This window comes from Mastigoproctus giganteus, chromosome 10 (genome assembly GCF_048544385.1).
Source record: "Mastigoproctus giganteus isolate SK-2022 chromosome 10, ASM4854438v1, whole genome shotgun sequence".
Taxonomy (NCBI): domain Eukaryota; kingdom Metazoa; phylum Arthropoda; class Arachnida; order Uropygi; family Thelyphonidae; genus Mastigoproctus; species Mastigoproctus giganteus.
In genome coordinates, this window is record NC_143584.1 from 195,982,349 (window position 1) to 196,054,437 (window position 72,089).

General features: G+C 37.9%; 1 protein-coding gene and 1 pseudogene across 1 annotated transcript; one reads left to right on the forward strand and one right to left on the reverse strand.

Moving 5' to 3' along the window:
* Window positions 1-6,879: 6,879 nt before the first annotated feature.
* Window positions 6,880-7,823, forward strand: LOC150079717 (small subunit ribosomal RNA; annotated as a pseudogene; the record flags this gene model as incomplete).
* Window positions 7,824-9,547: 1,724 nt separating this feature from the next.
* On the reverse strand, window positions 9,548-55,000 carry LOC150079718 (uncharacterized). Its single transcript, XM_090383184.1, has 4 exons — window positions 54,828-55,000; window positions 37,938-38,685; window positions 24,095-24,102; window positions 9,548-10,697 (listed from the first exon to the last, which is right to left on the reverse strand). The coding sequence occupies exons 1-4, from the start codon at window positions 54,998-55,000 to the stop codon at window positions 9,548-9,550; spliced, it is 2,079 nt and encodes a 692-aa protein (XP_090239310.1).
* Between the last annotated feature and the right edge of the window lie 17,089 nt (window positions 55,001-72,089).

Here is a 72,089-nt window from a genome sequence, read left to right on the forward strand (position 1 = left end):
TATTTATGTTTACCTACTACAAATGCCAATTCAATTTCCTTTCAGTTATCACATAATCATTTAGAGATTTGATGAACCTCTGTCATCTGCCTGCTAGAGTTTGATTACTCTACCATGCAGACGAAAATTTGGAACTCTGGAAGGCAGATGATTTAATCACTAAGCCCGAATCCCTATAAGAGTTTTATGGACCTCTGTGAACTTCCTGCCATTCAAAGAATATACTCTCATCCGTCTCATTGTGCTACTTGAATTAGTAGTTGAATCTGATGCCAGAAAGCAAGCTTATAAAACAGCAGTCGAAAATAACCTTCTTATGTCACCTGTCCACCTCCTCCAATGATTTGTTTAATTCTTCCTTGTATTTATTTCTACTACCAATTTAGCATTACTAGAGGCATATGATGCAAGGAATTAAGCTAATGCAGTATGAGGCGTAAAAAAAAAAAAGAAAAAGAAACACTTCCAATTTTAGTATGCATTCACTACAAATGCTTATCCATTTCTTCCTTGGATTCATTTAAGTTACCAACTTCCACGACGATTGAAGGAAATTTAGTCCAGTAAACAACCACCCGCTGGATATTGGAAAATATCCACCCATCTATTCTGCAATTGGCTTTCCTCGATTTCAATTTCTGTCCTCTCAGGCGCGTAAATTAAGCAAGGGGAAAAAATCTCATCATCATCGAGTTTCTCATCATCATCACCGAGCTTCTCATAACTTGTGCAATTCAATCAGATCTGCTCACAGGTGCCTACTCTCCAGACGCTGCATTTTGCCGAACTTATGCCTTTCTTCGTAACAGCACCACTTTTTTCCCCTCACCAGTTTTGTTGCCCTTCGCTGTATTACATCCTTCTTAAAATGAGGTTTCCAGACCTGTACGCAGTACTCAATGTGTGTCCTGACCATTGCCTTATACAAGGGGATAATCACCTCCTAATCCCTGTTCGCAAAATTGCTGTATATCATTGAGAACATCCCATGACTTGCTCTGGCAATCTGTCTGCACCACTCAGAAACTACATATCTGGCTGCACAATTACCCCCAGGTCTCTTTTATTCTCTCCTACGCCGAGTGTAGTAAGCACAGTTGGTAATTTACTCTGCAAATACTGCTATCCCATTGCAGGATTTTGCATTTGTCAAGGTTAAACTTCATTTGCCACTTCTCAGTCCAAATTTCTATAACCTGTTGCTGTAGCATACTGTCATTATTGTTATGAACACCTTGCTAAACCTTTGTACCATTTGCAAACTGGGACATTAAGAATGATACCTTCATGAATAACAGAGCAGCGTCCGTTGATTACCCCTCTCTGTCTATGGCCACTCACACATCCCTTTATCCATAGCAACAGCTTGTCGTTTATGCCATAGTGCTTCTACTTGCACAGCAGATTTTCATCTGAAATTCTATCGAATTTTTTCCTTAAATCTATGATATCCAATAGGCGACAACTCAGAATTGTTATTGGCCTATATGAGAGTTTGAAGGAGAGGATGGATGGCATCGAAGGATCTAAATTGAGGGGCCCATGAAGCTCATAGCTGCCCACATCAAAGCCAGAGCATGCACTTGATCATCACACAACACAGCGGCAACCCCCAAGGCAGAATGCGCTGGTCCAAATGGAACTAATAGTTGTTAGTGACTCTGGTCCTGTCAAATCTATCCTCTTTACATGGTATGTGAACAGGACCAGGTTATGTCTGCGAGGCAAAGGTTGATGATGTTGTAGAGCGGATATCATCTTTTATGGGCACAAAGGATGATATTGTTGTAAAAGTTAGCACTAATGATATAAGAGTAGGAGTCCGGCAGAATTACTTAACAAGTATACGTCACTGTTGAAAAAAAAGCCGTAAACTAGGGTTGAATTTGAAAGTGTCTGCAATTCTGCCCAGACACGATAGAAGGGAGTATGAGATGGGAGCTTTGTCAATCAATTGGGCCCTGGACAGATTGTGCAAGTCTCAAGGAGTAGAATTTTTTTCAGACTGGTCTGAAAAAAGTCTTAGCACATTTATTGGAAAACGAAGGTTTAGATAAAGGACGAGATTTTAAAGTGGGGTGTGGGATAAAGGATTAGATTCCTGCAAGATTAATTTCACTGACACGATCTGAGCAAACGTTGACATCAGATAGTTTGAAACATTAATCCGACAAAGGAAAAGAAATCTTGCAGGTCAACCCATTTTGCATATTTCTAATACCAAACAATACGAGGTTGGGAATAGCCATGAGATGAAGGTTCCATTGGAGAAGAGACAATCAGTTGTGATCAAAGGTGCCTAAAGGACCTCTCATTTTTAACCGTGCATTTAGAAGGGATGTTTGTGAGAAAAAGATCAAGCGTGTTGGCCGTATGATCAGGATTGTCGGGTATTCTTGTAGGTAAATGAACAATCTGTGCAAGGTCATTAGTAATTACAAAAGGCACAGCATCTCGACCAGCTGGGTCGGTGTAACTAGAAAACGGAAACCAGCTGGAGTTGTGAACGTTAAAATCACCAAGGAAAATTACCTCGCTGTCAGTAAAGTTGGACTGGAGAAAGTCAAGTTGCAAAGAGAGGAAGTCAAAGAGGCACAAGTGAAAAGTGCAGTTGGAAGAACGGTAGAGACAACAGTTGAATTTGACACAATGATGTATTAGTATTAGTATTAGTATTAGTATTAGTATTAGTAACGGCCGCATGGTGCAAGAAAGCCTATGGCTTATGCTGCACCAGCCAAAAAAAAAAAATAAATAAATAAAATAAAATAAAATAAAAAAAAATATAAATCCGAACAAAACAATGATAAAAACAAAAAAATAAATAAATAAATAAATAACTAAATAATAATAATTAATAAAATAAAAAATAAATAAAAAGGAAATTAAACCTATCATCCTATGTGCTTCCCTTACCCGAAAGTACTATCCAGATGACCTTTGAATTTCCCCAAACTGTCGGCCTCTACCACCCATGAAGGCAACTTATTCCAGTAATTTATAACTCGCTGGCTAAAATAGAACTTCCTGCAATCCAATCTAAACATTTCCCCCCGTAACTTGAATTTATGTCCCCTAGTTCTAGCATCATTTGTAATCTTGAAAATTTTGTCCTCATTCATTTTACTGATGCCTCTCAGAGCCTTAAACACCTCAATCAAATCTCCTCTAAGGTGTCTAGTTTCCAAACTCTGCAACCCACATATTCGAAGTCTTTCTTCATAAGGACGCCCTTTTGCCGATCTCACCAGGCGAGTTACCCTTCTTTGCACCCTTTCAAGAAGCTCGATGTCTTTCTTCAGGTGCGGTCTCCATACTTGAACACAGTATTCCAAGTGTGGTCTAACATAAGCCTTATATAATGGGATTATCACGTCCCTATCTCTACTTGCAAAAGTTCGATAGATCATTGATAGGACACCATGGGCCTTCCTTGCAACCTGTTTACAATGCTCAGAGAATTTCATGTCTGACCGTATCGTAACACCCAAGTCCCTTTCCTCCAGTACTGGCTTTAGTTGAACTCCACCAAGTGAATAAGTTATTTTGGGATTACTGTTTCCCAGGTGTAATACCTTACACTTTGTTGGATTAAAGCACAGCTGCCATTTTTCTGACCATTCCTGAAGTCTATCTAGGTCTCTCTGAAGAAGCTCAGCTTGACAGTGATCATTAACTACTCTACCAATTTTAACATCATCTGCAAATTTAGACATCACGCCCTCTATCCCTTCATCAATGTCGTTTATGAAAATTAAAAACAACAGTGGTCCTAATACTGATCCTTGGGGAACCCCACTTCTTACATCAACCCAATCTGAGGAATAGCCATTTATCACAACCCTCTGCCTCCTGCCCTGAAGCCATCCTTCTATCCATCTAAGGATTTTCCCAGTGATTCCAACCTGTTCCAGCTTATAAAGCAACCGCTCATGTGGGACTGAGTCAAAAGCTTTGCTGAAATCTAAATAAACAATGTCGAAATTATTCCCTAATTCCAGCTCGTGAGTGACCTTTTCGAAATAGCGAACCAGATTTGTTAAACATGATTTTCCCTTTACGAAACCATGCTGAGTATCCTTGAGAATTTCAATTCGATCCAAATGATCCTGAATTCCACCCTTGATCATTGCCTCCATGATTTTCCCTACTACTGAAGTCAGACTGACAGGTCGATAATTTCCAACTTCACTTTTAGAGCCACCCTTATGTATGGGAGATACATTTGCACTTTTCCAATCCAAGGGAATCTCCCCAGAGTCTAATGATGTTCGCATAATTAGCCTCAATGGTTCAATGCACTCGCTTGCCGCCTCTCTTAAGATTATAGGGTATATTCCACCAACTCCAGGAGCCTTACTGGTCTGTAGGCTCGAAAGTTTTTTCATTAAATAATCTTGCGAAATTTCAATATCATTAATTACATATTTTTTAACTTCGCTCCCACAATTTCCCTTTGCCACAAAAGGCTTTTCATTTGTAAATATCGATGCAAAATAACTGTTGAGTTCATCTGCAACGGCAGCTGGTGTATTTATTACTATCCCCTTTCCCTTACATAAAGGTCCGATCTGGTTTGTCCTGCTCTTCTTGGCATTTATATATGTGAAGAATTCTTTATCCCCCCTCTTTGCTCTGTTTGCTAGTGATTTCTCATAAACTGCCTTTGCCTGTCGAACCTTTTCTGTGGCTCTATTACACATCACCTTGTAGCTGTTATAGGCTTCAGTACTTTTTATTGCTCTGTAACGTTTCCATGCCACCTTTTTCTGCTCAAGTAATGTGGCAACTTCACTATTCATCCAACTTGGAACCCTTCTCGTGGAGTATTTTTTTAATGGTATATACGCATTCAAGGCATCTGTGATTAATGTTTTAAAAGCGTACCACAGTTCAATTGTATTCATTCTCTGCGCGATATCTACCCAGTTAATAGAGGCCATGTAGTACCTTAAGGCATCGTAATTTCCTTTTCTGAAATTAAAACCCATTCCTTTGCCTTTTACTTCTGCTTCCTCTCTCGTCATCATCCACCGTAGAACTCCGTGATCACTTCCTGCTACTGGTTCCTCTACTGTCAGCCCTGTTATGTCATCTGATTCATGTGTGATGATGAGGTCTAGGATATTCTTTTCTCTAGTACTTTCCCTGACATGTTGATACAAATAACAGTCATCTAGTTGATTTAAAAATTTTGTTCCCCATGTCGAGTTTCCTTCCCATTTACTCCAATCAATTAGAGGCAGATTGAAATCACCCATAATAAGGCATTGACGCTTACTTGCCCATTCCATTTGCATGTAGAGGCTTTTGTCATAATCTTCACAATCACCTGGTCTGTAGATTACTCCTACTCGCATTATACCTTTGTTTCCAACTATCTCACACCATACAGACTCTGTACTAGCATGTGAAACGTCTGAATCCGGGAAAGCTATCGTCGCCCTCAGGCTGCTTCTGATAAGAAGCATTACCCCACCACCCCTTCTATCTAACCTATCCTTCCTTAATACATTATACAAGCCGTACTGAAACTCATCATCGCCAATTTCCGGGTGGCACCACGTCTCTGTAAGCCCTATTATGTCCGCGTTACTTGTTTTAACCAGCAGTTCGAATTCGCTCATTTTATTGACGACACTTCTAACGTTACTGTATAAACAATTAAGATTTACTGTTCTTGTATATTTAACAACCCTAACACAACCCTTGAAGTTTTTTAGGCTCTCTTCCCTGGCATTAGCTCCCCGCCCACGTGAAACGTTTGTGCCCCCAGAACATCTAGATAATACGTCCAGTTGGGGTAACAGATAAGAACTCTTGAGGTATGTGCAAGAGTTACTTTGACCAATATTATCAGATAAACGCGTGTCAGTATTACCCACATCCCCCCTAACTAGCAGTTTCCCTGAACCTTTAAGGTATCCTCAATAATACTGGCAAAAACTTTTGCACCACCTGAGAGAGGCAGTCCTCTCATTTGAGAGGGGAGGATGGTCATGACAGTAACATGGTGTGTCAGCGGGAGCAGAGACGCTTGCCGACGGCAATGAGTCTTAAATGCGAGCCGTCCCCAGAGCACGATTCTATGTTGAATAATATAGGGTACAGCAGAGACCGTCCCAGCGACCTAGCCAGTCGCTTGAATAATGCGGCGTACGTTGCGATCACCGAAAAAGAATGGTGATGAACGTTTACACGAATTTCCGATACACGTACCGCCATGTAAATTAAAAGCAGAACACGAACGAAAAAGAAAATGTGAGCCCAAAAGCGACGGTCTTGGGCCGCCTGCGCTGAGAAGTGTATGGCGGTCCGATGTCTTCGTCACCCTAAAATCGCTGGGTGTTCGAAGAGAAGCCCCCAGAAACGAGGGCGAATAAAGCAGATACTGACCGATAAGAGAAGTAATGGAAACGAATGACGAAAAATATGTGGGCTGATACCCGCGATGGCTAATCGGCTCTTGATGCAGGGCAGCGTACCTGTGAACCCCTGCCATGTGTTACACCTCTCCTCTATGCCTCTCGTTCCGTTCGCGAAGTAGTGCCCGTTGGTCTACACAGCAGATCCAGTCGCCTGTTTCGGCCGAAGTGCTGATCGGGCGGCGTTCTGGATTCGAATTTCTATTTATTGAGTTTGCTGCCTATGCGCCCGAGCGCCGAGATTTCTTTCGAAGTCGAAGCATTCTTCCGCACCACGAGTTGGAGAGCGGAGCGGGGTCGAGGCGAACTGCTCCTCATTGTGAGGTCTTATTTAAGACACGGTATGCCGAGAGTGTACCGTGGTGTGCCGGACTTGGCGCACCTCGACTGCGACGCAGTCGGAAATGATTTTCTGCGGCGAGACCGCAGTGCATTCGTGGACTGTTGCGAATGCTACCTGGTTGATCCTGCCAGTAGTCATATGCTTGTCTCAAAGATTAAGCCATGCATGTCTAAGTACATGCCTAAGCAAGGTGAAACCGCGAATGGCTCATTAAATCAGTTATGGTTCCTTAGATCGTACCTTTTTACTTGGATAACTGTGGTAATTCTAGAGCTAATACATGCAGCAGAGCTCCGACCTTCGGGGACGAGCGCTTTTATTAGACCAAGACCAATCGGGCTTCGGCCCGAAACTCCTGGTGACTCTGGATAACTTTGAGCAGATCGCACGGTCTCGTACCGGCGACGCATCTTTCAAGTGTCTGCCTTATCAACTGTCGATGGTAGGTTATGCGCCTACCATGGTCGTAACGGGTAACGGGGAATCAGGGTTCGATTCCGGAGAGGGAGCCTGAGAAACGGCTACCACATCCAAGGAAGGCAGCAGGCGCGCAAATTACCCACTCCCGGCACGGGGAGGTAGTGACGAAAAATAACAATACGGGACTCTATTGAGGCCTCGTAATTGGAATGAGTACACTCTAAATCCTTTAACGAGGATCTATTGGAGGGCAAGTCTGGTGCCAGCAGCCGCGGTAATTCCAGCTCCAATAGCGTATATTAAAGTTGTTGCGGTTAAAAAGCTCGTAGTTGGATCTCAGTTCCAGACGGGTGGTCCACCGCCCGGTGGCTACTGCCCGGCCTGAACAATCTCGCCGGTTTTCCTTGATTCTCTTCACCGAGTGTCTTGGGTGACCGGCACGTTTACTTTGAAAAAATTAGAGTGCTTAAAGCAGGCGTAACGCCAGAATAATGGTGCATGGAATAATGGAATGTAGAGAGATTATAAACCAGAGAAGATCGAAAAGAGGAGATTCCAAAATACCAAGTCTTTGACAGGGAATATCGGAACGGAAATATGCACAAATACCACCTCCGAGGCGAAAGGAATCATACAGCGAATAATTTGGCCAACTGAGATGAGCAGTAGTTGAATAAGCGGATAACTGAATTCTGTCAGAAAAAGTACATGGGGTTTGGCAAACTGCAAGTGGAAATGGACGTCGTTGAGATTAGAATTGAGACCACGGATATTTCTGAAATGAACCAGGAAGTGTTTAGGAGGTTTAGATCTTTTCGCAGATAAATTTACTCTATTAGTTTGACAATTCATGGTGTATTCAACAGAGAGAAAAAGTGGGTGGGATATGCTGTATGAAGTAATTAAATTTTTCGATATGGCGTGCACGTGGTAAGAATATACTCAGTTCCTTGACAAGGATCTCGATACAGAATATATCGAGATCCTAGACATAACGTGTCATCGCTAATGCCCACCCCGCATACACACCACTCAGACTCCCTCCGGTCAATATCTGGCACAGTAGAAGGAGCAAGATTATACACTAGCTGATCCGGAAGACTTCTAAAGAAAACCAATCGGTTCAGTCCACTGTACTAACTAGGTGCCGGCCTGTGAACACCGTTTTAGAGATGTACCCTCGAAGTTTAAGACATATCGAATCTCGCCACGATGTTCACCTTAACCTCAAACGTCATCAATCATACTACAGGATAGAAGAGATAAAAATCTCAAACGAGGCGTCATGGAAACAGACTGCACTGGCAACAAATTGACAGAAGATGATGTAGAGCACCCAGAAACACTTCCAAAACTTTGGTGTCAATTTTTTATTTAAAAAATAGCGTGTATATTTGGAATGGAGAAAATAATGAAGAGTACTGAGGATTTAAAATGGCAGAAGAAACCAATTTTGAAATTAGGATAGAGGCAAACAGTGAGGTTCTTTATGCGGTACAGACAGCTGTCAACAGTGACATACGGTGTTCAACAATTTGTGCACAAATTATTAAACAATTTCTTTCAGATATAGGGAAGTTTATAATAGCACTGTGTGTATGTACATGAATATACATATATTTGTGGTGGAGACAAAAAAGAATTTACCCTGGAAAATTCCGAGTCCAGCATGAAATACTATGGTTTTAATTTCATTTTAAAAAAGAATAATAAGTAAATTATCCAAATGAATAAATAACTAAAATATGTGTAACGGAATTTTATTTTAAAAGAGAAATTCATCAGAAATATGGAGATTTTAGCTAATTACAGTTTGTTTGTATTTATAGGAAGCAGTAACAAAATATTTCATGTACAGTATATAGATATTGCCTATTTCTGTTTTTATTCAATGCATTTTATTATTCAAAAGGAATTCCTTACCACACAGCTGTTACATGCACATTAATTTGATCATAAATTTTGAACTGGTTGAAAATATAGCAGTTCGTTTTTATTAGCTCTTTTTATTGTTTCCTACGGCTAAATGGTTTCTTCTTGTAACTAATGATGTGCAGTATTTTTAAGAATCTTTTTTTTTCTTGGAACCTCCTAGCGATGAAAACCGACTAAAGGATTTCACTGTTGCATGCAAACTGAGATGGTTTGAGATATAATTCTCAGCACTGACCACTGGCTGCTGCGATGAATAATATCTCCATTATGAAATCAAATTTCTCTTAAGAGAGGCCCATTTCCTTAAAAGTGTTTCATGAAAAATTGGACAGCTGAAAGGTTTTTCTCCTGTATGAATACTTAGGTGTCCTGTAAGTTGTCATCTGCATGAGAACTTCTTCTCAGATGTTGGGCAGCAGAAAGCTTATTCTCCACTATGAATTCTGAGGTGGCGTGTGAGATGTCCGCATTGTGAAAACTTCTTCTCACAGGTTGGACAGCTGTAAGGTTTTTCGTTGGTATGAACTCTGAGATGGATTTGGAGGTGTGATTTCCATGAAAACATCTTCTCACATGTTGGACAGCTGAAAGGTTTTTCTCCTGTATGAATTCTTAGGTGTCCTGTCAATTGTCCTCTTTGTGAGAACTTCTTCTCACACGTTGGACAGCTGAAAGGTTTTTCATTGGTATGAACTCTAAGATGGATTTGGAGGTATGATTTCAGTGAAAACATCTTCTCACACGTTGGACAGCTGAAAGGTTTTTCTCCTGTATGAATTCTTAGGTGTCCTGTCAATTGTCCTCTTCGTGAGAACTTCTTCTCACACGTTGGACAGCTGAAAGGTTTTTCATTGGTATGAACTCTAAGATGGATTTGGAGGTGTGATTTCTGTGAGAACTTCTTCTCACATGTTGGGCAGCAGAAAGGTTTTTCTCCACTTTGAACACTGAGGTGGCTTGTAAGTTGTTCTCTCTGTGAGAACGTCTTCTCACATGTTGGACAGCTGAAAGGTTTTTCTCCTGTATGAATTCTTAGGTGTCTTGTAAGATATTTTCTGCGTGAGAACGTCTTCTCACATATTGCACAGATGAAAGGTTTTTCTCCTGTATGAATTCTTAGGTGTAATGTAAGGTGTCCTCTCTGTGAAAACTTCTTCTCACATGTTGGGCAGCAGAAAGGTTTTTCTCCACTATGAATTCTGAGGTGTTGTATGAGATGTCCTCTGTGTGAGAACTTCTTCTCACATGTTGGACAGCTGAATGGGTTTTCTCCTGTATGAATTCTTAGGTGTCTTTTAAGGTGTTCTCTCTCTGAGAACTTCTTCTCACATGTTGGACAGCTGAAAGGTTTTTCTCTTGTATGAATTCTTAGGTGTCTTGTAAGATATCTTCTGCGTGAGAACGTCTTCTCACATGTTAGACAGCTGAAAGATTTGTCTCCACTATGAATTCTGAGGAGACTTGTGCGATATCCTCTCTGTGAGAACTTCTCACCTGTTGGACAGCTGAATTGTTTATCCTTAATGTCAACTCTCGGCAGATTATTAGGCATTTCCCTCTCTGAGAACTTCTCACTGTTAAATAACAGAAGGTTTTTTCCACTAAGAACTCAGATGTTTCCTGAAATATCCAATTCATGTGACATTGATACCACAAGTTAAACAGTTGAAAGGTTTTTCAGCAAAGTTATCTTTGAGATATCTTTTTAGACTTCCAATTATTGTGAATATTTCAGCACAGATTGAACAGCTGAAGGTTTTCTGCTGATTCTTTTGTTCCCTACGGTCAGTTTCAAGCTTATTCTCTGTGAAAACGTCTTCCAAACAGCTCTCCTTATCATGAGGAGTGAATGCGTTTCGTGAGATCTTGTTTGTTTCAGCTTCTTACCACAAGTTTTACAGCACGTGTAGTATTAAATTTGGCATTTGCCAGATGTTCTGAGCAAGAAATGATCATTTCTATTATGACATAATTGCAAGATGAAAGAAGGTCTCATCTTAGGTACACCTGTTGTACCATTTTTTTCCAAATGATGTATGGTAAAGTACTTAGCCGGTGAGAATTCTCTTGACTACGTTGTGTGAGATCATCCGAAAAGAAATACCCTTAGTTGTTAAAATTTTGGCTGTGTTATGAACATATTTGAGGAAATTTGTACTTCTAAAAAAACTATATGCTCTAACTTTTTTTATCATATATGAACTCAAAATTTTGTGTTTAAAATAAATTCATAGTAATCCTCTATATGTTAAAAGGAGGTAACATAGTGAATAACATTTTGATGTTGTTTTCGAGATTTATGATATGTATACATATATTTCTTCAGCTTAAATCATGATTGACGTTGACTGCCTTTTGAATAGTTAATAAGGGTTTCTTCTAAGGAAGAAAATATGTATAAACTCCTTGATCACACACATACTTTATGAACTGATTTCATTATAACGAGATGATAGTTTGGCTCATAAACTCTTGTTACTTTTCTGTTATGTTCTTCATTGGTGATACTTGTATTGTAAAGTTATTTTTCGGTTATGTTTGGTTCAGCTGGCTGGAAAAATGTTTGCCAAAAATTTGCACAGAAGCCTTTCGGATCCCTCTTTAATATTATATGGAAGTTTTCGATTATTAGAGATCTTAACTGTGTTTTTAAGTTTCTTTAAAAGTGTTTCTTTACTAATGATTCAGGTTTCTGTAATCTTGTTCTTTCCATTAAGAGGGTTCGCTTAGGTTGTGTCAACACCTATAAAAAAGAAAGAAAATAAGTTATATAAATGTCATGTTCAACAAAGAGGTATACACTCAGCAGCCATAAAATTTGAAAGCTATATTGAATATCATGGAAACGCCACCTTTATTCCAAACTGTCATCTGTAATGTTCGTGGCATGGATTTCACTGATTCAGGGAGCGCAATCTCCCTGACTTTCATCATGATTTTTATGAGCTGTTGTATTTTGATTTGGCACAGAAGCCCGCTGCCCAGTTTGACCTATCCAACCTATCCCAGACATTCTCATTTTGAATCAGATCTGGAGTATGAAGTGTGAGAACAAATCTTGGAAATATTTGGATTGTCACTCGTTCTATACAGTGTCAACATTTGTGTGGGGAGATTTGTATATATATATTTTTTTTTTTCAGCACTGTTGTGTTGAAAAGATATATAGCAATTGGGCAAAATTGATGGTTGCTGAGTGAAGGTGGTGAGAAATGGAAAAATATCCAAATGGATATTTCAGGTTAAATATCCTGTTAATGGTATATTTAGATCGAATTTTTAGCAAGGGAATCTATCCGAATATCCTAATGCCAAGTCAATCTCCTTGAATGGTGAAAAGGAGAAAGTCTGGATGCTTGGCTTCATGACGTTCTCGCCATGCATTGATATTACATTGGCGCAAAAATTCTAAATTAACAGTCAGAAAATTACGTGATTTTTTTACTGCTCTTCAAATCGAGTATTGGCGATGGAGGCAATTCAAATCGTTCGATATTTAAAAGAAAGAAGTCGCTTTCGTTTAACCGCATATCAACCAAACTCAACCAGCTTGAACAACCAGCGCTCAGTTCGATTGGACACGGCCATTTCATTTTAATAATTTGAAATTTTCAGACTTTTCTGCAGTAGACTTTCTATTCTGACACACAATTCGCTTAAAATTGTTGTGGTTTCTTTATTAGAGTAGGGAATTTTTTTGGCAATTATTCCTTTTAGATTGCTTTCCGCTTTTGTCCTCTCATTTTATTCGTTTGAGCTGATTCCTTCCGATACACCAAGCGGTTCTTCTGATTTCTGAAGTGTGACCTTTGCTAAACTTGCACCAAGAACAAAAGATTTTTAAAAAAATCTTAATGATCACCTGACTTCCCCAAACAGGGTTTGACTAAGCGACCCGTGAAAACCGTGCAGTATTTATCTGAAAGCAAGCAACTTTTGTTAACCCATGTGGCAACTTTTATTCTTATAATTTACGCTTGATTATCTATTGAAACCAATTCGAAAAGGATTTTGATTTTTTGGGCAGTGAATGAAACTTTTCTCTATTCCTTTTTGAAGCATATAGAAATAGAGGTGAAAGTAAAGGTAAACACAAAATGAACATTTCATAATAGAGATTCCAAGCAAATAAATAAACAAAATCAATTTTATACACTTTACATTAAAAATATCGTGACCTATTGGAGAGTATGTCCTTTTGCAGCGAGTACTTGCCACATGGCAGAACATGAACATCAAAAAATTAACGAATATTTTGGGGACCTGGAATTCAGAGGATGATCAGTGATTTTTGGGTAAAGCTTGTCAAAAGACAAATATTAAATGGTAAAAGTGGAGACAGTTATGTAATCACCATTTACTGTCTCCTTTGAAATCCGACTGTCAAATTCCAGGACAATAAAACGTTCAGTGAAAGGAAGACTGACGTAAATAAGAGTGAAAGAGTAAATTTAAATTGAAAAGTGGAGATTATTTCTTCAGCTGGCTATATATATTTAATCATTCGATATTTATTTCATTTTGCTCTCAAACAAAATCAAGTTAACAAAACAAAAGCACCGTAAAAATGTTTTTTTCTTTTAATCATTTAAAAGTTCGAAATTAATCCAAAATTTATGATTGTAGAGGAGGATGGAATCCATTACTAAATTAAAGTTCATTTCTATGAAAACTACACTGCTCCTGTCGCCGAAGGCAATTACTTACTATTTAAAACGTCCTGGCAAGCAAATGGGGTGTATCCAATAGAAATCGATCTAACATCTTACAGAGGGCGCATAAATTCTGGGACCGCAAGTGGCTGGAAAGTCTGTGGATTGGATCCTCTGGTAACATTAGTATGAATAGAGACAGGGGAGTTAGGTTTCACCCCCTTTTTGAGGCGGTGGTTTTGGCCAGAGATAAACGTTTAATTTTCCACGTTTTCAGACCACTTCCGGTTCTGGTACAAGTGAAAGGAATGCTGAGTATAGGCCTGGTCATCCACGTGTGCCGTGAACCTGGTATTTAAGGATGTGTCACTTAAGTCTCACTATTACTGAGGAAGGAGGCAGACACCCCCGAAAGCTCTAATAGTGTTTTTTATCGTCTTTTTATCGCTTTTATATTTATATTTTAATGCATTTTAACTTATTTTATTTTTGTTATAGTTTAGTTTTTTGTAAATAATTAAAAGTTTTTTGCAAATATTATTTTATTTTATTTTATTTCATTATTCAATCAGTTATAAACGGTTGGTGTGTGTGTTTAAAATTGGTGGTATGAATAATCCCAATCTCAGAGGCCTTATTGCAGATATCTTACAGAGGCTCCCATTATAAATATGATTTTTATCTCAAGTGCGCAAGATCACTCAGGTACCATGATTTTACAAAACTCTTCATGGCACCATTCCATGGATTATGCAAATTAACACAACTTGCCATGATATCACTTCAATCTCATTTTTTTGGCTTGCTTAATTGTATAGCCGCATTTCCGGTACTCAGGTTGGCAAGTGATCATCGTCTAGATCAGTGCTACTCAAAGTGTGGTGCGCGATGAATTGGAAATTTGTAGCGGATCTTACCGGTTCCCGAAGATTCGTCAGTTATCGGTCCACGAGATTTACATTTTACAAAAGTACCTGTTCGCGACGCCATTAGAAATATAAGAAACTGGTCCTTCACCACAGTTAGTTTGAGAAACACTGGACTCAAAACACTGGACTCAAAATAAAATACACTGGTCCTACATTGGATATAGCTTGAGAAGGACTGGGACTCTATTTGATTTTTTGAGTTGGAGGGCTGGTTGGCGAATTGAAACCAGGAAATCGAAGGCCTGTTGCACGTTGGCTTCATCAACATCAGCCATTTTTAATCCACTGGAGGACGAAGGCCTCTCCAGCAACTTTCCAGTTCCTTCTGTTTTGAGCACTCGCCATCCATTTACTATCCACAAATCCATGAATTTCAACTATCCATCTCCGCCTTTGTCTTCAGGTTTTCGTCTAACTCCACTTGGGTACCATTCTGTTATTTCCTTAGTCCATCTGTCATCATGTCTTCGAGCTATGTGTCCTGTCCAAGACCATATTAGTTCTTTAGTTTTGATAACAATGTCCTTTACTTGAGTTTGCTGCCTAATCCATGTGTTTCTCTTCTTATCTAACAGTCTGATTCCCAATATAATTCGTCGTTCCATTCTTCGCTGTTTAGTTCTCAGCTTCTCTTCCATTCTTTTGGTGAGTGCCCAAGTTTCACTTCCATAAGTCATGGTGGGGAGTATACATTGCTTCATTATTTTACGTTTCAGACAAACTGGGATATCGCTCTTCAGTACGTGACTATATTTCCTGAATGCTATCCATCCGAAATTTATTCTTCTCTTGACTTCCAGCCATTTATCATTATTACAGCTAATAACTTGTCCTAGATAAGTATATGACTCCACCTTTTCAATTACTCCTCCTTCAATCATTATTTCTCTTTCTTTGCCATACTTGTTCTCATTACTTTTGTTTTAGCCATATTCATCTTTAGTCCAAAATCCTTACTAACTGTGCATAACTGATTAAGATTTTCCTCTAATTCTTTGGAGTAGATGAATCCTTTTTGCGATATGCAAGACAAGACTGAGTTTTAGAAGGGTTGCAATCAACTAAGTTGTCCTGGGCACTCTGCAGAAGCTCAAACTTGTTCTTAAGTTACAGAATATACTGCTTTTTCTCCTCCTCTGTTATCTCAAAGAACTTTGTATTATTTACTCGAGACAGTTTCTACCTTTCCTTTCCTGCATCTATATCAAATGTACTGTAAGGACCTGTCCTTACAACTGTTATTTAATAATGGTTATTGATATTGAAAAAAAAATAAGGAATATTAATACAGACAACCATTTGAATAATATCAGGTCAAAATTAATAACAGAATTTGTATAGGATAGTTCAGATAAGTCACAGGATTAATTGTGCTCGTTTCGCCTATTACCTTCAAGCAAGAGGAAGATTAACGTAGCAACGGGGGAGAAAGCGTTTCTAACACGCGATACAATAGTAAACACTGATGGAGCCGACCGTAGTTAAGGAGCACAGATCAGAGTCGACTTTTCGCCCCTAAAGAACAATGAGCCGAAACAAAAACAATTAAGATAGAGATGGAGCTCAATAATGGAAGTACTCATGAAATTTAAGTGCACACTTTAAAATTTCATGGGGGCAATTAACGACAGGTGTAGCCAAGACAAATACAGGGTGTAGATGGGCAAACACAAAGAACGTCTAGAAACTTCCAAATTTTCGATCTTCTTTCTATAAAGTAAGTTCCAGAGATTGCTGGAAACCGGAAGCCCTCTCTAAAAAGAATGGAAGACACGCCCACGGAAGAGTAAAGGAGACAAATAGGAATTACAGGGGAAGAGATGTACAGGTCAGCGATTGGTCAGAGTGAAAGCGTAGGAAATTTTGAAATTCAGAGGAAAGAGAAATAAAAGTTTTTAGAGAGAGTCTTTGGAAGGGCGTGGAGGAAGACAGTCGTGTGCAGAGTCGTTGTTGAGTTTTGGGGAGATGGTTTAGTAATGGGAAGGAAATTTTCCTTGTAAGAAATTTTGTTAGTCTAAAGTTGGGGAAAAATGTGTCCATGTGGAAGAAAGAAGATACAGAGTGGCCAATGAATACAACAACAGTGTGAGAAGCTGATGAAATTCAAAGTGAAGGAAGGAGAGCGCCCAAGGAGAATTCTAGAGAATGACGAAAGAAAGGATCCTTATTCAACTCAACAGAGTAGTGCCTACAGGAGAGCGAACCTCAGGTAGATTAATGTATTCCAAGGTTAAGCAAGCACCGCTTTCTAGTCTACGCCGTTATGCTGATGGTTATGGCAGCCCTGAATAGAAAGCCCAGAATAGAAAATATCAATTACGGTAAGATCTGCTGGTTGTACGACTCTCCACGGAAACCTTGTAAGATCAGACGAATCAGTTGCTAAATTTCGAATCTCTCATTTAGAATTATATGCGGCTTTTCGACTATTAAAAATCTTCACTCTGTTTTAAATATTTTGTTATTGAATTCTTCAAAATTATTTGTTTACTAGTGATTCATTGCTTTTGATGTTCTTTCCATTAACAGGGTTCACTTTGGATGTTTCTATTCATATGCTTCCTTGAAAATAAAAGAAAAAAAGGAAAACAATCATATTAATGTCATAGTCAATAAAGCAATATACACTCTCTGGCCAAAAGAATTGAAACATGTTTGAATATCTAGGGAGAACCAGCATTTTTCCGAATTGCAAGCTGTAAACTTTGTGGCATGGATTTCAATAAGCCTTTAAGGGCGTCTGCGTGATTTTGACCAGACGTTCCTCAGGATATTTGTCAGCTGTTGTAGTGTAATTGGCAGAGAATTGCGAAGCCAAACAGGCCTGTACAACACATCACAGGCATTGTCGATTGGAACGACACATGCATTATGTTGCGGTTCGGATACATCGTGAAAATATTTGAAATGTCTCTCGAACCATTTAATTTCAAATTTTGTATGTTTATTAGATGCAATGTTGTTTGAAAGAATCTGTAGCAATGGGGTAACATCGAGAGACTGCAGGGAGAAGCTGGTCACATAACCTTCTACGGAATGACCGTTCCCGGTTCTTAGGAAAAGAATATATCTCAATATTATAATACCATCTCCATCCGTTTGACTGGTGCAGATAATAAACTCTAGATGCTTGGCTTCATGATATTTACGCCATGCTCTCACACTGCTACTGTTGAAAAAAGTGCAAATGAACAATCAGTAGATCCATGATCATATCCAACGACTCCTCAGCCGAGTCTTGGCATTGCGGCAAGTAATATCGTTTGATTTTTTAAAGAAAGAAGTTGTTTTTGTTTCAGCACACATCAATAGAAAATAGGCGTGTTTATTTGATTAATTTGAATATTTCAGCAGTTTTCGGCACTTCTCCTTCTATTCTGAAACACAATTGGCTAAAATTATCTGTGGTCGCTTTCCCACACCAGCGAATTTCTGTGTGGTGATTGTATACTTTTGAGTCATCTCAAAACACCAGGGATTTCTTTTATTTTCTGAATTGTGACTCCTGCCAAACGTGCCCCAAGAACAACAGCTTTTTGAAAATTGGAGAGGTCACCTGACCTGCCCATGCCTGGATCGACTATACACCCTCAGGAAAGCGTATAGAATTTATCTGATTGCAAGGAACTTTTCTACGTACCAAATTATATTCTGAGAACTTAGTTTTAATTTTCTACTGATTCCATTTGCAAAACGTTTCTAATTATTTGCCCAATGAGTGAAAAATATTCGCTATTCCTTTTTTTAACGCATATAATATATTACATTTTGTATATTAAAAATAATTTTTGTTTAAATTTGTTTATCTCATCCTATAACAAGATGCAGAAATTACAATAATAAACTACTTTTAACTGTCATCACGTAAACTGAACTTAGTTTATGTCATCACTTAAACTCTTTCGTTATCCGGAGTTATATACGGCCATTTACCAGCTTTTGTATCTACTGGGATTGTCAAAATTTTTTAATGTACAGAAGAAGTGTTGCCGATGAGCGCAGACTGAGCTACGTTGGCCTGGAAGATCCTTTAAACCAGGAGTTCTCAATCGGGGTTCCGCGAGAGGTCGTGATTGAACAAAAAATAAAGATCGCTTTTGAACACGTCGCAGGTTGCTAGCGCTCTCAGTGACTGAGCATATAAATATGCACACCGGGCTTCAAACAGACAATTGCAAAAGTGAGCATGTAAGATGTAACGTTCAATAGAATTAACAGACTTCCAACGTGGAATGATAGTAGGATGCCATAGAAATAAACGCGCAGTCACTCTGGAGAACCCTAGGTCATCGGGTGTGACGTCACATGAAAATAAGATAGTACTGTTTGAACTCCAAGATTATCTAGGACGCCTGGGACTTAAACTGAGGACTAATAATGAATGGGACTAACAATAAATGAGACCGCATTAAAAACCTTCACTCCCACACGGAGATCAGGTTGAAGTATTATGACAGGCTTAATTTCAAAGACGAATTCAATATGGCCAGGCTAAAAATGCTTCCAGCGCTCAAGGCAATCCGGCAGGAGTTGGTCGGTCGTAGGCCTCGAGGGTTCCTTTTGGAATACGTCTGAAGGAATTTGACATTGGGGTTGAATATTGGCTCCTGAGAGATGCGCTACCCTTTTACCATATCTTGGAGCGTGCTCTATGCAAACCTTGGCGAGAAACCCTTGGAAACCATCATCAAAGAGAAGAACCTGCATGCTTTGGCACAAATTCTATGCTACCCAAAGAATTCGCCTGACATCTGAGAAGTGGCGAAAAACCGTCGAACTTCAGAACGAACCCGATGCAGTTCAACCCTGTGTTCATAATCTTCCCTGCGAAACATGCAATACCTTAAATCAGTGTTTACAGCGAATACGTTCGGAATGTATAACTCCCTGAAAAGTGATGCCTCACTGTTCTGCAGCTCAGAGTGCTATAGATCGGACACTTTGAAAGATGTCTAAAAAGATGAAAAATAATCGTAATGTGCAAGGAATTCCCTGCCAATTTTTATTTTATTTATTTATTTTTGGCTTGTATTTTCAATCTGTATTGATGTCTTGTAATAACAATCAATGAATTCAACTCGAATTTGCATAATGTACATCTTTCTAGCCGATACAGGCTGTTCTGGGGGTTCCGGATGTGAAGGTAAAATAATAATAATATGCAAATGCTGAGGAATGGGATTAAGGCCTGGAAAACCGTGAAAATTTAACAGAACGGGAGAAGAGAATTCTGCGAAGAACTGTGCGCGCAAATCGTAATTTCCCATTGCCAAATCCCACAAACCCACTGTGAGAATATTTAGATTAATATCAGAAATAGTACAATTCGAAGGACACTCCATGATATGGATTACAATGGTCGTGTAGCTGTTCACAAGCGATAGATCAACTCAACAAATAGTAGACATCGATTAGCACGGTGTAAGGGGCGCGAATTCTGGACTGTAGACCAGTGGAAAAATCCTATGGACAGACGAGTCGAAGTTTGCACTCTGCCAGTCTGATGGCCGTTCCTAGGTGTGGCGAATTCCAGTGGAATAGTGCCTTCCTGATTGTATCAGCCAACAATGAAGTGTGGTGGATACAATTTCATGGTATGGCTTGGCCCATTAGTCGTTATCAATAAAACCATGAATGATATGCAATACCAGGGCATCTGGAAAATTATGCACTTCCAACATTATGACAATATTTCGGGGAAGAACCATAACTTGTATCAGCAAGGCCTCGCGCCATGCCATACTGCTCAGGTCGTAACAGAGTGGTTTGAGGACATGGGCGTGGAAAGGTTGGATTGGCTAGCCCAGAATACTGATATGAACCCTATCGATCCTCTTTGGGATGTATTGGGTAGTCGGCTATCTGCACTTCGAGATCGTCCAAAGAACAAGGCCGAATTGGTGGCTGCGTCTTCACCTGACATTTATAAAATGCTAGTTGAGAGTATGCCGCGAGGCCTGAAGCCCCTCATTAAAGCAAAAGATTTTTAGCACAACCTATCAAATGACACAATAAAAGCTCTTTTTTTTTTGTCTAAAGGCAAGTGTCCCGATATTAATGGTGGGACAGTGTATATATATTTATGCGTCGTATATCATGGACATATGTTTTTGTAAGGGGCGGCTCCTAGAACATGAGTCATCTCGGCTTTCTATCTCTGTGAAGAACAGTACCACGGTAAAAGGCCCAGAAAAGTGAGTAATATAGGTTTCTGTGTATTATATGTGTTCTGTTGTTATGTTCTGTCCCTTGGCTACCCAGAAGCATCAATCACCTGGACTGATGATTCTTAGTACTCGTGCACACCACGAGTACGAAGAAAGAAGGTGGGCCAGTCCCAATGCAGCACGTACTGTCGCGATACGAGACTCTGACCCACTTGATGTTGCCAAAAGGCGGGCCAGATTTCTCTGTGGGCCCACTCCAGAGAGAGAGAAAAAAAAATTAATAATAAATAAATATATAAAAATCCCCGTGGTGAAAAAAATATAGACCAATAAAATTAAAATTAAATAAATAGGGGTTAAGGACTTGGCGGTATTTTGACTTAACTATTATTGTGCATTGTGAGAAGTAGCTTCTGAACAGCCAGTAAAGGTTGTTTGGGTATTCTGCTGTGCGAAGACGTCCGTCTTTACGATGAAAGTTACTTATCAATGGGTTTTATATCGGCTGGTAATCAAAGTTGTCCTATTTATTTTGCGTCGTCTGTGGTAAATGATTTACAAAAGCAGAAATGGTTCCAGTGAAATTGAAAAGACGCTTAATAACAAAACATAGCCATTTGACAACCAAAGTGCTAATTCGTTTAAAAGCACCTCCGTAGCCAGGTGGGAAGGAGCAGCAGTGCGTTGCACACGCTTCTTGTTTAGACCGGGGTTCGAGCCCGTCACCACCAAATACGGAGGATGCGGAAAGGTCAGGGAATGACCACCGCATATCCCCGGAGCAATATGGCCTTAGTTGCTAATGCTCCTAAAGACCAAATAACAAACAAACAAACAACTCGTTTAAACGGCTATTGGAATCTCAAAACAAACAGAAAAAAGCTTTTGTTAAAAATGTCACGTTCAGTGAAACGGTTGAAGAAGCGAAGTTATTTAGTAGAAGAACTTATTACCCAGAAAAGGAAGTCACACAGTTGGGGAGAACCTAAGAATGCCAGCATGTAAAATAATAGTGAGTAAAATGCTATGACAAGATGTAGTACGAGAATTTGAAAAGGTTCCACTCTAAAGCAGAACGATAATTCGACGTATGGATGATATATCACATGATGCTGAAGAGGTTTTGTGTAATAAACTGAAAAACAATAGCTTCTCTATCCAGGTTGATGAAACAACAGGTTTAACCTGTAAACATCATGCTGTAGCATTTGTAAATGATGGTGAAATTCAAGAAAACGTTTTCTGCTGCAAAGAACTGCCCGAAAGAAGCAAAGACCAAGATTTATTTAATGTTTTGTCTTCATATCTGGAAACAAAAGGTCTGTCTTGGAGAAACTGCATTGGCATCTGAACTATTGGTGCCCCATCAGTGGTTGGCTCCATATGAGGTTTCGCCTCTCTTGTAAAAAAAGAAATGCTGACATTGTCACAAAACACTGCTTTCTTCATATGGAGGTGCTGGTGTCAAAAAATCTTGGAGAAATAATGAAAATAAGTTCTGAATGATGCTACAAAAATGGTTAACTTTATTAAACAAAAAGCAGTTCACTCGAGAATGTTTAAAAAACGGTGCGAGAACCAGAACAAAGAGAACATTAATCTCCAGCTACAAACAGAAATCCGGTGGCTTAGCAGAGGAAGAGTTCTCCACAGGGTGTTTCAGCTGAAAAGTGAATTGCAGGCAGTGGCGGATTTCCGCACAGGCGCACGAGGCGCGCGCTGGGGCCTCTTAAATAGGGGGGGCCTCAAATCTCAGGTCTCAAAAAAAATAAAATTGTTTCATTTTTAATTTTTAAACTCGTCATTATTACCGTTACTGAATAAAACTATAATTTAACACGAGACGTTAGTAAACTCTTAAGCGGATATTCCTACATATTATATGAAATATCTGCGAACTAAGTGAATCTGAAGTAGAATACGTATTATCATTAATGCTTAGTTGTGCCATTTTTTCATTTAAACAGTAGTTAAAATATGTATGAAAGAATTGAGCAACCAAACTGATTAAAACCGCAACAACAAATCTAAAGCGCGTGCGATAGTAAAAACGTTTGCGTAGAATGATGCACACTGTAGTGGTGCCGAAAATATTTAGAGGGGCGGCCTCAAAATTGAATTGCGCCTGGGGCCTCTCAAGTGCTAAATCACTGATTGCAGGCGTACTTTCAAGAAAATTGTAGGCCACATTTTGCTAAGTGATTGAAGATGAAGAATGGCTGAAAAAACTAGCCTAATTAGCAAACATTTTTCATCACATGAACCAGCTATACAAGTCTCTGCATGGCCCAGGAAAAAATGTTTTTACTTCAAGTAACAAGATTCTTGGATTTACAAGGAAAATGAATCTTTAGAAAATCTTGTTGTTTCCACTGCTTGCTGCTTGAGCTTGAGAGTGAGAAAGGATATCAGCAAGTCTCGAGCCTTATTAAAAAACACCCGGAAAAACTGTAGAAAAAAAATAACAGTATTTTCCCTCCCTTTCAACACAAGCGAGGGATCCTTTCTCTGAATCTTGCTCACACTGAGGATTTGACTTTGAGAGAAGAGGAAAAACCTCGTGAGCCGCAGTCTGATTGTACACTAAATCTCATCTTGAGTTTTACTGATCATCCACTAGACAAGTTCTGGATTTCTTTGAAAGTTGAGTATCCGCCATTTGTCCGAATTCAATGAATTTTGTTGCACTTTTCAACTTTTTCATGTGTGAGCAAGCTTTTTCTTGTATCGTAAAGATCAAGGACAGAAATCGCCTCATTTCAATTGAAGTTGTATAAAAATATTATCAGAATCCTTTTGTCCAAACTTTTCTAGACATATTGGGCTGAACTTGTGTGATGGAGACCCGTTATTTTTCGTAAAATCGGACAAATGTTAAATTCTTGTGTTTTTCTCTTGCAGAGAATCTCTGTACTCATTTAGAATTTAACCTAATAAAAATAAAGTATTGCAACACTATTGCAACACCAGGGTATCTGCCCACCTGAAGAGGGGCCAACAAGTTTTGAAACGGTGCCGTCTGGGTGGTGGTATCCGCTGAGAATAAATAACGATAGTTTTCGATAGTGAAGTGTTATTTATTCGAGACAGTACAATACCATGGCAACTTGTGGAGAAGGCATTCACAATATGAGATATAACCAAAACGATGCCAATTTAATTAATTAATTTAACTACTTTGGTATAAAAGCTATGTTAAAATGATGCATTTGCAGTAACCTACATGTTAGCCTAATAAAAATAATAAATAAGATATTAAGAAATATTAAAATTTAGAAATATTATGTTTTAAGTCTGGATTTCTTTTACTTCGGATATTTTTCGGAATAACTGCAACCATATAAGACGTAATCAAAATAAAAAGAAATTATTTCAAAGATCTGCTTAAAAGATGGAAGAACCCTGCAACAAGACAAAGGAATATAAACAAGCTTAACTCTAAATCCATGCATGGCGAAAGTATAATGGGGGAAGAATACCCCAAGCTTCATGGGGGTGGGGTTCATTTATATTGTCTTCAAAGGGGAAGCGAACACGTGTCGAAGTCCGTGTATATAACCCCAGTATATTCCATCGACTTATTTCAAAAATGTGGGGGGGGGGGTATGAGTAAGTAGGCAGAACGAGGAGAAGCGGGATAGAAATAAAATTTCCGCTCACTCGTATAGTATTTCACTAAGAGTTTGGGAATTTGAAAACCTGGGGATTTAGAACAGTTTAAAGATCATGTAGAGGAAAGAAAATGATCGTTTCCACTCGGAAAGCCGGGTGTGTGAATAACTGTTCCCGTTAGTAGGGGTCCTGACCCTTTTCAAGACCATTCAGTTTGAAAATAATTATAAAAAATAAATTCGACTTCGTCATTTCTATTTACTTGTACTCATCAACTCACTATTCCATTCCATTAACTGTAAAATTCTTACCTTTCATATCCATCAACAGCAATGTGGAATCCATACATAAAATTCAAATCAGAAAAGTGTTCCATCAATAAATTCACTGATTAATCGCAAGAAATGCCATTGCAAAGGCAGCAGAAGTGAAACAAATCAGTTGTGAAGTGCACTCTTTCGTGAGAAACTGAACCCCTTTGTCTAGTTGCCTGTAAACAAACACTACTTCTCCCACTGTGTCCTTTTCCAGCACTGGTGGACCTTGGCATTGGTGGGTGTCACGTGACTTGTTTATTCCCTCCCCCTCGAGGTAATGTGAACTATTTTAAAGGCGGGATGAACGTGTCCAGGATTGGCATCAGACAGGGAGAAAGGGGAAAGTTGAAGTTTCTTCCTATAAAGGGATTTCTGTAAATTACAGCATATATTTTGCTCTGATCAAACGGCAGGAGCCATTTTAATTAAGATGCGCCTTCGTTTGGCCTTTGCTGCGGCTGCAAAGGAAGGGGAGGTTAATCTCTTTAAGGTAAACAATTCGGCAAAAATATTCGGTAGCACAGTGATATCGTCACCGTTCTCTCCACACCAGTTGGAAACTGCACAGTTTCGAATCCTATATCGATGAGATTCGAACCTGTGCAAAAATGCCCACAAAATTTTCATCGCGTCATCCCACGATGAAAATTTGTTTAGTCATTTTCCACACCGTGGCTGAGTTAGACGGTCTCAGTCGAAAAAACAAAGTTTTTTCTCCGGAACGCGGGGTTTTTCGTCCAGCAAATTGACCAGAGAACACACGCAATTTACAGACACAATACAAATGAGTAGACGAAATAACTTTCCGAAAATCTCTGATAAAATTTAGTTTTTCTTTTTATTGAAAATTGAAAATTTCTTTATATTGAAAATTATTCGGTAGAAACAGGAATAGAGGTTTGCCTGAGGGCCCATTCATACGTTCAAACAGCTCTGATCAAGAGGAAAACACTTATAGGGCGAAGTGGAGGGTGCGATGAAATTACTGTTAATTGCCTCTCTTCAAATTGGCTATCACAACAAACGTCAAACGAAAAACGGAAAGATTGATATGATTACTCTGACATAAACAAAAGTGAAAGAGGCAAACCATAATTGGGCCGTGAAAAAAAAAATAAATAAAATACCCCCTCCCTTTTCGCTCATACATTACGTACAAAAATACGACATATAGATGTTTGTTCCAGCAATGAACCACCCGCTGGGTACACGAAAATTTCCGCACATCTGTTATGCAAATATATTTCTTCATTTGAATTCATGTCTTCTCATGTGCGTAATCTCAGCAAGGGGAAAGATCCCATAAGCAATGAGCATACTAAAACCGTTCAAATTCTTATACCCCTCAATCACATTGCCTAATCATGACACACCGCAATTCGCACAACTGAAGCCGTCCTTCTTATAAGCACTCATTTGTTCTCCCCACCAATCTCGTTGTTTTCTCTGTTCTCGATACAGAGGCTCTGCATCCTTCCGAAACGAAGGGTCCAAACCTGTATGTAGTAGTCAAGGTGTAGTCTAAGTGTTGCCACATACAAAGAATTAATTACCCCCTTATCCCTGCTAGCAAAATTCCTATACAAGACCTCATGAGCTGCTCTGGCAGTCTGTCTGCACTGTTCAGAAAATTTCATATCTGTCTGAACAATTACCCCAGGTCTTTTTCATTCTTCACTACCCTGAGTGTACTACCGCACATTTGGTACTTTACCCTGGGGTTACTGCTTCCCATATACAGTACTTCGCATTTCTCAAAGTTACTCTTCAGTTGCCACTTCTCAGTCCGTCTACCCGACATTTCTGGATCCAGTTGCAGTAGCGTACTGCCACTACTATCATTAACAACCTTTTCAAACTGTGTATCATTGGTAAACTTGGACATTAAGGCTGATATACCTCCATCAATATTAGTGACCAATATTGAAAACAACAATGGGATCTAAGCCGATTCCTGGGGAACTTGTCTGCTGTTAATCTCATTACATCTTCTGACGTCACATTTAGATCTAAATCTTGAAGAGTATTTCTTACGTGGTACGAAAAGACTAGCATTTTCCAAGATTAATTCCTTCAATGCCTCCCATTTAGAATTTACAGTTGGTAACATCATCAGTTGGTGCCACCGTATAGCATTTAAAAGTGAGTGAGATCGCCATTGTCACCTTTACGAAAGTATAAAACCTTCCCATTTCCTCCTCGTGGATGGTAATTATATCTTCAATTAAATAGCATATCATTACACTGTGATCACTTCCACCTAGTGGCTCCTTTATCTACAGATTCTTAAAGCATGGATAATCAATGCTGATTATCAGATCAAGAGGTTTACTCCCTCTGGTTTCTTCTGGAATATGCTGCTGTAGAGAACAGTCATCCAATAAATTCAAAATGGTGTTGCTAGTGTGCGAGTGAACAAACCACAAGTTTTAGTCAATATGTTGAAAGTTAAATTCCACATTACCACATATTTTCATTTACTGGCCCACTCGACTTCTCTGTACAGTAGTTCGCTATAATCATCAGAGTCGTTAGGCTCTGATGATTAACACAATGTTATTTTTAATTTTGTTACCCCAGTGCTAATGTCATACCAAACTCACTCTACATTGCACTTGCCACCCATGTCAACTGGATGAATTGCTTTAGTTGTTTCTTAGCTAACAGCATAACCCTACTTTCCTTCTCTCCTATCTGTCAAGAGCGCTCCAAGATTAAGCCTTTTGTAAGGAATGATGAGGGAAATATTGTGAATGTTTTTTTTTTTTTTTTTTTTTAACGAACCTGTGGAAGTCAGTGACGGATATTGAAATTCTGATATTAAGGGTTCCCCTAAGATATTGAAAGAAAGTATTAAAGCAAGGTAATAAGCTAAAGACTGAAGGGGACGAATTTGAGAGATTAAGCAACATGACCCTCCTTCTTTTGAACAATGCTGTGTTGATTGGGCTATGGCTGTTTCTGGCAGGGTCTTGGAATGTGACTTGGATGTCGACAGATCTGCTTCCTCCAGAAGAAGAAACCCTGATAATTATGTTATGACAAGAAGTGGTAGACGGGTTTATCGTGACGAAGGAGATAATTCTGTGGGCACTCCTCATTCGGTTAAGAGAAAATCTCCTATTTTCAGAAGGAGAGAAAGGAGGAGCAATAAATATAAGAAAACACTGACTAATGTATTAAATGAAGCAGATGTATTTAAGGATAATGATAAAGTCAACAGGAATATCGAAATGGACTTAAATATTGACAGTAAACATACGAATCCAGTTGACAATTTTAATAATTCTCTCAACATTGACATAATTAGATTTAGTGGAAAACGAACTGGATCATGCACCACATTTCATAGATTCACAGTTGTCTGATAGAGATGGACTGAATAACTAAAATAAGCATTTAGCGATATCCATAATGAAACAATCCATGTTATCTTAACATGTCCGAGAAGAAAGTTAGAACAATTTTTATTTGCTAAAGAACATGGTGTCAACAACTTACACTCAAATATTAGTTAGATGGGGTTATCTTGAAAGTTTGTCTTTGAAATTGAGAATAGATGTTTAGAGCGGTCACTAACTGAATACATAGCAATAATTACAGGTTTGATATTTACTGGCAAGCTAAACAGCGAGGTTGTTATAAATGAAAATTGGAAGGAAAGCATAACTACTTATGACAGCTATGCAAAGCAGAATAATGGGCTTGAAAATAATGTCAGTTCTAATAATGTCCTTCTGATGAAGACTGAGCAAGAGTCTAAACTTAACTCTAGCATGGATGTACAAAAGGCGGTCTCCAAATTCATCGAAAATTCGCTCAAAAAGGTACTAATTAGGAGAATGCGAAGACTACTTGACAAGGGCATTGCGACTGAGTCTCAGTCTGACAAGGAGCTTGAAGATATTAGGAAAAATGACCTCATAAAGAAATTGAGATTGAATATCACCAAGCTTAAGAAACCTGGTTTAAAAAAAATATTATTGTATGATGTAATCAAGGACATAAATAAAGAATATCAATTTAATGAGTTATATGAAAGAAACCTTATACATATGAGTCTATGCAGAGATAATATCAGTGATCAGGTGAAAATACTTTCTTATAATGAAAACAATAATGGAATTAACTGGATCTTGGAAATATCCCGTAAAGTTGAAAAGTTCCTTGATAAAAGAACAAGGTTCTTTATTGGATTGATGTCATTCAGGTTTAAGGAATTAATGGTGAGTGTAACATAGATGTAACATTAGCTAATAGTACGGCCTTCAATTTCCTATCTAATTGGCAAGTTAAACTTGATTGGATTAACAGCGATCACTTTCAACTGAGGCTCTGCTATGAGCAGATTTATTGAGCCTCATTTGTTACAACTTCGAAGATTTGTTATTAAGCGCACTGCTGGGGTAAGTTTGAGAAATTTGTTAGAACAATATTTGGTGAAATGTCGTTAGCTGATTTGGATAGCATTAATGCATTTGATTAGTTTCAGTTATTACAAGAGAAGTTATTTGATGCCTCGAGGGAGTCAATGAATTTAAAGCAAAGCAGTGCTCTAGTGCAATGGTGATCTTCTGATCTTATTGATCCCCGGAGAGAGGTCAACAGGGTTCGTAAGAAGTTCCAACGTCAGAAATTGTAGGATAATCAAGAACTGTTAGGTTTACAACTGGGTTTGAATTGATCAAAAGAAAATATACCTGCTTGATAGTTAATTGGAAATTTTTATGCATGGAAAAAAAGTAGTGCAAGCAGCTGGATAATGAGGATCTATGAGGTATTGTTATAAGTTGTGCACAAATTAAGGTCATCTCGGAATGTGATAAGTTTTTGCGTTGTTGGGACTCTGAAACTGTAGATTGCGTCGGCAGTATTAATGTCATACTTGATCACCTCGTCAGTGGATCTCACCTTCATATGGATGAGGTGGAACATTTTGACAGTACTGATCGGTTAGTTTGTGGTTGTGTTAGCGATATTCAAGAGGAACCATTTTCAATGGAAGATCTCCATTGAGCTGTCAACAAAATTCATAATAGCAGGGTCCTGATATGGACCTCATTGAAGTGGAAGTTATTAAACGTTTCTTCAAACTGTTTGCTGAGCATCTTCTTGCTTTCACCAAATTCCTGCTTGAAGAAATTTTCCCTCGCCCTGGATGCTCTTCTTAATATCATTTATTGTATGTATCTCATAATTTGACTATCTTACCAACGAGATACCACTTATTGCAGTACCTCGAATAAGTAACGTTTCACCAATGGATAATACTATTGTTACTTATTCTCCACCAACCAGGGTTGTCAACTGTATTAGGCAGCACTAAGAATTAATTAGAGCATGCAGTTTATCTAGTTGTTTAATATTTTCACGTGCCAGAGATTTCTTTCCCCATTGCTGAAAACAAGTATCACAGTGAAGGAGAATTTCAGACCACGTACATCGGTATCTTGAAATATATTGTCAGAGTTGATGTACCAGGTTTGTAGCAAATCCTTTATTATTATATCAGAGGGCCTATTCTCAGTCGAATTGCTAATATAGAATGCTACTTATTCAGGTTTGAAGAGCAACTATCCAATGGGAGGGCTGCTGGAAAACTTTGAAATTTAATCCAGAAGTAGCATTTTCCCTCTAAGGTGAAGTGCGGTTAATTTATCTATACATGGACTCTAAATAGGGGATTTTCTAAATGCACCTACAGCAGTTTTCCGGGCACAGTGTTGGATTGTACGGCGGATGATCATTTAATTCGTTGACTGTTGCAGGATTTTGTTTCCGTACCAATCTTTCCATAATTGCTACTAGAGGTGTTCCCCATGATCGCTGCTAAGCGCACTCTTTGTGCGGATGCCAATACTTGTCTACTGTTTTGTGAAGAGTTGTTTTAGCTGTGTGACACTGACGATTATTTTGAAACAAGTATCATGTGGGACATACAGATTGAACATGATAGGTGATTCCATATCGTATCAGCCGGAGTTTAAATGCTTTGAAAACAGTTAAAAGAGATGAATGAAGCGTATGGTAATGAGTGTCTAGGTAGGACATCCATATTCCGGTGTGACCGAAATTTCTGTGTGAAATGATTTCCCCATCAAGACAATGCCATGCACAACACAGTTAATATTGTGCAGGCAGTGATCACTGCCATACGCACTGCAGTTTTATCACATTCCCCTTATTCATCGGAGTTGATCGAAGTCACGAGAAATCACTTTGTGTGATTTCTTCCTGTTTCCACGTCTGGAGAAAACTCTGAAAGTCAAGCGTTTTGCGGTCGACACAGTGATGCTAAAAGAGCAACAACGGCTGCACTTCACAGTCTTTCGAAAAACGGCTTGGAAAAAGCATTTAATGCGAGGGTACGATGGTTACGAAAATGTGTAAAGTTCAAGGGAAGAGAACTCAAACTCAGCCCATGTTTCTGCGTATAAATTAAATGTTTTCCGCGAGAGATTTTCTGTTTGCTGGTGAAAATCCCCAAATTTCCTGGAGAAAAAGCAGCGATACCCTTGACTTAGAGCGAATTAGTCAAACGGGTTGTAAAAAGTGCCCATAAAATTCTCAACGTTACTCGAAATTAGGTCCCACCCATTATGGACAGGATGGTAACCGTACGAACTCTGCTGCCCACAAGGCCATGCATTATCAGTAAAGATGTTGGTTCTGATTATTTTTAGAAAATTGAGGTTATGATCGATTCTGCGTGTGTCAGTCAGTATTGAGTCTGTTTGCTCCAGTTGTGCATATTTATCATAATACATGGTTGCGCCTTTTAGCTCTGAGAGAGAGGCTTTCTTCTCCCAGGTCACGTACCCCACCATATGGAGGTAGGAGCGTGCCAAGCAGTCACCAAGTGATGAGAAGAAAGCAGTGCATTTCAAGTGGGGATAACAGTAACTCTGCTAGCGAAAGTTGCAGTGATGTTGCGAGCGGAGAATGAGTTTTGAAAAGCTAATAATCCTCCTAGCAAAACACTGGAAAATTGCCCTAGATATATGTTGGAGGCTATCGCTCGGCAGTCCATACCGACAGTAAACTTTACCTTCTATTCTGACTCACAATTCGCTTTCAATCTCTAAGTTGTCTATCACCTAGACAGCAGTTATTGTCTATGAATCTATCGTCTAATAGATTTAAATTTCTGCCACAAGTCTTCCTTTTGCAGTTGCATTCAAATTTTGTCTTCCTCTCTGTGTATACTTTTAAGATGATTGCTACAGGCTCTCCAGTTATTCCCTAGGTTTCTCAATTCTGCCTTCCAGTGAAACGTGCTCTAAGGACAATAGATTTATGAAAATCGGAAATTTCACCTGTTTTCCCCATGCTTGTTGTTGTAGTAAGTTTTAGGAGAATCAGCAACTAACACCATATTGTTCTGTATGTAAATTGCATTTTCCGTGGTCAATTTTATGTTTTACTCGCCGAATACGCTCTCTGGAGGCGGACTAACTCAGCCACGTTTGGAATAATGCCCATAAAATTCCTCACCTCATCAACGAGACTTTTCTGCGTGGTGAGTTCTCCACGCACGGATCGACTATGGAGCTTCAGGAACGCATCCAGTATTTAACTGAAAACAAAGTACGTGTGATCATAATATGTGGTAACTTTAATTCCCACTACCTACATTAAATAAATTATCTATTATTTCCAATTGCAAAAGGGTTCTAATTTTCTGTCCAGTGAGCGAACATTTTCTCCAGTCCTTTCTTAATGTAAGCAGTGCAATATTTAAGGTTTTGTATATTCATAATTATTTTAATTTATGTTTGTATCAAACTTACACAGGAAAGAACATCCTTTCTCACGTAAAGCAAAAATAGCACTCTTTCTTTTTTGGGTCAACTACACGTAACTCGCCATCCTGACACAAGCAAAGAAAGACTGCAACTATTGCAAAGCGTGCTTATGTAGCTGGAAGAAAGAGCTTGTGGAATATTAGATCATCACCTACGCGTGTCAATCTTATCTGATGCAATCTGTAAGAAATATTGCAATATACTTACGTTATTCGGACGACAATTACAATCAAGGAGTGATTCACTTTCTTTGAACACCAGTGTATATGTTCAAACATGGTTGCCCATTCATTAGTTGCTTCAGACAGTATTAGTGCTATGTATATAGTCAGTGCCAGTAGCACAGTGGTATCCTCAGCGTCCCCCCCACACAAGGAAGGAAGCAGCCTGGGTTCTAATCCCTTCGATGACGCGAAGAACTGAACTTAAATGGGTTTTTTTCACTCCGTGGCTGAGTTAGTCGGTCTCAGGCGTAGATAGCAAGGTTTGTCACCAGAACTTGGAGATGTTTTGTCCAGTAAAACAGGCAAATCGACCAGAGAACACATGCAATTTACAGACAAAATTCATATTTAGGTCTATATCCGAAATAATGGTGGCCCTAATATAAGAAATTGATTTTTTTGTTTGGAGTGCTTTTGAACAGTTTTTCTATAGAAGCAACTCCTTCGTCTTCATCGCAAACATTTGCCACCAATATAAGGCGGAAACTTAGGAATTGACAACTATCATATTGTGATGACAGCCCTCTGGCTACATGTGTACTTATTTCCTAAATCATAGAAGGAATGGAAATTAGTTAGATCAATATATAGAGAATATATAAAAGTTGGGCTTGTTTTGGGCAATACTTTATGTTCTTCTAGCAAGCTTCCTATTGGTCATTCAGGAATGTTGCTTGGGACTTTACCACCCGCCTACAATTTCTTATTTTATTTATATTTTTGTGACTCCCCTGGTGTCTGCATTTGCAGATATAAAAATCAAAATTTTGACTTTTTCTTAAATAGAGTTCAATATAGTCCCACCTTTGAAAAATCGGCCACAAGCATAAAATTCTGTTTATCTAGATAGATACTGTGAGATAGGTCCCGAATATATAATTTAGTGCTACTCGTGTCTATAAGAAGACTTGGAGGAATTCCTCGAACCAGTTCCTTTCTGGACATTGAAGAAATTTCTACAAATAAAGACAATTTCTTCCAGGATTATTGAACAAGTGTATTACCCTCCGACTTTAAGTCTTGTGTGTGCGTATATAAATTTCGAAACATTCACAAACATGCAGACTATGGAGCCGAAAATGGCAAGTCAGGTAAACAAGATGATAAAGACGTTACAAACTCGTCTTCAGAAGAACATGATAGTTTAGTGGAGAATTATCCTTCCCTTTCAGCTTCAGATTGAGTCAGTCTAGTCAGACCTCCCAACCTCATACTGCCCAGAGAAATGTAAGAATGCTAAAGTTACTCTGATTAGGATAGATCAATCTTCTGTAGAGGAGGGTACTAAGTCTGTCCACTCACGCAGCAAATTCTTAGTTCTGATTCTGGTGGAACTGATAATGAGAGAGAAAATTCCGTAAATGTAAATAACGATAATGAAGTGTCTTCCCTTCCTCCAGAAACTAACACAGGAATGGTGGACGTAAATTCTAGTCTTCATTCTCAAATGCAGTTCACCTTGGACCATCAGGTGGAAGGCTCGACCGTTCATGACATTATGAATAAACTTAAAAGAAGGTTAAGTAAATTTATGGCAGCAGAGTCCAGTAAGGTCAATAAAATGGCCTCTAATTATATTCATGGTTTGCTTATTGGACCTACCTGAAAACTATAACTACAACGTTGCTAATAGAAAAACTAAAAATTAAAAGCGAAAGCAGAGGAAATGTCAATTAGAGCCAATCCTTTTGACCAGCTTATGTCAAGTAGCTCTTCTCCAACAGTTCGTCCAACTGATATGTTAAAACAACGATATAGTGGACATCTTACTATTCTGCGAACTACACAGGACAGGGTCCCTGTTGGGGCAACATCTTCCCAACACAGAAATCGTAAGAACCTTAACGGGTACCGAGGTGTCGCAAGTTTCTCCCCAACGTGGGCCATCTTTGGGCGTATTGAAAGTTCTGACCTTACTTCTAGTTCTGTGGTGAAAGACATAATTACCAATTCTTTACGGTTTGAACATAAACATATCAAGATTGAACATAAACATGTGTTAGGATTTTACAAAACAAGGATGTTCTGATAGAAACCACAAATATGGAAGATTTAGACAAAATAAAAACCCTACATCATTTAATGAAGCGGGCCTGAATCAGATAAGCCAAGATTTTCGTATCCAATGATTTTAATATATGACTTCCGAAAGAGATGTACAAAGAAGAAATCGTAGAGGATCTTTTTCAGAAGAACGTTAGGGATTATAGCTTCACTGAAGAAATTCAAGGAGACAACTTTTCGATTTAGTTCAGGTAAAAAGAACAAGGTCATTAACTGGGCCATAGGCTTCTCGCCTAGAATCCTGAAACACATCTTAAAATATGACACAATATCCTTGAGCTTTTCCGCCCTTAAATATAGACTTTTTACTGCAGCTACTAGGTGCTTCAGATGCACAACTTACAGACACCTGACTCAATTCTGTTCTCATAAAACAGACTCATCTGGACATTGTACTAGAGGCGGGCATATTTTTGCAGAATGTCACAAAAAAGAAGAAACTACTAGGGGCATTAATATCAAACGAAAAAATAGGGGCATTAATATCAAACGAAGAAATAGGGGCATTAATATCAAACGAAGGAATAAGGGTCCTAATAATTTAGTTTTTCAGAATATATGCGTGCAGTCGATCTCGCAAGACAAAGGACAATACATGAATAATTCAAAATTTTCTCAGCTAATGTACAATGCCCGATCAAGTGAATATTACCTAAAAATTATGCAGGTTAAAGCGCAACGCTCAAAGGCGTTTGCAGATGAGCTCCGAGTAGTAGCCCTTTTAGTTTCCTTCACAGGTTTGACAATACATATTAAATTATGGAGTACCCACTATCTGCGAGAACTATTGCTACTATAGAGAACTATTGAACTATATCTACTCCATAAAAAGAAAACCAGTTCATCTAAACTTTTACTGTACAAAGAACTCCACAAATTATCGTGAACCATATTGAAAGAATTCGAGTAACTGAAACTCTTTACTCTGAGGTAGGGTAAAGGGGCGGCTGATAACACCACTCACTCACATTGACAGCGGCAATAGTAACTACGAGATGTGGCGTCGGCAAAATGGCAATCACTGAAGAAGAGGGCGATTGAGCAATACAACTTGAAGAAAATTAGGTACCATAGAAGGTGCAGAACTGCACGATATTAGTATCTAGAGCCGTGGCGGATTTAGCACTTGAGAGGCCCCAGGCGCAATTCAATTTTGAGCCCCCCTCTAAATATTTTCGTTACCACTACGGTGTGCATTCTATGCGCACGTTTTAACTGTAGCACGTGCTCTTGATTTGGTGTTGCGATTTTTATCATTTTGGTTGCGCAATTTTTTCATACATATTTTAACAAATGTTTAAAGGAAAAATTGACACAACTACCATCCTTCCCAAATCAACATTTATACATAAAATCTAGCATTAATGATATGTATTCTGCTTCAGGTACGCTTAGTTCGCATAGATATTTCATATATGTGGGGATATTCGCATAAGAGTTTACTAACTTCTCATCTTAAATTATAGTTTTACTCAGTAACGATAATAAAGATGAGTGTAAAAATTCCGAATGAAACAATTTTATTATTTTTTTTGAGACCTGAGATTTGCGGCCCCCTCGATTTAAGAGGCCCCAGGCGCGCCTGTGAGGAAATCCGCCACTGGTCTAGAGATATATATAAGCCTTGCTGTGACATGCAAAGGAACAATAGATTGCTTTCGAAATAACGTAAAAATTTTAAAATTTGGAGCACTAAGCCTGAAACTATACTCTAACCCAGGCATGACTAAATGTTACAGGAAAGCTCACACAATATCTGATAGTAAGTGATTCTTGATCTTTCCAGATGACAAATTATATTTGCAAAACACATGCTTAATTACCTGGTTGTGCCATTTGCAAAAATTTCTAATTTTTTGTCCGGTATACAGTACATAAAAAAATCTCAAACGAGGAGTCATGGAAACAGTGTGCGCTGGCAAAAAATTGGCAGATGATGCAGGGCACCAAAAAACACTTCCAAAATTTGGGTGTCACTATTTTATTTAAAAAATAGCATGTACATTTGGAGTGGAGAAAATAATGAAGAATACCGAGGAATTAAAATGACAGAAGAAAGCCATTTAAAAATTAGGATACAAGCAGACAGTAAAGTTCTTTATGCGGTACAGACAGCTGACAAAAGGGACATATGGTGTTCTGTGCACAACTTATTGAACAATTGCTTTCAGCGATAGGGAGGTTTATAATTGCGCTACATGTATGTACATGAATATACATATATTGGTGGTTGAGCCAGACAAGAATTTATATAGGAAAATTCATAGGCCAGCATGAAACACTAATGGTTTTAATTTGATTTTAATAAAAGATTAAGTGAATTATCCGAATGAATAAATAACTAAAATATGTGTAACGGAATGTTATTTTTAAAAAGAAATTGATCAGAAATATTGAGATTACAACTCATTAATTTGTTTGTATGTAAAGGAAGCATTGACAAAAAATTCATGTACAATATATATATATGTGTTATTTCTGTTTTTATTCAATGCATTTCATTTATCAAAAGGAATTCCTTGCAACACATTTGCTACATGCATATTTATTTTGATCGTACATTTTGAACTGGTTGAAAACCTAGGAGTTCATTATTATTAGGTCTTTTTTTAATGTTTCCTACGGGTAAAATGTTTCTTATTGTAACTAATGATGTGCAGTTTTTATAAGAATCTTTTTTTCTTGGAGCCTTCTAGCGATGAAAACCGGCGGAAGGATTTCACTGTTCCATGCAAAATGAGATGGTTTGAGATATATTTGTCTGCACTGATGACTGGCTGCTGCGATGAATAATATCTCCATTATGAAATCAAAGATCTCTTATGAGTTCCACATTTCCTTAAAACTGTTTCATGAAAAATTGGGCAGCTCAAGTGTTTTTCTCCTGTATGAATTCTGAGTTGTCCTGTAAGTTGTCCTCTGCGTGAGAACCTCTTCTCTCGTTTTGGGAAGTAGAAAGGTTTTTCTCCATTATGAATATTGAGGTGGCGTGTGAGGTGTCCTCGTTTTGAAAACTTCTTCTCACATGTTGGACAGCTGAAAGGTTTTTCTCCTGTATGAATTCTTAGGTGTACTGTAAGTTGTCCTCTGCATGAGAACTTTTTCTCACATGTTGGACAGCTGAAAGGTTTTTCTCCTGTATGAATTCTTAGGTGTCCTGTAAGTTGTCCTCTCTGTAAGAACTTCTTCCCACAGGTTGGACAGCAGAATGGTTTTTCTCCACTATGAATTCTGAGGTGTCTTGTGAGGGATCCTTGTAGTGAGAACTTCTTCTCACATGTTGGACAGCTGAAAGGTTTTTCTCCTTTATGAATTCTTAGGTGTGTTGTAAGTTGTCCTCTCAGTGAAAACTTCTTCTCACATGTTGGACAGCTGAAAGGTTTTTCGCCTGTATGATCTCTTAGGTGTCTTTTAAGTACTTCTCTCCATGAGAATTTCTTCTCACAGGTTGGACAGCTGAAAGGTTTTTCTCCTGTATGAATTCTTAGGTGTCCTCTAAGGTGTTCGCTTTGTGAGAACTTCTTCTCACATGTCGGACAGCTGAAAGGTTTTTCTCCTGTATGAATTCTTAGGTGTGTTGTAAGTGATCCTCTCAGTGAGAACTTCTTCTCACAAGTTGGACAGCTGAAAGGTTTTTCTCCTGTATGAATTCTTAGGTGTCCTTTAAGGTGTTCTCTTCGTAAGAACTTCTTCTCACATGTCGGACAGCTGAAAGGTTTTTCTCCTGTATGAATTCTTAGATGTGTTGTAAGTGATCCTCTCAGTGAGAACTTCTTCTCACATGTTGGACAGCTGAAAGGTTTTTCGCTTGTATGAATTCTTAGGTGTCCTTTAAGGTGTTCTCTTCGTAAGAACTTCTTCTCACATGCCGGACAGCTGAAAGGTTTTTCTCCACTATGAATTGTGAGGTGTCTTTTGAGGTCTCCTCTTTGTGAGAACTTCTCACTGGTTGGACAGCTGAATTGTTTATCCTTAATGTCACCTCTCAGGAGATTTTTAAGCATTTCACTCTCTGAAACTTAAATGACAGAAGGTTCTATCCACTAAGAACTCAGATGTTTCATGAAATATCCAATTCATGAGACATTCATACCACAAGTTAAAGAGCTGAAAGGTTTTTCAGCAAAGTGATATTTGAAATAACTTTCAAGACTTCCAACTATTGAAAATTTTTGAGCACAGATTGAATAGCTGAAAGGTTTTTCCTGATTATTACGTTCTCTGGGGACTGTTTCAAGATTATTCTCTGTGAAAACATCTTCCAACCAATTTTACAAATTAAAAATCTCTCCTTATCAGGAAGGGAGAATGTGTTTTGTGAGTTCTTCTTTGTTTCAGCTTCTTACCACAAGTTTTACAGCAAGTGTAGTCATAAATTTGACAATTGCGAGATGTTGTGAGCAAGAAATGATCATTTCTATTATGACATAATTGCAAGATCAAAGAAGGTCTCAACTCAGGTATACAAGTAATACCATTTTTTTCCAAGTGATATATGGTAAAACCACTTAGCTGATTAGAATTCCCTTGACAACTTTGTGTGAGATCAGCTGAAAAGAAATACCCTCGGTGGATAAAGTTTTGGCTATGTTATGAACACATTTGAGGAAATTTTTACTTTTAAAAAAACTGTATGCTCTTACATTTTTCAATCATATATGAAATTAAAATTGTGTTTAGAATAAATTTATAGTAATCTTCTGTATATTAACATAGAAGGTAACATAATGAATAAAATTTTGATGTTATTTTCGAAATTTATGATATGTAAAAATATATTCCTTCAGCTTAAGTCATGATTGAGGTTGACTACCTTTTTTATAGTTAATAACGGTTTCTTCTAAGGAAGAAAATATGTAGAAAAGTCCTTGATCACCCATGATCTTTATTAAGTGATTTCATTACAACCAGATGATAGTTTGGCTAATAAACTGTTGATACTTTTGCGTTAGATGCTTTATTGTTGATACTTGCGTTCTACAGTTATTTTTCGGTTATGTTTGGTTCAGCTGGCTGTAAAAATGTTTGCCAAAAATTTGCACAGAAACCTTTCGGATCTCTCTTTAAAATTAAATGGAATTTTTCGATTATTAGAGATCTTAACTGTGTTTTTAATAGTTCTTTTAAAAGTGTTTCTTCACTAGTGATTCAGGTTTCTGTAATCTTGTTCTTTCCATTAACAGGGTTCGCTTGGGTTGTATGAACACCTACAAAAAGAAAGAAAATAAGTGATATATATGCCATGTTCAACAAAGAGATATATATATACACTCACCAGCTAAAAAAATTTGAAAGCTGTATTGAATATCATAGAAGCTTTATTCCAAACTGTGGACTGTAATCTTCGTGGCATGGATTTCACCGTTTCAGGGAGCGTAGGCTCCCTGATTTTCATCATGATTTTTGTGAACTGTTGTGACACACAATTCGCTTAAAATTCTTGTGGTTTCTTTCTTAGAGTACCGAATTTTTTTGCAGTTATTCCTTTTAGATTGCTTTCCGCTTTTCTCCTCCACTCATTTTATTCTTTTGAGCTGATTCCTTCCGACACGCCAAGCAGTTCTTTAGTTTTCTGAAGTGTGACTCTTGCTAAACGTGCTCCAAGAACAAGAGTTCTCTCAAAATCTGAATGATCATCAGATTTGCTCAAGCATGCATTGACCATTCGGCCCCTGGAAAGCTTTCAGTGTTTATCTGAAAGCAAGGAACTTTTGTTAACGTATGTTGCAACATATATAATCTCATAATTTACGTTTGATTATCTACTGAAACCAATTGGAAAAGGTTTCTAATTTTTTGGCCAGTGAATGAAAATTTTCTTTATTCCTTTTTGAAGTATATACAAATAGAGATGAAAGAAAAGGTTAGTACAAGATCAACATTTCATAATAGAGATTCCAAGCAAATAAATAAACAAAGTCAATCTTATACACTACAGTAAAAATATCATGACCTATTGGAGAAATGCGGCTATAAAATTCCAGGATAATAAAAGGTTCAATGAAAGGAATACCGTCGTAAATAATAGTGAAAGAGCAAATTTAAATTGAAAAGTGGAGATGAGTTCCTCAGCTGGCTATATATATTTAATCATTCGATATTTATTTCATTTTGCTCCCAACCAAAATCAAGTTAACAAAACAGAATCGTCATAAAAATGTTTTTTTTCCCTATTAATCGTTTAAAAGGCTTGAATATAATCCAAAACTTATCATTGTAGAGGAGGACGGAAGCCTAAATGAAAGTTCATTTCTGTGAAAACTACATTGCTCGACAAATTTAAGAACACAAAATTTTTATGAATATTTTTTGTGAGCGAAGGCATTTATTTACTGTAATAGACGTCCTGGTAAGCAAATGCGGTGTATCCAATAGAAATCGATCTACCATGTTACAGAGGCTCCCATTACAAATATGATTTTTATCTCAAGGTGCACAAGATCAGGTACTTGTACTTAGGTACCATGATTTTACAAAACTCTTCATGGCACCATGCCAGAGATTATGCAAATTACCACAGCTTGCCGTCATATCACTTTAATCTAATTTTTTTGGCTGGCTCACTCGAATAGCCGCATCTCCAGTACTCAGGTTGGCAAGTGATCGTCGTCTAGATCAGTCCTAGTCAAAGTGTGATGCGCGACGAATTGGAAATTGGTAGCAGATCTTACCGGTTCCCGAAGATTCGTCAGTTATCGTTCCCCGAGGTTTACATTTTACAAAAGTACCTGGCCACGACGGATTGGAAATAAAAGAAACTGGTCCTTCACCACAGTTAGTTTGAGAAACACTGGACTCAAGATCAGTGGTTCTCAAAGTCTGGTCGGCAGAATAGTTGTGATACGAGAAAAATTGGAATTTTTCGGGGACATTAGCGGTCCGTAACAATTCCTCGGTTTCTGGTCCGCGAGGATTGCATTTTACAGAAGTACCCCTCCGGGACGGATAGGAAATAAAATACACTGTTCCTTCATTGCATATAGCTTGAGAAGAACTGGGGCTCTATTTGATTCTTTGAGATGGAGCGCTGTTTGGCGAATTGAAGCCAGGAAATAGAAGTCCTGTTGCACGTTGGCTTAATGTGTCACACAGTGTCCTCCTGGCACTAAGGAAGCAGTTTCAGGGGTCAGGAATGATGGCCGAAAGCTAGGGAAACTAGAACAGACTGTTATTTGGCTCTAACAGTGTTCTGTTATCAATATCTGTCGAGGTAGCTGTGGCGAGAGCTGAAGATATTTCCAACCGGATTGTCTTAAGAAAGCTCAATTCAAGAAGACTTTGCGCAAGGTAACCAAGGGGGTTTATATCCCGATTAATATCTAAAATAATTACAATAGTATTCGCCATATAATGCAAGGAAGCTAAAGGCTTTTTCTTCAGTGGAGAAAAAAAAAAAAAGTAGACAAGGAAACACATATTACTGTATATTCTTTCATCTTCACAAAGGAAGTATCCAGTTGATCTTTGAAGTTCTTCAATCTGTCAGCCTGGACTAACTGGGAGGGCAATTTGTTCCAGTTTCCAAGGACCCGCAGGCTTAAAGGAAATTCTTGCTTTCCAATGTAAATTTAATACTCGAACATACAATTTGAATTTATGATCCCTAATTTGGAATATATATATATTGTTTATCATGATAGAATTGTATTTTATGGTTTTTGTCATTTGTGCAACTTTAAAGCCATTGTACATATGGCAATTACAAATTATACGTGCCTGAATTAATAAATGTCGAAAAATTCAATTAATTGGTGTTTCTATACATACATTATAGGCGATTGGTCGATTATTTCATTTATGTGGTATTTTGCAATACGTATTATTGTGTATACGGATCAGGTAATCAAACTAGTAATTATAGGTTATCTTAATTCTGTTGGGCCTATAAGTTAATGTAAACATAGAAAGTACTATGAAGCAACCATTACTAAATGATAATATGCAATGCGATTTTTGAAAAGACATACCCTCACATTTCCATCAATCCACTGCTTCATCATGGACTTTGAGCGGTTCGATAGCCCTTCCGACGGAATGTTACACACCTACCCGTTTCTGTTGTCCCAATACCACTTTTGCCATTCATTATTTAGCTAAGGTATTATTTAAGCGATATTTTTGTTTAGGATACTTATAATGTTTCATTTAATATTCGTTTTTTAGATTTAGTTTTGATTTTAAATTTTTGTAAGCAACTGGAGTAGCAAACAGGGATCGGTGACACAAAGCCCAACCGGTATGTGTCCGAATAAGTGGGAAGTTTCTACTTACTGCTACTTGGCCTGTGGTGGTCATCGGTTAGAAAGGAAAAAACCCGCCTTCTTTTTGTTTTATATGCAGTAATATCCAGAATTTAAAACAAATACACCAACCGTTTAATAATAATGGTTTAATACTAGAAACTAAAATGTACCAAACGATACTACACTGTAAAATAATATATGCAAGACTGATTTACAAAAATAAATATACGATTAAATTTTAATATACAATAAAATATAGATAAAACATTTAAAATACAGATAAAAGCGTTAAAACACTGAAGCTCAGGAGCGTGGAAATATAAAACGCTCGTCCTTTTGCCAGGACCACAGCTTCTAGTAAGGGGTGAAATCGAACACCTCTGTCCCTATTCAAACTATTATTCTCAGACGAGCCTATCCACAAACTCTCTAGCCACTTACGGTCCCAGAACCTATGCGCCTGGTCAAGGATGACAGCATTCACCGGGGAGACCTGATGATGTTTCTCCCAATAATGCTCAGCAAGGGCGGACTTATTGAACTCTGCGGTCTGTATAGCGTTCAATAAGTCCGCCCTTGCTGAGCATTATTGGGAGAAACATCATCAGGTCTCCCCGGTGAATGCTGTCATCCTTGACCGGCGCATAGGTTCTGGGACCGTAAGTGGCTAGAGAGTTTGTGGATAGGCTCGTCTGAGAATAATAGTTTGAATAGGGACAGAGGTGTTCGATTTCACCCCTTACTAGAAGCTGTGGTCCTGGCAAAAGGACGAGCGTTTTATATTTCCACGCTCCTGAGCTTCAGTGTTTTAACGCTTTTATCTGTATTTTAAATGTTTTATCTATATTTTATTGTATATTAAAATTTAATCGTATATTTATTTTTGTAAATCAGTCTTGCATATTTTACAGTGTAGTATCGTTTGGTACATTTTAGTTTCTAGTATTAAACCATTATTATTAAACGGTTGGTGTATTTGTTTTAAATTCTGGATATGTACTCTCCCAACCTTAGAGGCCTTTTTGAAGATATATGCAGTAATGCTATTACTGAGCAGTCGCCCTAATTGTATACAGTGGTGTGATGGTGAATTAGCTTCAGGTACGGATTTAGTATGTCAAAGCGTGTGGGACGTGTGGTTTGAAATCGGGAGAAACCTTCTGACATGATAGGATGGTAGAAATGATGTTCATTATACATGAAATATATTTATATAAAATAAATGTTTTTAGAAACGTATTTACAATTGTTATGCCATTCCTTGGGCAGGACCGGTATAGATTCTCTAAGGCATAACGACCCGTATATGTCCAATGGGATGGCTATTTACATATTAACAGCCTCCTTCTAAGAGAATCGTTTTACCCTGTGTCACTATGCGTGATATTGTCAAGTTGTTTCGCTGGTATTTTTATTTACTAAATTTTGTCAGGTTTAAATTTTCAAGGTACTGTATTTTAGTTTGGTGTGGAGGGGATTTTTTGAATTCGGGTTGTAGTGCCGTCAGAAGAAGAGGACCATCTGAGCGCAATACACCCGTGTAACAAACATGGGGATTAATGAATTTATTGCTTTGGTATTTTTAGACAACTTGGAAGCAGTGATCTGTGGGCCATTGATAGTTTAAATTGGTTTCATAGTGTTTTCAATGAATGTATAAGGGTTGACCTTAAAGTGGTGTGTTTTGAGATTCGAATGTATGGCCGCTTTTATATGATGCCTGCTGTAGTCGGTGGGTATTTTATTTTTAACTTTTTGAATAGCTTCCGTGGTACTTTTAATATTATTGCCTATGTGAACCAAGCTGTTTGTTTGATTTCTAATGGCGTTTCCGTGTATGTGTTTAGCTATGTTGCTCTACCAGTGGATGAGTTTTATTGCTGTGAATTTGAAATAGTCTCTCTTATCATAGTTTTTCGTGTAGATATTGTCTTGGGTGATGATAATTTCGCTGTAGAGTAGTAATCTTGCTGGTTGCTTTCCGGGTTTCTGCGTTAAATAGTTAGGTCTGTAGGGTAAATTTCCTGGGCTGATATGCCAAAGTTGCCGTGGTTGGATAACAGGACGTCATCGATATATCTGTAAAAGGTAATATTTTCTTTGATTTTGCTTTCGAAGTGATGCAGGTAAAAGTTAGCTGTGGAGCAAGAACTGCTAGATCCCGTAGCTACCCCACTGTTCTGTATGTATATTTTGTCTCCCATACGCACGTAGTTGTTTTTGATACTGAGGTTTTTTATGAAAACCCCAAACACGAAAGATATCAAAATCTACAGTACTTAGTACCGTGCATGGGTTGAAGGAGAAGTATGGGGGGGGGGGGGTAAGGGAGTGCCAGAAACTTTGCTCTAGAGACTAAACATGGGTTTCACCACTTCAAGCCTCCAATAAGCAAAGTGGTGGTATTTCACCGGTTGATGAAAGTCATCTACCACCTTAGAGGTTGGTGAGGTGGTGCCAATATTGTTTATTGCCTTTCATAACATTTTGATATTTTTGGTAGTATTTCAAGAGGAGCTTATTAATTAGATTGTCGTGAGATATGCTGGTGAAAAGGTTTTTAAATTCGTACGTGTATATGCTTCTGATGTTATTGTATTGGTTTTTGATATGTTCTAAATATTTTTTGTTGTTGGAAATAATTTTGGTGTCTTTGATTTCAATAGTGATGTTATTTAATTTTTCTTCCTTTTATCCTACTGTATTGTTTTATGTAACTGTTTTTGCCCGATGTGATAAATCTTTTTCCAGTCCATACCTTATGAAATTTGGGGATACAATAAATGAAAGGGTATTGTGGCTTGTCTATTTTTATTTTGAGTTTTTTGTGTATAGCGAAAATTTTCTTGCTGATGCTGTTCGGAGTGGAGTTTATAGATTTGTATGTGTCATTGAGGTTCATCTCCTCTTTAAGTGAGTCTATATAGAATTTTTTACAAATAATGCTGAAATTGTTATTTGCCTTATCTGTGTTTGTGATGACAAATTTATTTTGTATATCTTTTGCTTGGTATTTGATGTTTTTGAGGTTAACTTGCTTATCATATTTTTGTAGCGGTATGTTTTCTTTGAAACTGGTCAGTATGCTTTCTGTGGTAGTGTTTATCCAGCTTTGAAAAGCTTCTACTGGTGCGCTGTGCTTGCTTGCAGTTTTAAATGGAAACTGTTGTAGGTCTGTGTATATTGATTTCCGTATGTTTTTTAGGCTGACTGGGATGTTCGGTGTAAATTTTGTACCCTTTTTCATTGTCTCTCTTAGTGTATTATCTTCAATAATGCTCAGGTCGCTTGTGACTATATGGTTGTAATGTGGATCAATGTAATCTTTATATTTGTTAATTTGGCAGTGGCAAGGTTGGTCTGTTTTATTCATATCGGAAATGGTGTTTTTGTAGCTGCAGATTGCTAATCCAATCGGTTTGATGTAACTGTTTACGTTGATATTGATGTTTTTAATAGGTAGGTAATTCTTATATTTATTGATGATATCACTAATGTTGACATTGTCGAATGAACGGTTAAGGAATTTAATTATGCAGTATCCTTTTTTTTTTTGTACAGTGTGCAAAGTGAATGTCAATTCTAAATTCACCCTCCCTCCCGATATCCTATGTCAAAGCCTGCAGGCTTTGACACAGGATATCGGGACCTGAAGCTAATTTACCATCACACCACTGTATACAATTAGCGCGAGTGCTCAGTAATAGCATTAATACTTATGAAACAAAAAGAAGACGGGAATTTTCCCCTTTCTAACCGAGGACCACCACAGCACAAGCAGCAGTAAGTAGAACCTTCCCGCCTATTGGGATACATACCGGTTGAGCTTTGTGTCACAGATCCTAGTTTGCTACTCCATTTTCTTACAAAAATTTAAAATCAAACTAAAACAATAAAACGAAATTAAACGAAAAATAAGATCGTATGTATAGCTTAGCTTAATTTTCAGCACTCACCTCATAGTAATCCGCTTAGCTGGTGGAGAGGTTTACCACATAGTGGTCATAGGATTCTAGTAACTTACAGGGATATGGGTTTGAAACTAAGTTATGGGCTATAAAAATTTTTCTAAGAAAGGAAAGTGCACCTTCCATTCTATGGTTGTCTAATTAAATTAAATTAAATGAAGAAAATTAGAAGCTTGTGCACGAGCGACTTTCGTCCTCAGTTAGCTGTAGTTGGGGGGGGGGAAGAGAGCGCGCTTGTGTTATATACGGGTTGGGTTCCCGAAATGCATTTCAGTGCATGTGGAAACTTAACACTTGCTAAATTCCAAATGGGGGAGGAATTGGCGGGAATCTTTTTGTTTAACACGTTGAGTGATGTATGGCGCTTAAACCATTTGATGACGAGGACTTCGTTTTCAAGGATTTTGTAGCTGGAATTTAATTTAACTACTGTGATGGCTGAATCGATGAGTGGGTTGTGATTTTGAGATTGGACGTGTTGTGTTAGTTCTGTACTTGCTGAATTAGTTTTGAAGCTATTAAAGTGGTAGTATGCACGCGTGTTGGAAATTTTTGATGTCCCGAATTTTGCTGTTGTACTGCCTATGTAACTTGCTTTGCAATCTGATTGGCATCTGATCAAATATATAATGTTGTGATCTTGTGTCTCGTACTCGTGTGTTGTCTTGTATGAATTGAATTTGGAACTTAATTTGTTATAAGATGTAAATATTAATTTGATATCTGTATTTTTAAAAATCTGTTGAAGTCTTCTAGCGTATTGTTGATTATATGGGAGCGCAATAAGGGGTTTATGCATCTTATTCTCGTTCACGTGGTTATTAATTTTGTTTGGGTTATTAGTGTTATTATGAACTTTGGTGATGGTTTCTTTTATTAGTTGTGATGGGCATTTTCTGTCGATGAATTTTTGGTGAGGTATTGCAATTCTACAGATAGGTCTGTTTGTGTGTGGCTATATTTTATAGCGTTGTATATTTGGTTGTATAGAACTTCTTTTTTGATGTAGAGAGGGTGGTGTGAGTGGTAATGTAAGAATTTACCTGTATGTGTGTTTTTTCGGTATATTTTGGTGCCTAAAGATGTGCTTACTTTAATACAGTGAGGTTTAGAAAATTAATTTTATTATCGGTTTCTACTTCGAGGGTAAATTTGAGTCTTTCATGTGTTGTGTTAAAGGTGTTCAGTAAAGTATCGATGGTGGTTCTGTTGCCTATTAACAGGACGTCATCTGTATACCTCATGTATAGTTTAATTCCTGGGGGGAAAGGGTTGGAGAATTTTTTCTTCGATAAATGTCAGGTAGATCTCGGATAAAGGGGCAGAGATACCGAGGCCCATGGGAAGGCCGAAAATTTGTTCGTAGATGTTATTTTGGAATTCAAATTGTTTGGCGTCAAGTAACGTCATGTGAGTTCTATATTTTGTTAATATAGCCACACACAAACAGACCTATCTGTAGAATTGCAATACCTCACCAAAAAATTCATCGACAGAAAATACCCACCACAACTTATAAAAGAAACCATCACCGAAGTTCACAATAACACTAATAACCCAAACAAAATTATTAACCACGTGAACAAGAATAAAATACATAAACCGCTTATCGCGCTCCCATATCATCAACAATACGCTAGAAGACTTCAACAGATTTTTAAAAATACAGATATCAAATTAATATTCACATCTTATAACAAATTAAGTTCCAAATTCAATTCATACAAAACAACACACAAGTACGAGACACAAGATTACAACAACATTATATATTTGATCAGATGCCAGTCAGATTGCCAAGCATGTTACATTGGTAGTACAACAGCAAAATTCGGGACATCAAAAATTTCCAACACGCGTGCATACTACCACTTTAATAGTTTCAAAACTAATTACAGAACTAACACAACACGTCCAATTTCAAAATCACAACCCAATCATCGATTCAGCCATCACAGTAGTTAAACTAAATTCTATCTACAAATCCTTGAAAACGAAGCCCTCGTCATCGAATGGTTTAAGCACTATACATCACTCAACGTGTTAAACAAAAAGATTCCAGCCAATTTCTCTCCCAATTTTAATTTAGCACGTATTAAGTTTCCACGTGCACTGAAATGCACTTCGGGAACCCAACCCGTATATAACACAAGCGCGCTCCCTTCCCCCCCCCCCCCACTACAGCTAACTGAGGACGAATTTCGAAAGTCGCTCGTGCGCGACTATTAGCTTCTAATTTTCTTCATTTAATTTAATTTAATTAGACAACCATAGAATGGAAGGTGCACTTTCCTTTCTTAGAAAACTTTTTGTAGACCATAACTTAGTTTTAAACCCAAAATCCCTATAAGTTATTCGAATCCTATAACCACTATGTATGTGGTAAAACTCTCCACCAGCTAAGCGGATTATTATGAGGTGAGTGCTGAAAATTAAGCTAAGCTGTACATACGATCTAGTTATTACATTACAGCACATGAGGACTCCTTAAAAAATCAAGAGTCAATTAAACGAAAAATTAAATAACATGACTAATGGAATCAAAGACACCAAAATTATTTCCAACAACAAACAATATTTAGAACATATATTAAAAACCAATACAATAACATTAGAAGCATATACACGTACGACTTTATAAACCTTTTCACCAGCATATCTCACACAATCTAATTAATAAGCTCCTCTTGCAATACTACCAAAAACATCAAAATGTTATTAAAGGCAATAAACAATATTGGAACTACCTCATCAACCTCATTATGAAAAACAACTATGTGCTTATGGGAGACAAAATATACATACAGAACAGGGGGATAGCTATTGGATCGATTGGATCTAGCAGTTCTTGCTAACCTTTACCTGCATCACTTCGAAAGCAACGTCAAAGAAAATATTACCTTTTACAGATATATCGATGAAGTCCTGGTAATCAACCACGACAACTTTGGCACATTAGCCAGGGAAATTTACCGTACAGACCTAACTATTGAACGCACTAATCCGGAAAGCAACCAGCAAGCTTACTACTCTACATCGAAATTACGACCACCCAAAACAATATGTACACGCAAAACTATGATAAAAGAGACTATTTCAACTTCACATCAATAAAGCTCATCCACTGGGAGAGCAACATACACGGAAACACCATTAGAAATCAAAAAAACAGGTTGGTTCACATATGCAATAATATTAAAAGTACCACGGAAACTATTCAAAAACTCATTAAAAATAAAATACCACCAACTACAGCAGGCATCATATAAAACCGGCCATACATTCGAATCTCCAAACACACCACACCACCCTAAGATCAACCCTTATACATTCATTGAAAACACTATGAAACCAATTTAAACTACCAATGGCCCACAGATCACTGCTACCAAGTTGTCTAAAAATACCAAAGCAATAAGTTAATTAATCCCCATATTTGTTACACAGGTTTTTTGCACTCAGACGAGGCTTGTCTTCTGACTGCACTACAACCCGAATTCAAAGAATCCCCTCCAGACCAAATTAAAATACCTTGAAAATTTAAAAAAACTGACAAACTTAGTAAAGAAAAATACCATCGAAACAACTTGACAATATCACGCATAGTGACACAGGGTAAAACGATTCACTTAGAAGGAGGCTGTTAATATGTAAATAGCCATCCCATTGGACATATATGGGTCGTTTTGCTTTAGAAAATCTATACCAACCCAGCCCAAAGAATGGCAAAACAATTGTAAATACGTTTGTAAAAACATTTATTTTATAAATATATTTCATGTATAAAGAACATCATTTCCACCATCGTATCATGTTGGAAGGTTTCTCTCGATCTCAACTCCCCCTCCCCTACAGGCTTTGACATAGGATATGGGACCTGAAGCGAATTCACCATCACACCACTGTATACAATTAGCGCGACTGCTCAGTAATAGCATTACTACATATAAAAGAAAAAGAAGGCGGGAATTTCCCCTTTTCTAACCGACGACTACCATCGGACAAGTAGCAGTAAGTAGAACCTTCCCGCTTATTCGGACACATACCGGTTGGGCTTTGTGTCAGCGATCCCAGTTTGCTACTCCAGCTGATTACAAAAATTTAAAATGAAAACTAAACTATTAAACTAACATTAAAAGTATCCTAAACAAAAATATCGCTTAAATAATCCTTAGCGAAATAATGAATGTCGAAACTGGTATTGAGACAACAGAAACGGGTAGGTATGTGACATTCCGTCAGAAGGACTATCGAACCGCACAAAACCCCCGAAGAAGTAGTGTGAGGGAATGTCTTTTCAAAAATTGCATTGCATATTATCATTTAGCATTGATATTTTCATAATCATTTAGCTTTGAATTTTCATTTTCATTATCATTTAGTAATGATTGCTTCATAGTACTTTAAATTTTTGCATTAACTTATAGGCCCAACAAACTTAAGATAGCCTATAATTGCTAGCTTGATTATCTGATCCGTATACACAATAATACCTATTGTAAAATACCACTTAAATGAAATAATCGACCGATTGCCTATAATGTACGTATATAAACACCAATTAATTGAATTTATCGAGATATATATATATATATATATATAAATATAAAGAAAGCGTTTAGAAAGTGATCATAACTATTTAAGAAAATAATTATAAAAAATTAATTTCGGCTTCCTCATTACACTTTACTCAAACTCTGCAATTCGCTATTTTATGTCATTAAATTAATTTTCTTACCTTTCATATCCATCGACAATAATGTGGAATCAGAATAATTGGAAAGTTGCAAAACTGTTCCCAAATAATTCACTGAATAATGGCATTGCAAAGGTAGCAGAAGTGAATAAGACCACTTGTGAACTGCACTTCTTTCTTGAGAAACTGAACAGCGTTTTCCACGTTGCCTGTAAAATCTCCCACTGTGTCTCTTTCTGGGACTGGTGGACTTTGGTGTTGGTAAGTGTCATGTGACTTTTATTATTCCTTCCCTAAAAGCGGGAAGGCACTATTTTACGACGGGATGGATGTGCCCAGCGGTGAGGGGGAAAGGTGTGATATCGGAGAAGGGAAAGGGGAAATTTGAAGATTCGTCTGATGAAGGGACTTCTGTAAATTACAGCAGATATCGTGTGTTGGTCAAACGGGAGCATATTAAAACATTGTCGTTTTGATATACACTTTAGTACGGTATCTTTCGCCTCTGAAAACGAAAAGGAGGTTAATCGCCCGACAGAAAAGTGTGCGCTGTAACAGAGTGATATCATCCCCGTCCTGTCCAAACCGGTTGGAACCTACTTAGTTTCGAAACCTATGGACGAAACAAAGGAATTTTACCTTTTTTTTTGGGACGGTACTCAGGAGTGTGGCTTAGAGGAACCTTTATTAACAGTGCCGTGACGTTTGGATGCAGTACATTTCGAAATTTTAAATATTGAGTAATTTTTTTTCCACATGCTTAACTATTATTCCAATACGCTTAAAGTTATTAAAGTAAATTTGAATTTTTCCCTGTCCATTGTTAACATATTTTCTATATAAAACTTTATAACCATTTTTGGAATTTTAAATTACTCAGTCGGACCTCTGTTCAATGAACTCCTTAAAGCGATTTTTTTAAAATTCTCTTCTTGGAAATTGAATTTAAAATAGTTCCCGTTGTGTCAATAAAATTTGCATATAACGAACGGATTAGGAAATTTAACTGGGTACGCACTGATCGCACTTCTGGCCTTCAGGCAATTTACGCAATTAGTGCGCTTCATGAATTAAGAGGGCTATAAAGGAATTACCAATTCTACAACTTGTTACTCATAAAACCTATCCAAGCACCTGTCCCACATATCGAGAAGTCACGCTTGGCAAGAGGTATTACTGATTCGTAAAATGGGCTCAGGTCAAACTTCTTCTGTTTCCACCCTCTTCGAGAATTAAGAGAGATTGGTTTTCTTTCACTCCTACAAACAATCACCTGTTGTTTCGCTGTAGTGCGTTCTTCACATTTTCTGAAAATGGCCCTCTCCCTGTTTACAAGGTCGCAGTACTTCAATGACTGAAACATTTTGGACAGTTTCGAAAAAAACTCATTCAAATTTATGAACCAGTTCAAAGAACTAATGACAATATCGATGAAAAGAGAAGGAAAATGAAGATAACCAAGGTATTAAACCTTCTAAACATGAAATGTTGGAAACATTTCAAACTTCGTCGTGGCCTGTCAAGTATGTTTAAACAACTGCGATCGACTGTAGGTTTATTTATTTTTTAAAACCTATAAATTTACTTTATTAGGGCACTTTCGGAGGTGTTCTGTTCATCCAAGGAGTACCACAATTTTCGGGAAACTCCTGTACCTTTTGCTTGACCCCTTCCCCCTTTGGAAATGTCATTTCATACGGGTTCATATTGTTTCCCCACTAGTTTTTTCTGCGACTTTTGTTGCAATGTAAAAAATTTGTTCAACACTAATAACTTTGCATATGTGCATTTTCAATTCAGACGCAAGAGGTTTATTTAACTGCCCTTGCGGTAACGAGATTGTGAGTGAATTAGTAATACAAAAACCCGTAAACTAAAAAATGAAAATAATTAACAGTTTCTTTTTAACCGTCTGCAGTAAAGAAATTAAAAACAAGTGAAAATGCGAATGAAGACTTCACTACAGAAACTGTTTGAAAGACTGTTTTTGTTCCTGGTGGTGTTCGTCTCCAAAAGCAAGGGATGGTTAAGGTAAATGATTATCCAAGTTTCTGGATTGTTAATCAAAAAAATGAGCTCTGTGAGAAGAATAATTGGCTAAGTTATCAAAATAAGAGACGGCTCTGCATTATATAAACAAATTAAAACTTTTGGAGTAGAAAAGAAGTGGGAATGAAGATTTCTGAGTAATGGGCAAATAATGATAAAGCTACTTGCGGAAATTGAGAAAGAGCCCTTTAAATCTGTGTCTATACAGTTTACCTCAGGAAAAAGTAATAACAGCAAAACTACATTACTGATGAAATAAGGAAAGTTGCCTTAATATAATCGTTCTGTCGAAGAGCAAAATTTCATTGATATTTCAGGATTGACAAACGAAGCATTCACTCACTCCGGGCAAAAATACCATGTAAATGAATTATCCCGTTTTTCGAAAAAAATGATGAGCCTCGTCTTGATCCTGAACTTTTGTAAACGAAAGGTTTTGGGCCTTGGTGATAATTTTGAAGTCCACTGTATGCTGTGATGCTTCGTTCGTGGGACGAACTTAAAATATCTAACACTCATCTCAAGTGATATTACAATCCAGGAACTTAAGACTAACTTGGCAAGTACGGATGAAATTTTCGCATGGTGGCATCCTCCCTTCTTTCCGCTCATCTATGAGGATGAATGGCACAAATTTTGAACAGACCGTCCCATAATATATATTCACGCCACAGAATTTGACGAGCATCTTCATACTCATATCCAAATGAGTGTAATCAGCCATTATTGAGTGTCAATCGATGTTTTCTTGGCACAATTTCCAAAACTTTTGCAACACTCTACGCATTTTGAGATGTTGACGTACACCCATTTCTTGCTTCTATGTAAACATGAACACGTTCAACTTTGAACCATATATGTCATGAAAACACACAGGAAAGACTTAACCATCACCATAAACAGTTTTTACATTTCATGTTTCTACGGAACATCAATGCTACTAACGAAACTGGCTAATACTTGCACCTGTCAGCCTACTGGACAGTCTCTATTCCACCATCTGTTAGAGAAATTTGAACAACATACATCTTTCGATTATTTTCAAAGTCATTGAACATAACTGTATCAGCACTAGTTTGGTTAGTTTTTTTGCAAAACTTCATATTAACGGTATCCTTCGAATCAGTGATTTCAGATTCGTCACATAACATTGCGATTTACGCTGAAAGGACAGAATTCATGGGATACCTGTTTCCTGGGCAATGCGACACTGTCACCACTCTCACCAGTGGACAGACCCACCAATTGGCACGTAGTAGTAGTAATAGTGGCATGTGATGCAAGAAAGCAAGTGTATGAGCGTATGCAGCATCAGCCAAAAAAAAAAAAAAAAAAAATCACTCCATTCCCTCCAAATGCCTGTCCAGTTCCTCCTTAAATTTATTCAACCTATCAACTTCCACAACGACAGATGGAAGTTTGTTCCAGCAATTAACCACCCGCTGGCTAAAGGCAAATTTCCGCACATCTATTCTACATCTGTCTTTTCTTAATTTGAATTTATCCCCCCTTACGTTCGTAATCTGAACAAGTGGAAGGATCCCATCAGAATTCAGCTCTCAACCATTCAAGGCCTTATACACCTCAATCAGATCAACGCGCAGGTGCCTAGTCTCCAGCCACTGCAATTTGCAGAACTTAAGCCTCTCTTGGTAAGAGGATCCCTTCATTCCCCTCACCAATCTTGTTGCCCTTCTCTGTACACACTCAAGTAAATCTAAATACTTCCTAAAATGAGGCCTCCAGACCTGTACGCAGTACTCAAGGCGTGGCCTGACCATTGCCTTATACAGAGGGACAATCACCTCCTTTTCCCTGCTAGCAAAATTCCTATATATCATTGACAAAACCCCATGACCTGCCCTGACAGCCTGTCTGCATTGCTCAGAAAACTTCATATCTGACTGCACAATTACTTCCAGGGCTTTTTCATTTTCTACCACCTTAAGTTTAGCACCACACATTTGGTATGTTTCTCTGGGGTTACTTCTACCCATATGCAGTACTTTGCATTTGTCAAGGTTAAACTTCAGTTGCCACTTCTTAGCCCATCTGCCCAAATTATCTAGATCCTGTTGCAGTAGCACACTGACATTACTCTCATTAACAACCCTGCCAACCTTTGAATCATCTGCAAACCTCGACATTAAGCCTGATATACCTTCATCAATATCATTGATAAATATACAAAACAACAGTGGACCTAACACCGAACCCTGTGGGACACCACTAATAACATTAGTCCACGAAGAGCAGCACCCATTAATTACCACCCTCTGTCTTCTCCCACTTAACCATCCTTTTATTCATTGTAGCAACTTACCCTTAATACCATTCTGCTCCAATTTGTACAATAGTCTTTCATGCGCAACAGTGTCAAAAGCTTTCCTGAAATCCAAATATATGATATCAAAATTATTTTTTGCATCCAGTTCCTTTGTAACCACATCATAATATCCTATCAAATTTGTCAGAGAAGACTTCCCCTTAACAAACCCATGCTGTGTCTGAATTATTGCTGCAGTCTTGTCTAGATGATCCTGCAATGCATCTTTAACCAATGACTCCATTATTTTCCCCGGAACAGAAGTTAAACTAACTGGTCTGTAATTAATCGTGTCACCCTTCGATCCCCCATTTGTGAATTGGGGATATATTTAAACATCTCCAGTCAGTGGGGACCTCCCCTGAGTCCAAGGATGCTCTCATAATTATGGCTCAGGGTTTGCTTAGTTGCTTTGCTGTCTGCTTTGATATAACTGGATAGATCCCATCCAACCCAAGTGCTTTTCTTAGGTTTAACTTCAACAATTTCTCCTCCACTTTGCTCTCAGTTATTACAAAATCATTAAGTATCCTGCTACGTGAATGCAGTGTACGTATATAGGTACACTGCATTCACGTAGACGATAATTCAGTGTCAGTGTGGATAAACGTCGTGAGTTAACCGGCTTTGAAAGAGGGATGATAGAGGACTTGTGACGCATGGGTCACTCTATGGCGGAGGTGGTACAGATATTGCACTGTCCCTGTTCGACAGGGTCAAGAGTGTATCGGGAATACGCCATTTCCGGAATAGCATCTCATCGTGGACAGAGCTGTGGGCACAGAAAGGTGGTGGTTGATCGTGGCTGCCGGCATCTGTCTTTCATTGTTTCAGGCAACCGGAGAGCGACAGTGGCACAAATCACCGCCGACTTGAACGAAGGAGGTGCGAGAAACTTCTCCACGAAGACCATCAGGCAATAATTAGCTGCAATATGTTATGGGAGTCGTTACCCACCAGAGTCCTATTGCTAACATTGCGACACAGGTCTCTATTCCTCAAAGGGACAAAATAACATCGGCACTGGACGTTGGATGATTGGAGACGGCTCTTCTAGTCCGATGTGTACCTTTTCCAGTTATTTCGAGCGGAGTGTATATATCTGGTGGAAACCGCACGAAGCTATGCACCTGCCATATAAACAAGGAACTATTCAGGCAGAACGATAGTCGGTAATGGTCTGGGGCATGTTCAACTGGCATAGGTTGGTATCTCTGGTACGTCTAGTCGCATCTTTGAACGGTCCAGGTTACATGTCTACCCTTGCAGTCCATCTGCAACCCTTCATAGTCATCATGCACCCACAGGGCAATAGCTTTTCCAGCAGAATAATGTGCCTCCCCACAGAGCCATGGTGACTAGAACATGGTTCGAAGAGAATTCCGCGGATTTTACCACCATGGAATGGCCTCCCCGTTCATCGGTTATGAACCCTGTGGGGCTTCTTTGGGATGCTGTGGAAAGTTCCTTTCGAGCTTTGGATACTCCACCCAGGAATACAACGGAACTGTGAACAGCAGTGCGGCAAGCATGGATGGGAATACCTGTGGAAAGCTTTCGCGAACTAGTGGACTCAATGCCAGAGCGTGTGGTTGCTCTTATCCGGGCGTACGGTGGGCCTACCGTTGCTTGGTAGGTATCCCATGATTTCTGTCCACTCAGCGTAGTTGAAGCCAAGAGCTTAATTTTTTCTTAGTGGCTGATGTTTTTCTTCTTCATTGTTGACCAGTTAATTGACTTGTTTTTTTCCAGCTTTTGTAAATTCAATCAAAAATTACTGATTCTTAATTATTACTGTTATTGCTGATTAACCTTCCTCAGCGAGTCTTCACGCTAGGGAGGATTTTGCTCGTCTGTGTTCCTCTAGTATCAGAACATACAGTTTTTGGTACCCACGGATTGCCTAGTAAGAACTGATGATCCACTGTTACAGGGAACACAAGTGGTTGATCCTTCTCAGGAGACTATTATTTCGAAAGCTTTAAAACTAAGTGTTACATGTTCTTCTGAGCGAAATACTACTACGACACCAGCTTTGAGTGAAATGCCTGAAGTTTTAGATACTCAGTAAATCCATTTGGATCAATGTAAGCATATTCCACAATGTGATGGAAATCAGGATATCTGTTCTTTATATGAGGCCGTTGGCAAAATGCGTACGGAAATTACTGGCTTTCTGGCTTTTGGGCCAACGTGGACAATAAACTTCCTTGGGACTACATTCTTTAGTTATGGTGAAATTTGGACACTACAGGGTTGTTAAAATTAAAGTATCCCTATGTAGAGGGCTCTGGAGCGAGTTCTAAGAATCGTAATGAAGAGAAATTTGGACAACAGGTACAATAAAGAATGCACTCGCCATTTATTGGAAAAAAAAATTAGTTACAAAATTTGTCACTGCATGGCGCATAACTATCTTAGTTACGATTATGCAAATAACTTACACTATTTGCAGATTCTATTATTTGGCCAGGGAACATCCTTTGAAGTGATGAAGCCCACTTCTGCTTAAATGGACAAGTGAATACGCACAACCGTCGCATTTGGGCAACAGAAAACCCTCTAGTTATTCATGAGGCCCCATTGCATTCTGCAAAAGTGAGAGTGTGGTGTGGATTTACGGCCACATTCATGATTGGGCCATATTATTTTGAACAGGTAACACCGACTGGACCCCGCACCTATTTTGAACAGGTAACACCCGCGACTGGACCCAGCAACATATGAAATGTTGACAAAATACTGCTTTATCCCTGTTTGATAATTTTTCATATTTCATTATATCATATAAGATATTCACATTCTTCTCGCTTCCTCACGCCTTCGTCTACAGTTGCTGCTGTTCTTCTTAGTTTCTTTTTTTCTTCTTTTTTTTTGTGTAATTTACGCAACCATCTTCGCACTTTTTAACAGACTCATTAATTCTACCTCACATACATCAATTTTTTTCCCTTTTTTACTGCTTTGCGCATTCAAGTGCAAATGTCATATCATCTCTATGATTATTTTTATTTTTATCTCTCCATTACCATTTCACGTTTCAACCCATTATTACACTTATTTATATATACAGGCTCTAACCCCTTACTGACTAAACCTCTATCGCCTTCCCAGAAGAATGAAAGGTCACAATGTGCACATAAAATGTCCATGTGCATGGAGAAAAACTGAAATATTGTAGTACCGCGCTCGTTCCTCCGACCTTCCACAATCGGATTTCTTGGTCTTTCCTGCCCTGAAATCCTTTCTTCGTGGGAAGCACTTTGTTGCTGATGATGAGTCGATTTCTGTTGTCGAATGATGGTTTTGAAGGACACACAGAGGACTGCGTGCAAAACTTGCCCTGTGGAAGTATACTGAGGGGTGCTAAATATTTGTTATTTTGTCTGGTGACTATGTTAAAAAAATGGAACACGTGATGTTTGTTACGACCTTCTATCACACTTCTAGTTGAATATAAATCTTTTTAATCCCTCCCCCTCCAACATATACTTGCAAACAAAAATATTGTGGTGCCTTCAGATGTGAAAGTCAAGTCTGAATTTTGGTTTAGTTCAACTACTAATGAACATTGGTTATTACTGGAGAATGTTTTCACTAGTAGCAATCTCGGTATTCATAACAATCCTAATTTACCAACAACATTGTGCGGTGGCAAGGGTGAATCAAATATCGATTTCATTTTAACCATTTCTGGCCTTGATTCCATTGTTCAAACTGGAATATTTACATTGATGGGACTTCAGGGGATCACCATAATATTGTTTTTAATGTTAAGGCGACTACTTCTTGTAGCAATAGACAACTTTTCTCACCTAAGTTTACACAATTCTCAATTAAAAAAGTTGATTGGTGTAATTCTGATGCATCTTTACCTTTAGACTTTCCATCTGAAGATTTCAGTGAGGGTAACTCATTTCACCATAATACCATAACGTAAGAACCCTCAGAATTTCAGTTATCGGGATTATCACAAAGGCAATGAGATCGAGTTTATTTCCGGTTTATAACTGATTGCATTAACAGGAGCCATCACTAAATTGGAAACTGCGAATTGTTTTTATTGTTTGAGGGAGTTGAACTCCTGAAATGTCACATTGCATTCAAAATTGATTCCTATAACAGGAACATATGATAACGATGCAAGTGTAGCGTAATTTCCATTATAAAAACAACCCTTTAGAGACACAAATAGCATAGTTATAGAGCGAAAATTTCAACTTCCGAGGTCTTGGAACGAATAACTAAAAAACAATGTGTTATTGGGTTCACATTACGATAATTTATCGATACGATGGTGTCTCTGGAACGGATTAATATCGTAAGGTGGAGGTCCACTGTCATCTCATAGTCATTATACATACAGTTTTAAGGGGGGCCTTTTTCTATAGTGTTTTGCTCAAACCTGTAATAATTACTTTTAAGAATTTGAATATTAATTTTATCATGTTATCAAAATAAGTTGAAAAGTGTAGACAAAGACCTCAATATTATTTCCTGGTAGGAATCATATTCTTTTTTTTGTTTGTTATAACTGAAGCTGTGTAAAATATTTGGGAATAAAATACGAAGGTGCTTTTGGAAAGCACTCGACAGGCGTCGTTCTAAGAGAAGTGGAGGTGCAGCTACAATTATACCTCCATGGAGATTCGAATTGCAAATATCATTTCTTTTACCATTCCATTCGAATCATGATTGCATATCGAAATTGGGTGTTTTGTCCTTCTGTTTCATCCTTAATTACATTATGTAGGAATTGAAATTCTATTTAAACAATCTGAATTAATTATTCATCCTTAGGTATATTTTTAAACGATTTTCATCTTCTTCTATGCCCTCCAGTAAATGATGGAATTCGCGATGGTGATGTCAGATACTGTACTAACAGAATGGCTTGAAAATATTTGATCACTCCAATCACCCGAAGGAGTGATGTCAACTCTGGTTGTTCGATTGAAACAGCGAAAATCAACTGAAAATACAGTCCATTTAGGGTTGCCAAGTGTACTTTATTTCAAAGGACAGTCCTTTATTTCATCTCATATGTCCTTGTCGTTTAATAAACTAGGAAAGAACGCCAAATGTCCTTTAATTCAGTAATTGAAACCAAAAATTGTATTCATTTCTAAAATTTTTAGATGCGTGTATTTTCAAAATTAATTAGTTAATCGGGATAACTTAAATTCAACATTCAGATGTAATTTCTCGTTAATGAGAGCAGTTGGCAAGTTCCATTCCTGCCACCCGTTTCGGCTTGTAAATTGTCACTTTTCTTTGTCTTTGAAGCTGTTGAACCCACATTATCCAGACATTTATTGTAATAGTGTCAGAGATCAACTTTTTGAATCCCCAATAGTAATAATAATACTGTAGTTCTCAGGCTAACCCTGGCTGGATTAAGTTGTCTACCAACCCACTACATTAGACACATAATAGCCCAAACGGATTACTTCCTAGAATATTTCGCTGAATAATTATATAATTGGCAACAAAAGTTTATAGTCAAAATAAATTTCACGCATTGGCTGTTATGCTAATTAACATTACTAATTAGAATTACTTTAATATTAAAATTTAAAGTTTTATAAATATATGTTAAAATAATTTAATCCAATATCTGTTTACCTCTAATCCTAACGAACTATTGCAAATCTAATACTTAATACCTACAAATTGTGAACACGAGACTTAAATAAATAGATTAATTAATTAAGAAATTTCAATAATGATTAACGCCAAATACGCAAAACAGAACAGCGCTCGAGCCACCAATAAATTCGGCAACTAAGCGAGTAGTCTTTCTTATAACAACCACCGTTCCATAATGATTGCAGGCAAATACTTGTGAAATTTATTCTCTTGCATACCCGTTGGTCTTTGGGTCCCAATCCCAGTTTACCGTTTAATACCAATCTATAATTAAATTTTTAGTTATTTTATAAATTAGGATACCTAAACCTAAATATGATAATGAATTTAGTAAAACTGTTATTGGGACTACAGAAACGGCATTCATGAGGCTTTCATTGGCTATCTGGCTGCTCAAGACCCCTGAGGAAATGTTGGAGGGATGTCCATGTGAATGAATGTAGTTTTTCCTAATCTTTCCCTCCTCCTTTTGTAACTTTATTTTATTCTTTGATAATTCCCTTTTTCGTCTAAACTTATATATACATTTTAAAAAATTTCGTATAATTTTATTTCATTTTAATTTTTTAACATAGATGAACAGGCGAACCAACAACTTCTAACATACCAATTGCTAGACATTCTGTTAGGCCTCAATGCCTGAAATGTTTTCCACCCAAATAAAAATCATATCAGAAACGCAAAACCAAAAATTAAACAGAATCATGCCCCAATACTATTAAGGTGCGTATAATGTATAATTGATTATTCCTACAGTACAAGTAACACATAGAATATAAACGATAATGTAAAAGCTGTGAATAGATAGAGAGAGAGAGAGAGAGAGAGAGAGAGATTTGGCTTTATTTTGCTTTTATTCAATGCTTTTCATTTTTCCAAAGGAATTCAATGCCACAGAAATCCTATACACGAATTTTGATCATGCAATTTGAACTGGTAGAAAACCTGGAAACGTTCGTTTTTCTGAGGGCATGTAAACAGCTTGTTCAGCTGAAAGGTATCTCCTTGGAACGAATGACATGATGATTTTATGAGAAATTTTCTTTCTTGGAGCTTCTTAGCAAGGAAGACTGTCTGATGGAATTCTCTATTGTATGCACACTGAGTTGGTTTGTGATATATTTCTCACCACTCTTAACGAGTTTTAGTGATGAATGGTTTTCTCTAGTATTAATTTCAAGGTCTCTTATGGGATGTCCATTTCTAGAAAACGTTTCATGACAAATTGGACAGCTGAAGGAGTTTTTCTCATTATCCCTCCAGACATGGGTTGTTAGCTCCACTTATCGCACACTTATTTTTTTTTGGTTTAGGAACTTCAAAATCTGATACCTAACAATTTCCACAGAAATTTTGAGTTTCTTTTAATGAGAGCTTCATCTGAAAGGTTTTTTTCTCCATTTATACATGGAGATGACCTTGAGACTTCTTCGATTAAACGTTTTTAGAGGTTTCATAGTTACAAGGCCATTCGCTACTGTTTGCTCTTACATATATTTGTTGGACTTTTCCAGGGAATTGATTCTCAGAGATTGGAGAACTCAAAGGTATTTCCCCATTAAAAAGGCATATAAACTTTGAGAGGCCTTATTGCCGAAATTTTCTTTAACAGAAAGTCAACAGAACAATTTTTTTTAAGTGTGAGGGCTTTTTTTCTGAAGTTTTTTGTCTTTCAGTTTACCTCTTTGTAAAAACTTCCCATAAATTGAACAACCGTAACCTTGAATATTCTTACGAAACTTTCTTTTCACGAAAACATCTTCCTACAGATTGAAATAGATTGTTATTGTTTATTATTTGGGTTTTAGGAGCATTAGCAACTAAGGCCATACTGCTCCAGGAATATGCGGTGGTCATTCCCTGACCTTTCCGCATCCTCCGTATTTGGTGGTTACGGGCTCGAACCCCGGTCTAATCAAAAAGCGTATGCTAAGCACTGCTGCTTCTTCCCATCTGGCTACGGAGGCGCCGATTAAATAGATGAAAGGTTTCTAATGAGTGTGTAATATCAGATGATCCTTGAGGTGTTCTTTCTTTGAGAACTTTTTCACGAAGATTGGACAAATGAAAGGCTCTTCTCCAGTATAACTCCTCATTTGGTATTTGAGGTTTTGACTCAATGAGAACTTCTTTTCGCAAGTTGGACAGCTGAAAGATTTTTCTCCAGTATAAACTCCGATGGATTCGGTGGGTATTTTTCTGAGAACCTCTCACAGATTCATTTTAATGCACTAAACACTGACTCCAACAAAACAAAATAACGCTTTAATATAAAATAAAATGAATCTGTATAATAAAAAATATAAACTGAGGTTAACATAAAATAAAATAAAAGTGTATATTACTCTAGAGTTAAAAGATTAAAACCACTATACAACAGTAACTTTCGGCAGCAGCAGCTGCCTTCCTCAGCTGAAATGGTTACGGGTAAACCAAACAATATATATATATATATATACTATCATTGAATTATATTAAATATTAACATAAATTAAATTATAATAAAGTGAATAAATAATTAGGCGTTCATTAGAGGCAGCGACAAGCAATTCCTCCATATGAAGCTGAAATACATCCAATATTTTAAATTAAATAAAACATAAGCCAGTAGTATGGCAAAAACTGTAGAGCGAAAATTAACATAAAAATAACCCAAATAAACAAACGAACGAAAAAAAAGAATAGACATAAATAGTAGCCCGATAACCCTTGTATAATTTCGTGTTTTAAATCCGATTAATAAAAACTATACAAATTTTAGGATAATGCCAATTATATAATAATTTAGCGGTACCCCCCCCCCCCCCCCCGAGAGGTACCAGTTCCGAAAGACGTGAAATATCACCCAAAGAGGGTTAAAGGAACTACCAAACGATAACAAAATCAAAATAAATAAAAGTAAATATAGACTGACCATCATGCCCCATATCGACAGAGGACCACGAGGCCAATAATGGTCATGGAATCGCTGCATTTCAATCGCTATACAAATCGTCGCCTCTAATGAATGCTTGATTATTTATTCATTTTATTATAATTTAACTTTCGTCAACATTTAATATAATTCAATGGTAATGGGTTGATATGCTAATTTAGCAACGCCTGTGTCGCCATCTATTTTCCTTTTTTCTTCTATATAAGCTGATTCAGCTTACAGTATGTCAGTGGTGTGGCTCTGCTCTAGAGTGCTGTCTGTTCTATAGTTTATTTTTCGCTGCATAAGGACCACCGCCGTGCAAATCCTCTGCACTGGTGGATCGATCGGAGGAGGGAGGGTGAATTGGTACTTCGATCTTTTCACCATGGCGACGATTTGTATAGCGATTGAAATGCAGCGATTCCATGACCATTATTGGCCTCTTGGTCCTCTGTTGATATGGGGCAGAATGGTCAGTCTATATTTTATTTTGATTTTGTTATCGTTTGGTAGTTCCTTTAACCCTCTTTTGGTGATATTTCACGTCTTTCGGAACTGGTACCTCTGGGGGGTACCGCTAAATTATTATATAATTGGCATTATCCTAAAATTTTGTATAGTTTTTATTAATCGGATTTAAAACTCGAAATTATACAAGGGTTATCGGGTTACTATTATGTCTATTCTTTTTTTCGTTCGTTTGTTTATTTGGGTTATTTTTATGTTAATTTTCGCTCTACAGTTTTTGCCATACTACTGGCTTATGTTTTATTTAATTTAAAATATTGGATATATATATATATATACTGGTACCTCCAAGCAGGTCCACGACGCCCCCTCACGGCACATGAGCAGTATTAACCTCCCGTTCATTCGAATTGGAAGTGGCTAGGACATGAACCGTTCATCCCACCCTAAGATAAGAGACTCAAAGAACGGATGAATGCGCAGCCCTTATCCCTGTTATATTGTAGCATCCAGACGAGCATATCCATAAGTTCTCCAGCCACTTCCGATTCCAGAAACCACAGGCTCTATCAGCAACCACTGCTCCTTTGGCTGAAATACCATTATTTTCATTTTGTTTGAGTCAGTGTTTAGTGCATTAAAATGAATCATCGTGTTCCTGACTCCGGAGGCCTTTTTAATGAAACGAATCAAAGGTCCGACAGCTCCAAGCTTTTTCTTCATTATGAATTCGGAGTTATGTATTATGAACGATCCTGTCCATGAGAATCTGTCACTGAAACAACACATGAAACGTTTTCGTCCGCTTTGAATTCTTAGGTGGATTTGGAGATCTGTGAAAATTTCTCACAGGTAGGACAGCTGAAAGGATTCTATTAAGCATGTACTTTCAAATGATTCTTGAGATGTCCTTTCTTTGGGAACTGTTTCAAGCAGATTGGACAACTTAAGGCTTTTGTACAGTATGATTCCTTTGAGGGAATTTGAGGATTTCACTCAATCAGAACTTTTTTTTCACAGGTTTAAGAGCTGAAAAGTCTTTCTCCACTATGAATTCTGCGTTGTTTTGTGAGGGTTTCTCTCTGTGAGAACTTCTTTTCACAGGTTGGACATTTGAAAAGTTTTTTTCTCCAGTATGAATTCTGAGATGGATTGGGAGGTTCGGTCTGTGTGTGAACTCCTTCTCACAGGGTGGACAACTGAAACATGTTTCTCCACTATGAATTATTAGGTGTGTTGTGAGGGAACTTCTATGGAAGAATTTCTTCTCACAGGTTGAACAGCTGAAAGGTTTTTCTCCACTATGAATTCTTAGGTGTGTTGTGAGGGTACTTCTTTACGAAAATTTCTTCTCTCAGGTTGAACAGCTGAAAGGTTTTTCATTACTATGGATTCTGAGATGTCTTTTGAGGTTTCCGCTATGTGAAAACGTGATATTACAAGTTGGACAGCTGATAGGCTTGTCTCCACTATGAATTCTGCGGTGTTTTGTGAGGGTTTCTCTCCGTGAGAACTTATTTTCACAGGTTGGACAGGTTTTTCTTTCTTATGAAAGAAAAACGTAGCTGAAAGGTTTTTCTTTCGTATGAATTCGGAGTTCTCCACTGGTTGAGAATCTCTTCTCACAGGTTGGACAGCTGAAAGGTTTTTCTCCACTATGAACTCTTAGGTGTGTTGTGAGGGTATTTCTATGCCAGAATTTCTTCTCACAGGTTGAACAGCTGAAAGGTTTTTCTCCACTATGAATTCTTCGGTGTGTTGTGAGGGTACTTTTATACGAGAATTTCTTCTCACGGGTTGAACAGCTGAAAGGTTTTTCATTAGTATGAATTCCGAGATGGATTTGGAGGTCTTTTCTCCATGGAAACTTTTTCTCACAGGTTGCACAGCTGAAAGGTTTTTCTTTCGTATGAATTCTGAGATGGATTCGGAGTTCTCTACTGCGTGAGAAACTTTTCTCACAGATTGGAGAGCTTAAAGTTTTTTCTCCCCTATGAATTCTGAGGTGGATTGCAAGATTTCCTCTCTCTGAGAACTGCTTCTCACAGGTTAGACAGCTGAAAGGTTTTTCTCCACTATGAATTCTAAGGTGTTTTGTAAGTGTTCCGCTCAGAGAAAACATCTTCTTACAGGTTGGACAATTGTAAGGCTTTTCAATTGTATGAATTCTGAGATGAGTTTGGACACTTCCTCTCCGTGAGAACCTCCACTCACAAGTTGGACAGATGAAAGGTTTTTCGTATGAAGGAAGATTGTTCCAGAAAACGGCAGTTGAATGAATAAATGAGGAAGATGAAAAGTTGGTTCTGTGGGTTTGAAGTTGGACAGTAAAAGAATGTTGAATAGTGGTGGCACGTTTTCGGACTGTTTTGAAAGAGAGAGCGGGAATTATAGAAGCCAATTCAGAAGAACAGTGCCCATGGAATTATCTGTAGAAGAGGCATGCAGCAGAAACAGTACGTCTATGAGAAAGCGAGTGGAGAGACTCTGTTAGAGATGAATCATTAATTAACCTAACTGCCCTCTTCTGAATGGAATCAAGAAGCCTGAGCGAAGTTTTGGGGCACCACCCCAGATGAATTTTGTAGTGTATTTTAAGGGATCTTATCTCTGACAACTTCTTAGAGTTTGGACTGTGAAAATACATTTTTCCGCAGTAAATTCAAAGTTGACTTGTATGTATTACTCTCCTTGAGAAATTGTCAGAGGTTACACAATTGAAAGGTTTTTCTCCAGTAGGAACGCTGAGATGTATTCGAAGGTCTGCTTTTCGTGACAACTTCTTACAGGTTTGACGGTTGAATGGTATATCCTTAAATTCTTCTCTGAGTTGGTTTTAAGCATTTCTCTCTGGGAGAACGTCTTACAGCTTGGGCTTCCGAAAGCTTTCCCCATATGTACTCCGGCATATTTTAAGCGATATCCCTTTCATGAGAAACTCTAACCACAAGTTAGCTGAAAATTGTTTCAGCAAAGGGAACGTTGAAAAAATTTAATACTTTCAATTTCTGAGAATTTTTTAGCACATATTGAACAACTGAAAAGTTTCACCTGAATATGTTATCTGAAGTGTGTTTCCAGATTTATGATCTGGGAAAATTAATTCCAACAAGTTTTTCAAAGGAAATATCTCCCCTTATCCTGAAGTGACAAATTTTCAAGTGCCCTTCTTCAGGAAGTGTATTGTTCAATCTTGCGAATTGGGAGATTTCCTGAATGACAAATGTCTATTGCAAATACAACAGAACGCCAAGGCTTCTTTTTTGAAAGATTTTGCGTAGCTCGCGTTTACTAGTGATGTTTGGTAAAACTGATTCACCGATGTAAAATTTCGAAACAACTTTAGGTGAGATCAGCCGAGAAGAAATAGTCCCACTGTTTAAAGATTTCACTCTGTTTTGAACACGTGTGTCGAAATTTTCTTTCTAAAGAAAACTGAATGCTATTACTTTTTTACGGTTCTACTCAAAGCTCCGTCGAGATTTAATCAAAATTAATCCTCAGAGCAAAATAGTGAAAAAGATTTCGAAGTTATTGTCTAGACGTATGTTTTTTTCCCGACATATTGCTCCTGCTTACTTCATAATTCAAGTAGAATACATTTTAAGTAGTTCATAGTGATTTCTCTATGGAATAAAATATTTATAAAAGTTATTAATCTTCCCCATTCTTAATGAACTGATTTATTTATAAAAATGTTGTACTTTGACAAATAAAGTATTGTTGCTTTTGCGTATAATATTCTTGATTACCGCTGCTTGCATTGCACCATTTATTTTGAGTTCTGCTGGCTGTACAGCTGTCCACAAAAGAATAGGCGAAGCAGTTGCTAAGTTTGGAAACGCTGATTTACAATTATATGGAGTTATTTATTATTAGAAACAACCACTCTGTTTTCTTATTGAATTCTTTAAAATTGTCTCTTCACTAGTGATTCTGATCTTGTGATTTTGCGCTTTCCATTCTCAGCGTTCGCTTGGGGTCGATCTATTAATATACCATATGCTTCGTACAAAGAAAAGAAAGAAGAAAAATTCCATATTCAATAAAGATATATACACTCACCTGGCAAAAATTCTGAAGCCTTTATTCAATACCTTGGCAGGGCTGTTGCTTTCCCGAATTGGGGCAGTAATCTTCTGTAAATTGCAGGCTATAATGGATTTCAAGCCATTCGTGAGTAATCAAAATCATGGAGTCTAGCCTCCATGATTTTGACTACTCATCCATCAGAACATATGTCAGCTGTTGTGTTGTTGTCGAAGAGGACGGCAAGGCCGAACTGTTCTAAATAACATATCCTAGATATTGTGTAGATCATTAAAATATTTGGAATGTGTATCGGACCATTCTGTTTCAAGTTTTTTTAATGTTGTATAGTTGCAATGTTGTGTTCAAAGAATCTGTATCAATCGGAGTAACATTGAGGCATTGCATGGTGAAGCTGGTCCGAAACAACAAAAACGAAGAGATATTTATTTGAGGATACGTGATGTTCTAACAGTATGAGTGGATCCAGTTCTTAGGAAGAGGATTTATCTCAGTATCCTAATACCACTCCATCGCTTTGAGTGGTGGACACCAGAAAATATGGACACTTGGTTTTATGAAGTTGACGTCATTCTTTCTCACTACCACTGGTGCAATCAAGGGTATATTAACACTCAGCAGACAATATTATACGTTTTTTTTTTTTCCTACTGCTACCCATCCAGTCTTGGCCTTAGAGGGAAATCAAATCATTCGATTTTTTAAAGAAAGAAGTCGCTTTCGTACAAATGGATATCAAAATGTTCGTACCCTGATCTAGATAAAACATCAGCAGGAAGATGCCGTTTTTAATGTTTTTAATATAAGTTGTCTACATATTCAATAACTAACATGTGAAATTTCGTTCCCAAAGATAATCGTACACCAGAGGTGGAGCCCGAAATCTCAGGAAAGTCCCTATTGTTGACAAACATGGAGTATCGAGCAGTGATCAAGTTCCTGCATTTGCAGGGCAATAAAGCTCAGGAAATTGACAAATGAAAGCTGTGTATGGGCAGAATTGTCCATCCTATGTCACTGTGAAAAAGTGAAAAAGGCAGTTCAATGCTATCGTACAAGTGTTTTTGACGAGCTAAGAGCAGAGCATTTTACCGGACAAATTATTATTTTAGCCCAGCTGATAATTAAATTCATCTGCCCTGCATTCTTCATTATGTCCGTAATTGCATGTGTTCGATTTGCCAATTTTGCTGGACGAAAAACCACTGTGATACCCACGCATTCCATTACCAAAAAAACCAAACTATTATATTTAGTCCACCCGAATAATTAAATTTATCTAACGTGCTGTGTCTTATGTCTGTCAATTGCGTGTGTTCTATGGTCGATTTGTCTGTTTGCTGGACGAAAAACACCAGTTTCTGGGCAAAACTTTGTAATCTACGCCTGAGACCGAATAACTCAGCCACGGAGTGAAAAAACCCATTAAAGTTCCTTGCGTCATTAACGGGATTCGAACGCGAGTCTTTTCCATCCGGTGTGGGGAGGACGGTGACGAAACCAGTTTGCATGATCATCTGCACATGTCTAAAGTCTCTGCACAATGGGTTCCAAGAATGCCGACACCTCTGCAGAATTGGATTTGTGTAATGTGGATGTCGAGAACTTTTTTGATCGGTTGTTGACAAATGAAAAATGCTGGATGTGCTAGTATGATCCGGAGACAAAAGACATGTGAAGTCAGTGGAAGCACATCTCCCAAAAAAGGCAAAAAATATTCCATCTGCGAAGAAGGTGATGTTGTCCGTATTTTGGGATAGAAAACCGGTTATGCAGTCAGGTAACCGGAGAATACTACAGAAATCTTTCGAAAAAGTTACCCGATGTTTTGAAGGTGAATAGAACTGCAATGTTAACCAAAGGTGTCGGTCATCTGTCAGACAATGCACCTGCTCACATGGCCGTTTCCACCACCAACTTTGTTGCGCAGTGCGGCTTCGAACTACTGCAGTACCCACCCTATTTTCTTGACCTAGCACCGTGAGACTTCTTGTTTCGAGAAATGAAGAAAGCATTGCGTGGACGCCGCTTTCATTCTTCACATGAAGTCACGAATGAAATGAAATCTTCGTTTCAGGCAAAGTGTTCTGTCTGATAAGGTTTAAGGCCTTGATCTGATATGATCAAGGCCTTAAACAACTGTTCCATAGATGGGAGAAATATGTTACTATACACGGAGAGAATATTGAAAAAGGATTAAAGTTTCCGTGAAGTTTACCTTTTCTCGGGCTATTATTTCTAGTTAAGGGTACGAAATTTTTGATACCCCCTCCTATAATCACACGTATAAGCACATGTCAATCAAAACAAAGATTCTTCAACACTCTCCGCAGAGTTCGATTGGAAATGGGCGTTTTTATTTGCCTAATTTGAAAATTTCAGCCATTTTCTGTAGTGGACCATTATGACACAAAATTTGCTTGAAATTCATTCCCGTGGTCTCTTCCTTATACTACCCAATTTTTGTCCCATGTATTCGTTTCAGAGTTTCTTTCTGCTTTTTTCTTCCACTCATTGTATACTTTTGTGATGATTGCTTCAGGCACACCAGAGGTTTCGTTTGTTTTCTGAAATACGACTCCTGCTATACGTGACAGCTTTTTTCAAAATAGGAAAGATCACTTGGCTTTTCCATCGTCGATCAACTGTGCGTCCTCAAGAAAGCGTATAATATTTGGACTAATTGCATCTGATGGCAAAGAACTTTTGTTCGTGCCATGTGCAAATTTCATCATCGTAATTTACGTTTAATTCTCCACTGATACCAATTACAAAAGGTTTATAATTTATGGGCCCAATGGGTGAAAATTTCTTCTATTCCTTTTCTAAC

Bases quoted from the DNA above. Each gene is read 5' to 3' on its own strand.
- LOC150079718 (XM_090383184.1), bottom strand. From the start codon at position 55,000: ATGTTATGTGACGAATCTGAAATCACTGATTCGAAGGATACCGTTAAT. The intron at 38,686-54,827 runs GTAGGCTGACAG...AAAACCTTTCAG, and splicing joins GGTGGAATAGAGACTGTCCA to CTGTCCAACATGTGAGAAGA.